At 38.6% G+C, this 56282-nt stretch overlaps 2 protein-coding genes across 4 annotated transcripts; both read right to left on the reverse strand.

Annotated features, from left to right (window-relative positions):
- Positions 1-5850: 5850 nt before the first annotated feature.
- Positions 5851-14188, reverse strand: LOC103129196 (ras-related protein Rab-18). 2 transcript variants are annotated; one of them, XR_001659906.1, is made up of 8 exons: positions 13992-14188; positions 11673-11728; positions 9576-9637; positions 9330-9402; positions 8293-8411; positions 7437-7503; positions 7075-7299; positions 5851-7042 (listed from the first exon to the last, which is right to left on the reverse strand). XR_001659906.1 is itself a non-coding variant. In XM_007540186.2 (7 exons), exons 1-7 carry the CDS (start codon positions 14057-14059, stop codon positions 7130-7132), a joined length of 615 nt encoding a protein of 204 aa, XP_007540248.1. In that variant the 5' UTR covers positions 14060-14188; the 3' UTR covers positions 5851-7129. The 2 variants fall into 2 exon arrangements, 1 of the variants encoding a protein (XP_007540248.1); XM_007540186.2 differs by having other exon boundaries at positions 5851-7299.
- Positions 14189-15615: 1427 nt separating this feature from the next.
- LOC103129198 (integrin beta-1) lies at positions 15616-47633 on the reverse strand. Of its 2 annotated transcripts, XM_007540187.2 has the most exons (17): positions 47293-47633; positions 29582-29645; positions 29197-29282; positions 28169-28403; positions 27907-28077; positions 26207-26445; positions 25804-25959; positions 25618-25713; positions 24745-24834; positions 24365-24505; positions 22600-22802; positions 22244-22482; positions 21096-21318; positions 20431-20666; positions 20175-20341; positions 18423-18500; positions 15616-16676 (listed from the first exon to the last, which is right to left on the reverse strand). In XM_007540187.2, exons 2-16 carry the CDS (start codon positions 29643-29645, stop codon positions 18423-18425), a joined length of 2424 nt encoding a protein of 807 aa, XP_007540249.1. In that variant the 5' UTR covers positions 47293-47633; the 3' UTR covers positions 15616-16676. The 2 variants fall into 2 exon arrangements, with proteins under 2 accessions (XP_007540249.1, XP_007540250.1); XM_007540188.2 differs by lacking the exon at positions 18423-18500 and having other exon boundaries at positions 47293-47632.
- Between the last annotated feature and the right edge of the window lie 8649 nt (positions 47634-56282).

Genomic DNA, 56282 nt, shown 5'->3' on the forward strand with positions numbered 1-56282 from the left:
ACCAGTTTCTAACAGTCAAATCCAAGCTAGCGGTTAAATTCCTGCTGTTGTTCATCAGGTTTTAACTTTCCATCTGCATTTACTGTAAGATGTGTCAAGGAAATAAATAAGTCTTACCAAAGATGAAACACTGTCAGTCGAGAACAAATCAGAATGGATTTTGATTATTTTATTAAGAAATTAAGCAAAGAAAATGAGCAATGACTCCCCTGGATAGTTCAGGGAAGTGAAGAAAACATGAAAGTACATCATTTTTAATATCCACCAGCCCTCTTGCAAACATAGATATAAAGAGAGTATCCCATTAGTGTCAGTTTATGTAATGTCTTAAAGAACAGAGGAGGCTCCGGCCATTTCAGTATCTCTTTATTGTTGTGCTAGACTCAAAGTCACCACAGAGTGCCAGCTTGCACGTGTCACGAAAAAGGACTGTACCAACTCAGGTAAACTGGGGAGGGGGAATACACCACATTATCCCCCTTTTAAGATGAAAATAACATTTTTATCTACATTAACTAAAATATACTAAGGTCACTTATTCCAGCTTAAGTGCATTTCCATGTAGAACCAAACAATAACCCAAATATGTATTTACTCGATAAATCAAGACATTTTTCTTTCTCTTTACCTCTGCATCTAACTCAGATGTAACCCTTAATACAACATGAATATAATAAGAAGATGCTTTTTATTCTCATGCTGCGTCCCTCATCTGCTCTGCTTTTTGCTCTGTATACTCTATCTTTTTTGGAGCCTCTGTTTGAACATGTTTCAAATTGCAAATTCAATCCAAATTGAGTATGGATCTGGTCTCAGTGAGAAGATTGGGCAAAGGACAGACCTCTTGCCTCAATGGGACATTTGCTTCTAGATACATGATGGATTCCTGGGAGAAGGAAAACCCTGAGTCTGTCCATATTGTTGGTTTGCCAACGTTTAAAATGCACATAATTGAATTTTGGATAACAGGATTTCTGCTTTTTGGACCTGGCAGGTACCTCGCATATCTTGAAATTTGGGAAATGTTGGCAGCTATTCTGGCCATTGAGAGTTTGATCAGTTTGTACAACAAAATGCCTTGCTGTGAACACTCAGACTCAGATGCTGTGTGGACAAAACCAGACAGGAAGTGATTCTTGTTGAGAACCACAGCTTGCCAGCAAGTTCCTGAAACTTGCTGGCAAGAAGGAACAGAACTTGGAGAATTTGCAAGCTCAGCTCGGCGAGATTGATCATCAGTTTGGTTGTCTGGAGTCGCCTTTGAAATGTAACAGTAAGACTTTTGGGCAGAAGGGTAACTTAACAGAGTTAGCCTGATCCAAAATAAATTGTCAATCAAAATCAATCAATCAAATTTGATTTGTATAGCACAATTCAGCAGCAAGGCATTTCAACGTGCTTTACTATAAACACAGAAACACAGAATCATGCAACATAGAATCAACAATCAGAGCATTATTAAATTTGTAATTGATTACGTTTCAAATCCAACTCTAAACAGGTGGGTTTTTAGTCGAGATTTTCTGGAAGTTTGTTCCAGATTTGTGGTGCATAGAAACAGAATGCTGCTTCTCCTCGTTTGGTTCTGGTTCTGGGGATGCAGAGCAGACCAGAACCAGAAGATCTGAGGGGTCTAGACAGTTGGTACAGCAATAACAGATCTTTAATGTATTGTGGTGCTAAACCGTTTAGTGATTTATAAACTAACAGTATTTTAAAGTGGTTTTGTCATCTGAATCTGGCTCCCCTGTGTCAGTCATGGAAGGCTGGCTATCTTAAATTATCCTGGATGCTATGAACAAGATGCTCTTCTCCCACTACCTGCTCGTTTCCCCATGATATTTATGGACCTGAATCAGAGCTCTACCCAGGTCAGCTGATGACTGCTCTATCACTTATCAAGTACTATGGCTGGGGGGGCATTGACACTGACTTACTTGCAAACACTCTTGAGAATATCTATAAACACACACTGTAAACTCACTGCCTTTGCCGCCCCCGTCCCTCATCATGTCCCTGTACTGCAGCCTCGGCTGCTGCAATGAACCAGGTAGCTGCGTCGCTAACTTGGGCTTCCTGTGCTGGGACCCACCCACCACATCACCCTCTTCTCTCTCACTTCTCCTGCTCCTGAACCACATGTTCTGTTTTTATGTTGGTAACATAAAAAACAACTTTTCATGTGCAGAGGTTTGTGACAACCTGATACTCTGACTTTAGACAAACTTACAGCATCATTCTTCAGAGACACAATCAAACAGTAAAGCATGGATCATTTTAAAATTGGTAATAGTATTTCCTACCATCATAATGTTAAAATACAAGTAGTACATGACTGAACACCGAAATGAATTTGCAGTATTTTAATGTAGGGTGAAAAAAGACCAAAACAGGCAGATAAGAAGGTGGATTCAATGACAAACACTCTGGTTTCTGATAGGTGTGAAGCACCAGGCTTAACTAATTATGAAAGAAAAAACAGATATACAAAAAGCAGAGGTCTTAATTCAAACCTCAGACTGAAGAACTTTCGGCCTCCAAGTCACTTAAGCTGGTTCTTTTAAATACCAGATCTCTCTGTGCTAAAACTCTATGAATAATGATTTCATCATATTGATGTTTTATTTCTGACAGAAACATGGTTGAATGACAATAATGAACCAATTGTACTAATTGAATAACGCCTCCTACCTATAATTTTTTAAGTGATTAGAAAACATAAAAAAGGAGGAGGTGTGGCTTCTATATTTAAGAATACTGGTAAAATCTCTTTGGGTCATTTCACCTCTTTTGAATATCTGGAAATTGGGGTAAAAGGCCACAAACGAACTTTGACACTAACTTTATGCAAAACTCCAACATATGAGGAAAATTTCTTTACGGACTAGAATGAGCTTTTATCTCTCATATGTATTGATTACGATTGTTTGATAATTGTCGGTGATTTCAACATTCATGTTGACAACCCCCAAGACCGAGGGGCAAAAATGCTGTTTAATATATTAGAGAGTTTTGGTTTAACACAACATGTCAAACAAGCAACACACACTCATGGACACACACTGGACCTGGTTATCAGTAAAGGTGTGAATATTTCCAATGTCTCCGTAACTGATGTCACCCTGTTGGATCACTTTGCTGTTATCTTTGAATGTTCTCTATCTGTTAACCCACTTGGACAAACAGCTACTATCACAAAACGTACTTTCACAGAAAACACAGCAGAAACATTTAATCAAATCTACTCTTCTTCCTCACCATTAAGCTACAATGGCATAGATAAGTTGGTAGATGATTTTGAGTGTAAAGTCTTAAATATCTGTAATGTCTTAAAGAACAGAGGAGGCTCCGGCCATTTCCGTATCTCTTTATTGTTGTGCTAGACCCGAAGTCACCACAGAGTGCCAGCTTGCACAAGGACTGTACCAACTCAGGTAAACTGGGGAGGAGGAATACACCACAGTTTACTTCACAACTCTGATATTTGCACCCGCAGACTGAGACCCTGGACGGTTCGAGCCCACAGCAGAAAGACCCTTTATTATGTGTTTCCAGTGAGCTGCCTCCAACATGAAGGGTGCTTCATAGATAAAATTGATTGAATGATTGATTAATTGAAATAAAACCAAGTTTTTATATAACAATGTTTATCAGTCTCTCATCATGCTGAGCAACCATTTTATCCATCTCTTCATCACATCGTTTCCTCGTTCCTCTACAGGTGGAGACTCATTTTCATCATTCCAGTTAAACTGGGAATGTCTGAGAGACACGAGAAACCAAATCAACACCTTTCAAAGGTTTTAAACTCAGAAGCCCAAATGTTTTTATGTTTGACATATAAACTAATCTCCATCTTATTTTCACATCAAAATGAAGGCGCCCCTACAGTTACATAGTCTCCTTGAAATATTTTCAACCTGTCATGAAAACCTGACTGGAGGACTAAAAAGCAGACAGCAATATGCAATGTTTCAGTCAAATCCTGTTAATAATCTAAAACTAATCTTGTCCAAACACAATCTGGAGATAATGTTTGTTTTTTGCTCTTTTCACAGCTTCACCAGGTTACCACAGTTCACTTTATGCTGGGACAGGTCAGACTTGCTGCTGCACATCTTTTAACGGGTACAAGAAAACATAAACACATCTTACCGGTTCTCGCTGCCAGTACACTAAAGAATTTAGTTTAGTTTTGCTTTCCCTTACCTCTCTGAATTGCTCCATCCTTATGTCTAACAAAAAGACCATTGTCTTTTAGTTTTCCCAATATGTAGCTTGAAGCTCAGAGGAGACGTGGCCTTTTCTGTTCTCACTTCAAAATTGAGGAACAAGTTGCCATTGAAAACTAGACAAACTTCTTCTGACAATATTTTCTAAGTTTCTCTTAAAAACACACTTGTTTACAGTGGCTTACGACAAAAAGTGAGTTAGTTGGTTGATTTCAGTTTTATTTTTCAGTAGTCTTTTATGTTGTTAAATATTTTTTCCACAACTATTCAATCAAAAGAAAAATCATGTCAAATTAAAAAAAATAAAATAGTGGTCAAACTTTTGAATTTCCAAAGACATTTTTGTTTCAAACAAAAAAAAAACTTATCTCAATCAAAAAAAAAAAAAAACTGTGGTTGAAACTTTTTAAATTCTACAATTTTAACTTCATACACAAGGAAACCACATTGCAGCCGTCCAGATTACAGATACATGATTCTGTTGCTTTATATATTTTAGACATTTGCTGCGACAGCAGACACAGTCTTTGACTTATTAACCTTGAATGATGCACATCCCTTTCCAAGCTGTGACAGGGTGATTTAGGGCCGCATTGGTGTAAATGATTTAGATGGATTACAGTCTGGGACCCCTGGGCTCTGTTTAAACATTTGTCTTTGCTCTGAGGACAGAGGAATGCAGCGCGCGTTGTGTGATCAAAACCCAACGTCTAACGGCGACATTTCCAGCACAGCAACGACGTCAGCAGAGCTATTTCTATGTCTGCCGACAACTTCTTACAGCTTACTCTCACTTCCCATAAAGGTCTTTATTATCAAAGGTCATATTTTCAACCGCAAATTTTACTTTATTTTGTTGGGGTTTTAAGTGACAGACCAGCAGAAAGTAGTGTGTCGTTGGGGAAGTGGACAGAAAACGTGTCGGACTCAGTTTTGTTTTGAAGTGCATAGATGCAAGATTACCCTGAAGCTGTGATGTTGTCCTTCCTCTGTATAAATATGGGAACAAAAAGTGAAAACCATAATTATTCCTTCCGAGTGTTGGTCTGTCACATAAAATCCCAATAAAACAAAGTAGTAATGTGACAGAACACAGTAACGAATACGACTTCATTGATTTCCATTTGTTAACAAGCTACTTCAACCAAAACGTTAATAGCAGACAGAATTTATTTTAAAAAGTGATCATTTAAATATGACAAAAATGTAATTAATACATTAAATGAGTGGAAATATGTTGAGTCAAAAATACTTTGATCCCAAAGATAAATTAAATGTAACTCATTAAATAGTAAATCTATAAATGAGTCCAGAGCAAACTTAGAACTATATGAAGCTAAATTGGGGCCGTAAAGTTTGTTGAAACAAAAGGTAAAAACAAAAAAACCTAATCCATACGTATATATATGTGTGTGTGTGTGTGTGAGAAACTGAAAAATACCTTAATTTGGAAAATGGTTTATCGTTTTCAGTTTAATTTTTTTTCCTTTGAGCAAACTTTTTGGCCCCAATTTAGCTCCAAAAACTTGATTGAAAGTCAATGTTCATGGAGTGGGAATATTTTTAAATGCATTTGTAAGAACGTGGCATTTTTTTTTTATTAATTGAAATCAAGATATTCACTTCAAAAAGGAATTTTATTAAGTTTAATACACTGGGCGGATTAAAGTCAGATATGTGTACATTCAGCTTTACAATTCTTACATGAATTACCCCATTAAAGTCCTAAAATGTACAATTTACAAGGTTTTACATGGTTCAACTTGTTTCTAACCACAAAAAATAAAATAAACAGTGGTTTTATTTTGAGAAGTACATAAAAATCTAATTCAATTATATTTAGCTGATCTAAATTCAAACGCTCATGTATGAAGCATTAATATAAGTTAAAATCTTTATAACAAAACGGTCCGAGAGGACTATTTCCCAAGACGGACAAAGACGAAGACAAAGAATGGCACACACAAACATGCAAACATAAACTGGTTTAAAAACCGCGTCCTGTGTACAGATCCCAGTCAGGACACCGAACGCATCGGGAAGGAAAAGATACCGGCATTCAAACGCAACGTGTTCAGAGTCTGAACGGGTTTTCTCAGACACCGTCGCCTCAACGGTGTCACTTTAATACTTCCAGATTGTGTAGAAACACAATCTGAACACTTTATGTCTCCGCACTGCTAACACTTCTGATGTCATCCGTCTTGTGAGTCTTTCTCCTCCTTCAGCGGTGCCCGCCTCTTTTGATTTATGCGCTCTTCAAAAACAAAGCAAAGGGTTACAGTCCAATTCAATAACAGAAAGTAAAACGGCATTTCCAACACTGAAGTAAAACGAGGCAGCTGTGCGGACGACGCATGCTCCGAGCCAGAAGCGATACATCGACGGAGTCTGTGAGGAAGAGGAGAAGGACGAAGAGGAGGGGGCAGGATGAAGCACATCCCGGTAAAATGCTTCAGAGAAGTCGGGCCAGCATCGATATGGATGCGGTTGCTAAGGCAATGAGCTCTTAGGACAGAAAACAGCATGCTGGAGGCCGAGAACCCTGGTTCCCTCCGATCACACAGAGACTGAGAATAAAGATGTCTGACGAACTTTGGCTTCCACTTTTCGAGTTACTTTGACTAAAAAAAAACCCAGCTTGAAATAGAAGCAGAGACTTTGAACGAGGTCCTAAAAGATAAACAAAAAAACAGCAGGAAGAAAAAAAAAGCCTGACTCATTTAAATTGAGACTGAGCTGCGCAGCATCTTTTCTAATTGTGCAAAACTAGTGTCTTAGTGGAAACGGTCGACCGTCTGGAGAGAGAGCTCAGCTCAGGACGAGAGACAGAGGGAGAGAGAGAGACGGGGTTTGGGGTGTAGATGTTAGCATGTGCTGCCGTCGCGTTGTGTGGTTTAAAGCATGGAGCAGTAGCCGCCGCAGGCTCCGCCCCCGGCGTCTTCGTCCGTCAGCTGCACTGCCCTGCCGTGGCCCTCGCTCTGCCACAGCCCAGGCGTCTGGATGATCTTCTCCACCAGCTCCTCAAACGCACACTGGACTCCGTCCTTCGTCTTTGCGCTGGCCTCTGCGTGGACGGGGGACAGAGTTAGACGGCATGGACCAAAAGGACAGAGACAAGATGACTTGGAAAAGCAGCTTCCCTCGTGTGATATTCGGCTCTACCTCATACGCTCGCCAGGTCTGAGTAGAGAACTCGCTTACCGATGAAAAGCATGGAATGTTTTCTTGCAAACTTCAGCCCTTCGGCTCGGTCTACGTCGTGGTTATCCTAAAACAGGAAAGACGTCTTAGCTTCGTTTAAACCAGTTAATAAAGTCTGACTACTAACTGAACTAGAGATGCACTGATCCAGTATTAAAGGGGTATGTAACATTGACTTTTTTGTGGCGTTGCATCATGTTGTAATGTCAACAAAATCATATCTGGAATGTTATGCTTGAGAAATCCTTTAATCTACCGTGGCAACCACTTAGCTGTGCAAAATGCCTGGGTGGACCTAGCCCCGCCTTCGAGGCTCGAAGCTGCAGTTTTAAAGCTTTCAAACTTCCATCTTACAGAGCAGCCGTCCCCTTTGACTCAACTCCAGACTAGCCAGCAGCAATTAGCACCTGGAGGAGCTGAGCACCTGCTGAGCTCATCATAGGAGCCACGTTTCAGTGTAACGGAGGAAAAGAAATTGTTACTGTGTTAACAGAGGAGCCCTGTCGTGATGATTGCCTGAAGGCAGAGTTTCTTAAAGAGACAGAGGCCCAATTGCAAGGTGTTACATTACAAAGTCAAATTTCTTGCATTATATTTGACAACTATTCCATTTTTCTAACAACGTGGCTGGAAACACAATACTACCCCTTTACTATCTGTATCAGCCCGGATATTGAAAAAAAAAAAAAATTGTATGTTGGCATTTTAAGCCAATCCAGCACTGATTTTCCGTATGGGACCTGTATTTTTAAAAAGTTGTGTATCGGTGCATCCCTACGTAAAACATTCGGCGGATTTTTAATAAACACTTCCTGTCAGGCTTGAACGTAGAAACGGTCGCGTCCGACCCGCTCACCTTATCGATTTTGTTTCCGACGAGCATCTTGACGAGGTCGTTCCTGGTGCAGTAGGTCTCCAGCTCATTGAGCCAGTTGTCCAGCTTGGTGAAGGTCTCTCGTCTCGTCACGTCGTACACTGCGGGTGATCAGAAAATAATGATAATAAAAAAACTGAAGCTCAGACCAACACGTCTCCAGTTAATAACTTAAACATTCTTCAAAACATGCTGGATGTTTAGTAGAGGCCTTGAGTCTGAAAGGTAATCACTGCAAATTAGTGATGCACAGATCTGAGAATCTGACATTAATATTATTGATTACTACAGATTATTACCAATAATATTTATGTTTTATTACACTTACAACACCTTGACAAAATAATACCACTGATTTCACCAGTGCTTTTCCACTTCAGTTAAACTACCCACAATTCTTTGCTGTATCACTTTCTCTGACACATGTATATACAGTAGTTTCCAAACTTCTCTCCACCTTTAAACGGATGTTTATCAAGTGAAATCAAACTGAAAAACATATATTTGAGTTAGAAAGGGGGAAACAAGCTAACACTGAATTGAAAGATGCTGTAAAAAAAAGTATCTTTTGATTCAGTAGCAGCACACCTCACAAACATTCAGTCAGATTTCTTTCTGAACTTTAGTGAGTTGATTCCCAAACATCATATTTTGTATTAGGTTTGCTGCATGACACATTTTGTGTAAAAGAGAATTCAAAATGCTTTAGAGAAAAATGTCAAGAGTTTGAAAACACATGCATAAATCAAACAAGATAAAAGAAATGGAATACAAGAAGAAACAAAATTGTCAAATTAAATTAGAAAAAAAAATTTGATAAAATACTGTCAGTGAGCACTGTTGACTCAGGTTTTTATTTTTATTTTATTTTATTAGATGTCATTTTGCAAGGCCAAGAAGAACTGTTTTCACCTTGTATTTAAAAATGGTCTAACAGTGGGATTCTACATTTTCCTGACCTTAAAGTAAAAAAAAAAAAAAAAAATTCTTTTTTTTTTTAAAGATGGTAGTTCACCTACCCAGGATGACTCCCTGGGCGCCGCGGTAGTAACTCGGTGTTAGGGTTCGAAAGCGCTCCTGTCCTGCAGTGTCCTGCAAAACAAAAAGCCATGCAAGGTTACAGAGTCTAGACAAGACATTCCTGATGCACAAGTGCCATCTTGTGGCAACTTAAAGGAACAGCAATCACACAGACAGGTTTGGTTCTCGTTTCTAATAGTAAAGAAATGAATGCCGTTAATCTAAATGTGAACATTTGAACTCACCCATATCGCCAGCTTTGCCTTGTTTCCATCCACTGATATGGTCTTCACCTTGAAGTCGACACCTACATGCAGCAGAAATTCAGACAATTGGTCAAATCGCCGTGGTTACCTCATGCTCCAGTGTGATGACTCTCACAGGTTTTAATCCATCAGTGCCAAGAATATCACATCCAGCAGACAGATTGCAATCGTCACTGGGAGTCTGCCAAGACACAAAGAACCGCAAACTGTCTCCAAACCCCCGGTAACCCCCGGTAACCGGGCCCGTCCCACGTCTTTTAGATAAACGACGCTGTGACGGAGTATCCAAACGCCACACTGGGGGGACAGAGTGCTTTTTGTGTCTTAAACTCGAAACAATGGGAGTCTGTGCTGAAAACCGAGGAAGAACCAAATGCAACCAGCTGTCAAACGGCTCAGAGAATATTCAAGCCCAAAAACCCTAACAGGCCTATACGTCAGCGTGAACAAAGCAGAACACAGAAGAGTTAAGTCACTTCGGTGTCTCGGAGCATGGAGGGCTAATAAACGTAGAATAAAACCTAAAAATAAAAAAAAAGTGAATCTGAAACTACTCTGTAGCTCCACGTTGCAGGTTCATCCACCAGCGAACCTACAGACCGAGTGTTGACGTCGTAAAGCGTTTATATGGTGCATTCTTAGAAAGAACATTAGATCAGACAAAGTAAACAGGAAATCATGGAGGAATTTAAACTCTCTTCCAGTCTGACTCTTCACCGGTCTGACTCGTTACACAATCTGACGTGTGTTTCCCTGTCAAACATCCAGGAAAGCATCTGTTTGCAATCGCCCTACACAATGAGACGCCAAAACGGTGGAGGTCGAAGCGAGGTCGATCTGTGTCGGCCGAGACGGCAGAAATGTTTATCGTCTTTTGTGGAATGGATGTAAAGATCTGGTTTCAACTGTGAAAACAGGACTCTTATTTTGGTGAAAGGAAAGAACTAGATTTCTCTCACTGCTTTGAAATTCTCTATATGGCAGCATTTGGGAGAACTGGATACAAACAAAAAAACCATAAGTGATTATTTTGAAAGGTTCAGTGTTGAGTACTCTGTTGGGCTAAAAAAGGAAGTAGTGGGCAAAGAAGGAGTTTTTCTGAAAATGTTGTAATTTAAAGGGGCAGTATTATGCAAAATCAACTTTTTTTTTTAGCTTTACATCATTAAAAACATACCTTGATTCTTTCATGCAAATTTGAGAAATCCTTGAATCTCCCTCAGCAATCTTTAGGAATGGTTGTCAAGGGAGATTCAAGGACCTTTAAAGCCTTGGTCTCAGCAAGAGTCAAATCCGTTGAGCTCATCATACAAACTACTTCTCAGTCCAACGCTCCTAAGAACAGTTGTAAACGGCATAATGGAGAAATAATGTGATGACTTTCTGAAAGTAGAGCATTGGAAAGAGTAGGAGCTTCTTAAAGAGGCAGAGCCCCAATTTCAAGGTGTCAAATTGTAAAATCATTTTTCTTAAGTCATATTTGACTTAAAAAAAAGTTTAAGTCAAATATGGCAATTTTATTATTTAAATCTTTAAATATGAGACAGTTTTTATAAGTTTTTGTTAGAAAAACTGGTACCTTCAGTTTCGCCAAGAACTGAAGATAACATAGTTACTTATAAAATAGTGCCTGAAAAATACATAATGCCGCCACTTTAAACGTCATTTTAAGCTAGCACATCACCCAGACTACATGATTTAAAAAACAGAACTTGATAATGGTCTCTATGTATTCCGGTTTGTCCTTCACAAACTGCTTCATCTGGGTCGTCGTGACATTTTATCTCTTCTCATATATAACTCAAACATTTCACTGCTGCCAGATGAATTACAACTAAACATCTTTGAGAGAAGAGCTTGACTAAAAACATGCAAACAACAAAAAAATGTCACTTTATGTCTAATCTGAGAGGATGGGTATATGAGAACGTGCTTATTAGAGGGGACATTTTTCTCTTGAACATGTCGCAACAAAAGTGGGGAGACTTCAGGTTTGTTTCAATTCTTCAAACCCAATATTATGTGCGGTTCTGCAGCGGGAGCAGAAACTCTGACAGACGTGGCGTCTTAACTCACCTATCGTCGCCGACTGCTCCGGGTCAAACGTGTCATCTGTGAAGCGTAGGAGAAGGCTGTTGGTGGGAAAACAGGAAGTTAAGTTCACATCTTGTTATGACTCACTGCTTCTTTATCCCTTCATGATTCAGCTCTGGACAGCACTTCCTGTTTCCTGGCTCAAATATCCACCAACCTCGTCTTTGTCTCTATTGATTACCTCGCCCTTCACTTACATCACTCACTCACTCGCTCGCTCGCGCACACACGCACACACGCACACACACACACACACACACACACACGCTTCAGATGATGTCACCGCTACACATGAGCCAGGAGGACAGAGATCACTTCCCAACGGTGACTGATAAAGTTCAAAGTCCTTCTTCAGAAGCCTGATGAGGAGGCTCGCTTCTGACCTCTGACCCCAGCAGAACTCTCTGGGATGCCCCTATGTAGGGCGACAAACAGCACTAAGTGTTTACTGTGTAAGAGGGAAGGAGCTGTGCTGTGGAAATTACTGGTTCTAGGAAAAATCAAATGCGCATCCTTCCTGCCAAGCGGACATCTTCCTGACGATCGGAAGCAATCACATAAAACAAATCCGCTCGCTTCCCCCGTCCTAATGACACTACCTCGGCTTGGGATTATCATTATCATTATTGTGACATCTGAAACTAATCCTGAGCTGAACTTGTTTGTTTTAGCAAACAAAGGCCCACTGTAACCGATGACACCAAATAGCTTCGTGGAAACGCTGCCATTGGTCTGAACGACGAGCTAACAATCAGCGTGCAGAGCAAACCCTTCTGATGCCTGGGAACATAAGCAGACATACAGTATCAGGGAGGCGGGTGGGAGATATGGACGTAACGTTTTAGCACAGCAATTTGTTGTAATATTGTAACGATAAGAACCATTTAGTACTTTTGTTTTTTCAGGTAACTGTGGAGCTGTGACTCCATGACGTAGCATTCACAGCCCCAAAGACAAGTAATGCTCTTGAGAAACATTTACATTTAAAATATGCTTCTTTAGGACACCAGTTTCATAAAGAAGTGGGATTTATATCAATAGAAACAAACGCAGTCACTGCATTTAATCATATTTTCAAGTTATTTGGTGTTCATTGATCATAGAGTGGAGAAAATATAGCAATAAAAACCTGACAGTGTTAGGTGTTTTTAAACATTAGAAATTTCAGTTTTTTTTTAACTAATTAATTGGAATTTATTGTGACAATGATAAATCAAAAATCTTGATAAATGATAAACAACGCAATAAATATTAACTGCTACTCGTGGATTCGTCTGCAGTAACGAGCGCCTTTAAATTACCCATCCATCTACATTACAACGCTCCTTTTTGGTCCTGTTTAGGAATTAAAGTCAAAATAATTGCATACCAACTGTAATTACATATTACGGTATTTTTGCTTCAGTAGAAAAAGTATTATAATTGTCGGTGTTCTTGTTATAAAAGCAATTAGAGCAATTTTGTTTACAATTGTGCGTAAATAAAATGGTTTTGTGCAAGAAAAATCTCCCGTGAAGGCATGAAAGATGAACAATGGGCCAAAAGGATGAGCGGCTGGGCTCAGAGGGAAGGAGTGGATCATCCATCCATCATCCAGGGAAGAACCGGACCTGCAGCTCCTCAAAACGAGTCATGACTCCGATTTAAGCCTCTTCTTCCAGGAGAGAAATTCTGATCCCAATTTGTGTTCCGCAAATATTTAACTTTACAAGCATTTTCCCCTTTCTGTTTACTCATTATCCGTGTTCCATGAATGGTCCTGGATGACATGCTGCGGTGACATTTAGCACTGAGTGGTTGGCAGCGCAGGCTGCTCGTCTGGATCGCATTTATGACCACGGGCAGCAAACCCGAGCCAAGCTGCTTGGTGCGGGACTTAAACACTGACCAGGGTGTTTTTAGGAGGCAGTTGTTTAGCGTCATGGTAAAAACATGTGGCGGTGAAGAGAAGGTGAACTGGACTCCTGTGCGGTAACCTCATCCCGATTGCAACATCTTAAGGAGTGAACAAAGATGAGCTCACCCAGCAGCTAGCCGCTAATAGCTAGCCGCCAGCAGCTAACAGGAGGCTGCTACTGTTCTTTGGTGTTTATTAGCCCTGACAGCTTTGTAAGTAGTGCTAAAAATAAAAACAAACCCCGATGGAAAATGTTCCTTCAGGTTAAACTCAGCCCCACTGTCCTGTTTAGCATGTTTAGACGCCTTTAATAAAACAGACGCTAGCAGGCTGTAGCACTAGCCGACATCCAAGGCAGCGCTGATTCTTGCCATGTTCTTGACCCGAATAAAGCTTCGTCTTACCTGGACTTGCCAACGCCACTTTCACCGATGATTAAAATCTTCAGCGTCGTTAAGACGTCGTCTTCCATTTCCCCCTGCGAGGGCCTGTTTATCTCTTTGTAATTTCAAAAACAGAGAAAGAGAACTTGGCTCCTGGATACAGCTGGCTGGAAGCACAGATGGTTTGACTCGGTAAGACGTCTCACTCCAACCATATCCGGAGTGACTTGTTGGCACTTCCGGTTATCCAGCAGATTGCATAAGATAGAGCACATATGCGTACAGTCATGGAAAAGAAGACGTTTTTTTATTCTTTGGTTTTAGAAGTCGGAGCATAATGACATATGATGTGAATTTTACCAATTAATAGTAAAAAAAAACAAAAAAAAAAACACACACACACAATAAAACATATATAAATTTAAAAAAAGTTTTTTTAAAATGTCAGTGCCCCGTTTTTTTTTGTTTTTTTTTCTAAACAGCAGAATTTTTGGTCACATTACTTATCCTGAAGCAGCAGGATAAGTATAAACTGTTCCATGTCCATTTTCTGAAATGCTATGTTAGTTTCAAGCCAGTTGTAATGAGATGCACTTCTTCCAACAACTTCCACTCTTGATTTATGAGTCCACAAGATATTTTCCCTCAAATCTTTGAGATCAAGATGTTTTTGGCTTTACTGGAGTTAATTTATGAGCTTTTTAAAAATTTTTCCTTGGAACTCTCAATGGGAATAGTTGCCCAGTCTCTGTCTTGTTGTTGAATCATTAACGCTGAGGTCTGCGATGCTTTAGATGTTATTCCTGGTTTTCAGTGGATGTCTTGGAATAATCACCACTGTTCTATGTTTATTTTTTGTAGCTGATGGCTCGTTCTGTGGTTTGCTGCAGTCCCAAACCTTAGAGTTGGACATGTAGTCTGAAAAATATCACTGACTTTGTTCCTCATCTGTTCTTGAATTTCTCTAAATTGGGAGATTATCTGTTGCTTTTTGACAGCTTTAAACCTACGTCCTGTTGTAAATGTCTGCCAAAAACAGCACATTTTGAGAATGGTCTCAGAAATTTTCTACACAAAACCTCTAAAATTTCTGAACTCCAAAAGTAAAAAATATCTGAAAGAAAAAAAAAATCTGAAATTTTGAGATTGAACTCAAGAAATTTTCTGGGAAAACGTTGAAATTTCCGATTCAGAGGCCAAAATGTTTCAACTTTCGAAAGTCTGACGATTTCCAAAAGTCGGAATATTTTTTGACTTTTTTGAAATTTTTTCTAGACAATTTATGAGACTAATCTAAACATTTCAGAGCTTTTTCTGTCAAATGTTTGACTTCTCAAATTCAGAAATGTCCTTGTTTTTTCTAGAAAATTTCTGAAATTCTTTTTAAAAAATCTTTGTGGAAATTTTACTATTTTATTTTTCTATCTAGAATGGCTGTAATATGCCATCATAGTATGCTGCACATTGTTCAGACAATACAAATTAATATTAGACCCTTACCAGTATAGCATGGTATAATAAGAATTGAATTCATTCAGAAAAATACATTTAAAAGTTTCCACTTTAATAAAGTGGACATAGTGTACAATGAAGAACTACTGTAATGGTGTTAAAGAGAACCACAAACTAGCCACACAGACAAAAACACCTTTTTTTTGGTATTTAATAAATATCTTGTGAACAGCACTGGGGAAAACATGGTAATAAAATAAAAAAAGGCACTTTAAAAGCAATATTTTTGAAAGGCCTGTGTGTTGTAGTTTAGAGGCATCTGGGTGTGAGCACACTTTGAGGTGATTCAGGTGACATCTTCAGTCATTCAGTGTGAATAATAACAAAACTGGCACAGAAACAAATCGATAAGAAAACACGTGGGACCTGAGGATTAAAAAAATTCATAAAAAAAGAAATGTGATTACATCAGAGCTGTATCTCAGAGCTGTATATAACTGCAGAGATTTTTTGATTGTTCAGCATTGCTGTGATGTCGTTTTAAACAAGTGGTATACAATCCCTTTGCGGTAGCACGCCATCTCAGCACTACAAATAAAATACTTCATATCTGTCTTGTGTTTTGACTTTTATAGTAGGTCAGCACTCTGCAAGAGTGCAAAACAAAAAACAAACAACTGAAATCATTTGCAAATTCAAAACTACATGTACAACTACTTTATTCGCTCCTATTGTCCAATTTGTTCTGAATTCTGCTCGACATTGTTCAGAATACCTTATTGCAATCGTTTTTCTAAATATACACAGACGCACGTGACACGAAGTGCAGCAACAGTGACGCGTTAAACAGGAGGCTTGACTGCTAAGAAGCACAAACTGGAGAAGTCTTTCTAAAGCCGTAGGCTCCGAATCGGACCAGTCCGTCAGCAGAAAACAAAACGCGACACTTGGAAGTATGTACAAAGACCGCATACTGTACATCAAAAATACGACACGTGGGGTATAAATTGTACGTGTTAGTAACAACAAACAGGACGCAGTGGCTGAGTGATACAATGCTACGACGAAGCAACAAAGACGAACGCACAAATTTTCCGCCACTCGCTCCCGCCGGACGCCGGACCGGCTGGTGTATGACTGCAGCTGTTGCAGAGATGGTGTCAGAGTTCAGGAAGGACCCCAGGGCCATCATTTGCCCTCGTACTTCGGATTGACCACAGTTGTGACAGCACTTTTGTAGATTGGATTTTCACCCTGGAGAGGACACAAAAATAACAGAGTTCAAATTCAAAACCCTCACAGCTTTGAAGACAGCTGAACAAGTAGAGCTCCTTAAAAAAGTTTTTTTTTTTTTTTTTGGAACGTTTTGTCATTTTTTACCACAAACTTCAAATCCCAATAACTTCAAGGTGTGTTATTGGGATTGTATGCAGTAAACCAATACAAAGTAGTAAATAGTTGAAAAGTGGAAGGAAAAGGACATAAAAGGGATGTGTATGCATTCAACACTGATTGAATGCATAGTTCTGGTGAAAGCTCAACTCTTGCCCCAGACTCAAGTCTTCTCAGGTCAGTCTGAAATAGTTGCTCACCCAGTTATCTACCTCCAAACATCTTCTGATCAACTCTGAACATTTTCACTGTCCCTCTGGATAAAAGCCTTTCCCACCATTCCCCAGCATGGGCCACAAAGTGATATTTTGGTCTCATCCGATTATGGTAGACTTATTCTTTCCTTCTAGGAAGGTTTTATTGTTGTAACTCTAATATAAACGTCAGCTTTATGGACATATTTCTAGGGTTTCACCAATTGCAGTTTTTTTTTGGCTGATCATCGATCTTTAAAAAGCCTGACCTGCCGATTCAGATACTCATTTGTTGACTGAAAAATCGCTAAATAAAGTGACCAAATTGCAAACTTGGCCACACTGGGGTGATTACTGTTAACCTGTTGTGCGGGTCGGTCAGTCAACCCTCTCACGGTGGAGCAAAAGAGGGCAGTGGCTGATTTTCAGACCCTTACCCAGGTAGATAAAAACCATAGAGAAGATCGGGTTCACATATGAGTATCGGCCAATCATCGATCTATCGGGGTGGATTTATGGGTTCACTCCTACATATTAAAATTTTTGGAGGATGGATTGACAAGGTTGGGATATAATTTTATACCTTAACTCTGCTTTAAAACTCCTGATAACTTCCTTGATAAACTGTCTAGTAAATTCCCTGATCTTCCCAGAGCAGCTGATTCTGTGATTAAGTCGGTGAACTCAATACCAACCAAGTACCTTTTTAAGGCAACTGGCTGTATGGAATTTTATTGTGAGGCATCGAGGTAAACTACCCACCACTTTTCAAAACTTTATTTGCCAAGAAATTTGAAGATTGTGTTTTCCTTACTTTCCACATTCTTTTTGTGCTCTACTTAGTCTTGGTCTAAAAGAGAAAAATCTCTTGAGGAAATATTAAAGTTTGTGGTTTTAATGTGGAAAAAAATGCAAAAAAGTTCAAGAGGCACAGATAATTTTGGAAATGTGCTGCAGTTTTAGTTTAAAAAAGAAAAAAAAAAAAAAAAAACGAACACACAAATTAGTCGCTGAATGTCAGTAGAGATCATCCCTTAATGAACACGTCTTGTATGCAGGTCACACTTTAAGGACATGCCAGACAGCCACTAAGCCTCATAAACACAATTATTCAAACACTTACCACATAATGCTTTAGTTAGACGTTTTTCATACCACCCAATATTTCCAAAGGTGAGTATTTTTTGCTGCATTGTTTTGTCACAGCACACTCATGCAGTCTTTTATAAACTGTAAATCCGAACAGGGATTTTACCCCTACTTCTGTAGCGGCTATGTTGTAAAAAAAAAGAAAAAAAAGAAAGAAATACAGAAAAAAAATAGAATGACAGAAGGAACTAAAGGCAGAGGACACACAGAAAAAAAAACACAGCCCATGCAGGAAGAACAAGAGGAGAGGAAAAGAAATACGAACTCAAAGGACAGCGCCTTTACGTCCATAGTTCGGGTTCTGGAACTGATTGATTGGACTCTTGTAAATTGGGTTTTCTTGCTACAGGTGGAGAATGAGGACAGAGGAGAGTTCACAAGGAACATCAGAACAGTAGAGAGGAATAAATAAAAAGCATACAGGGAGAAGAACAAGGTCAGGTGAGAGCAGAGGACGGAGGACAACGCAGCGCTCCCCGACGTCTTTCTAGAGAATGCCACGTCTGTCTGCCAACGTTTGAGCTATGGCCAGAGAGAGATGATTTTAACATTCAGTTTAACTTAAGAGTTACATGCAGAAAAAACAAAAAAAAACAAAAAACTAAGCTGATGACATCCTCAAATGACAAAGTTTTCCTGCCACTCATATAACTCCTACTGAATAACTGATCTGCTCTTTATGGATCCACCAGGCCAGTAGAAAGAACGGTAGAATACTGTGATCTACTGACTGGAAGATCCTGACCTCCACCGTTCTCTGTATGCTAACGCTACATTGCTGTCCTTTGACATCTGCCAACTTCACCTTTAGATGGTGACTATATTGCAGCGTGAATACCTTTGTAAAAACATAAAAAAATTAAAAAATAAATAATAAATAAAATGTCTGTTTCCTGGAATAATTTGCATTGAAATGAATTGTGAGAACTGGATAACTGGGGAGAAAAAAATTAATTTGTTAGTTAATAAACTGAGCTTAATGCACTTCTTGATAACTAGGACCAATTAGAATATATGAGTGAACTGAATTGAGCTGGTTTGTGTTGCTGTGTTCTGGCTTTCCTAAATCCCTTAAATCCTTGAATCCTTAGCACAATCAAACTATGATTATGCTGTAAATTTTTGTAGACATCCAGGTCACAATATGGTGTCAAAAGTGGGATTTCATCCTGCTGCTATCTTGCTTCTAGATGCATCGTAGCTGCATTTAGAATACATTTCAGACAGTCAGGTTGTGGGAATGAATACATTTGTAATTTGTTGAGAGGACATGATCAGCTGCTTTTGCTACAATATTTTCCTTGTTTTTCTAAAGGGGAACTTAAATACAATTATTGTCACTTAAATAAAATTAAAACCACACTTTTTGCCAAAAGAATATTTTTCTTTTCTTTTTTCTTTTTTTGCCTAAATCATCTTTCGGCAAAAAAAAAGTGGTGATTTTTTTTTTGGACAAAATCACTTTTTGTATAAAATGACTTAGGCCATTATTTTAGGAAGGTGAATACAATATCAAATTTTTCATGTTAATCTGAATTCAAATCAACTGTGATATAACCCTGCCACTAGGTGGCGGAGTATGACTTCATATGGTCCTGAGTAAATTCCTGCTTTGCCTCCTGTTGATCTTGGCTGCCATTGTGACATGAGGGAGGAAGCGGGGCGGGAAGAAGGCTTGGCCCCTCCCTGGAAAAAGTTTTGCTATGCACAGAGCACATAGCATTCCCAAAAAAGTCCACACTGACTCCCAACATTTTTCCTTCTTCGGTCGAGCCCTGTTCAAAAGCAACAAATTCAATCTGTCTTCACAGCTGCCAGAGCGCTCAGAGCAGGAGCGAGGGCGCTCGTAATGATATAAACACGGCAGTAAATCCCATCTGCTGCTAAGAACAACTGATTACCTTCCCTGTGAAGGAACAGAGCAACACAGAGGGCCGAGCTGCACCTGTTTTCCACATCTGACTCGCCTCTGCTAAAATGCTGGCCAAAAACGTCGGCGGGATTTCCAGACACCCACCGTATCCCACTTGGCGTTCATCTTCTCTTTCTCAAACTTGGCGAACTCCCTCCTGTCGTGGATGATCATCAGCAGCTTCCAGATGAGCAGCAGCGCCAAGCCGATCAGGACGATGCCGGCGACTACGCCCGCGACGATCGGGATGAGATCCGGGCCCTTGGGGCAGTCTGGAACGGGGCAGCAGAGTTAGGATCGCCAAACATGTCCGGCTAGGGCAACCTCTGTAATCGCTATGGGGGCTGGGGTCTGTGCTCACCCGGTTTATCCAACACGTAGACCACCTTCTCCGAGCTGTTGGTGACGGTGTACACGTAGTAGATCCAGCAGTCGTTGGCGTCCTTCTCCTTGCAGTGCGTGAGGGGGTAGGATTTGTCAGTGGGCTGGGGAAACTTGTCTTTGGTGTCCACTTTACGCATGGTGAAGTAATTGCATTCCTCCTCACATACGTCTTTCTTCACCCCGGTAAGAAACATCCGGCACTCCACGCAATCTCTGAAGAAAACCGCATTAATCATAGTAAAAACATGTTAAAAACGGATTGTTACAGAGTCTTTCTGGGAAGGGAAGGCAAACAAGGTGTAGCTAAATCATATCTGCCGTTCTATCTAATGTTTCGGTTCCCCTCACTGTCCTCCGCAGAGCCCTCTCTACTCTACATTCTAAATTCCTTCTCTATGTATTTCAACTCAGGGAATTCCTTTGTAAAAACTTTGTGCTTTAAAGTACAGATGCGCCCGTCCAATATTAATACCTGTGTTGGTCCTGATATTGAAAAGAACAGTGGATTGGTGCATCCCTACTGTTAAGAAGAAATTCTACCAGACCAAAAAGAAGAATTCAGTGTTCTTGACTTTGTGGATGGATTCAGTTGTGAACACAGAAACTTAAAGGAGGTTTTTATTCCACACAGTCATTCCTTACTTGTGTTCAGCACAGGCTGAAGGACAGGTGGGACACGTTTCGCACTTTGGGCCCTGGAATTTGAGGTCGTCGCACTTGCAGACGCCGCATTCGCAGCGTCCCCTGCCGTTGCAGATCTGCTTGTTGCTGGCCAAACACGTGCTCTCGTCCAGGGAACAGTCGCAGGCAGTTCCGTTCCACATGGGGTCACAGATGCACTTCCTGCACTCGCAGCGCCCGTGTCCTGAACAGCAGAGAGAACAGAGGGGAGAATGACGGAGCTCGTCTCAGCATGATGTATTATGGTCATATTTCTTACGACACAATTAGCGTCATTAAAAAAATAATAATAATAATTCTGCGACAATCAATCGATTCTGAGGTTCACAAATCAGAATTTTTAATTCCATTTCCAGTTCATGCCAGTTTCAGACAATTTTCACTTCTCTTTAAGAACAGAACTCAAAAGTTTTTTTTTTTTCTAAATTTCCTGCAATGAGCTGTTTTTATTTATCTATATTTAGGATCAGAGGCAATGTCATACAGTGACTTTATGAAGGAAGTTACTGTAAAACTAGATTTCAGAATTTTAAATGAAAGACATTTTAAACCAGAGTTGTCCAAAGCAGTAATGGGTGATATGGACTTAAAGTTTTGTTACTATATTTTGTTTTATTACTGTGATAACAATAAAAGTGACACCAACAAAACAGAAAACACCCAACCCGAATAAGTTGTGTATATAAGATCCTTTAATTGTTTTCCTCAAGAAAATATTATGTTTATTTTATTTCAGAGCAGGTAAACCTAAAACAAAAAAGTCATTCTTTTTATAACTTGGAGAAAAGAATTGTGGCCATTAAGTATTTCCATGACCGATTTTGGTCCATGTGGATAGAGTTTAGACATGTAAGTTGTAACCTAAAACATCATATAATGTTTTACTAATATTACTAACATCTAATGCTGAATACTGGGATGGTGTGTCAATGGCTGCATCAAACTATTAGAAAAGAGCAAAAATGATATTTTTGGTCATCTTTCGGTTCTTTTTCTGGTTAACGTTCAGTCAAGTTTCCAGGTTTCATGTGTTGCGCTCACTCACAGGAAAATGACTTGGCGTGACTCTTAAGATCACGAACGGCATCCTCTCCCCTCCACAGACTCACCTCCACAGAGCTTGTTTCCAGAGCGGTCGCAGTTGAAGTTGTCACACTCGCAGAACTGCCCGCTGTACCTCTCCTCCGGGTTCTCCCTGGCCTTGCACTCGCAGGTGCCGCACACGCATTCCCCGTTGTTGCTGCAGATGTCCGTGCCGTTGTCCTTGCGGCAGGTCCGGTCCATGTCCTCCGTGGACACTTCGTTGCTGCTGCACTCGCACTCCCTGCCCACGCGGCCCTCTTTGCACCTGAAGCAGAGGGTTAAGTGTCGCCAAGCGAACGGGGTTTCTTTAGACAACTGGAAGGGCAATTATGACCCAAAAAAAAAAAAAAAAAAAAAAAAGAGGTGTTGGAGGGATTCGTACCTGCAGGCTCCGCACTCGTAGGTCCCGTTCCCGTTGCTGCAGACCTGGCTGTTGTTGACAGCTTCGCTGTGGCAGTCGCACTCGCAGATGAAGTGGAGGATAATCTCCACCTCCTCTGTGAATCCCAGGGGCTTTATCTTTATAATCTCAGGACTGGTATTGTTTGGACAACCTTTAGAGGTGATGCTGATGTTAAAGTGGACCTGAGGGAACACAGGAGAAACGCTTATTCACTGATGTCAGACAAGCTGCTGGTGCCACTAGACATCTTAACTGACATGTTTGGGAAATCTTAATCTTAATTAATCTTCTTTTTCTTGAAAGGGCTGCAGGTTAATGCCTGAAAGACAGTCTTTAAAAAGCTGAAAAACCTTTATTTAACCAGCCACGTCGAATAAATTCTAATTTTCAACAACTTGTTCAGAAAACATTAATGCATCATACAACAGAAAATAGATTAAAAAAATAGATAAATATCATAAAACAAATGTTGTAAATGCTTTGAAAAGGATATAAAGGTATGATTGAAAAAAATTCTAAAATAAAACCACCATAGTAAACGACAGCGTAATGAAGTATCTCGAATAAGATCAAAAAGAAAAAAAAATAATCAAACCAGAAAATGTTTCAGAAAATGTTCAATAGGATTTTTAGTCCTGTGTAACATTTTCTGCTTTACGCTGCTCTAAAGGTAAAATGGAAAATTGTTAAGGGTGGGCAGCAGTTCTTTGGCCGATTTGTTTCTAATTATTTTTTTTGCTTGAGAAGTCGCAAACTATAGCATATTAACAATACACAGAATAAATATTTAAACAGTAAAAACAATGGCCCTTGTGTTTTCCTTCCAAAAACTTTGATATATAAAACAATATACATGCCTATGTTGAGCACAATTTTTATTCCAATCTTCATTGTTTGCCAGACCTAAAATTTATTTGCCTCCTTAGCGACTTCCTTTGCTTTTGCTTTATTGTTATACAAAATTGCAGGGTTTCCCCCAGTGTATTATAAGCCTTTGTTTTTAGACAAATAAAAAAATAAAAACCGCTTAATTTTTTTTAATAACCTGGACTGCAAGCTTCTCTGTTGCGGTGAGCGTTTCACTGGCGGAGCAGAATTATTCCTAAAAGATGGGTTTATAGTTGATGCTTTTAACAGGCCACAGAGCCAGAGAGCGCACCAATCACACTGCTGGCGTGTGTTGCGGCAGGCAACATCAAGTTGCAACATCAAGTTGCCTGCCGCTGCTTGATGTCTGAAGTTTACCTTATACTTACTTTAGCTTATACAGTTTCAGAGTGAAGAGTTACCAGAAACATTTCTTCCAAGGATGCCTTCTTGATGGCACTTTATTGAACATAGCTCACATCCCAATCTAGCAATATTAGAAGTTGCTTACACCCAAACTTTCCCACTGCATATTAATTAACACACTTTCTCACAATTTTTAAATCTCCTTTAAAAAAATGGTTGTTTTTTAAGCTTGTGTTTCTGATGAGATTTCAGCTTCATTTTCATTTTCATTGTTTTTTTGAAGCTCTTATTTTCTTATTGCTTGCACTGATTTGCTATCAATCTAAATTCAAATAGCTCTGCAGGGTAAAAATAGGGCGTGTTGAATGTATTGTTATTCTTTTGCTTACTGCAGCATGCATGTTCAACATTGTAGAATTAATCTTTTTCTAATCAAATGACAATGCCTCTCTTGTCCAATGAAAGACTATATGATATCTGTGACATAAAAACATCATCTTCCACATCCCACCTCATCTCCAATGGAGATGTTGGAGCACTTCCTTCCATTTTCGCCCTTATTGATTACTCCGTTCTTACAGCGAGACGTGTACTCGATTGTCACGTTGTTTGAAACTTTGGTGTTCTCCAGAATCACTTCGGAGGAAAGAGCCTGGCAAAGAAAACAACACAAAAGATAAGACGACATAGCTTATTCACTGGAATGCCATCTGGAAGCCCGGTTCAGACAGCAGAGAATAAACAAAGCATTAGCTGCAGATTAAGAAGGAATGCAGGCACAACTTAACTCGGAATGCTGCACAAGGTTCCTGTCGCTCGTTTGAGCAAATGATAATGTGATCAGTTTGACTGGATTTGAGTTGTACTTAAAATCCTGAAGAATGTACTTACATTGTAAGCATCTATGATGAGGTTGATGACGTTGCTCGAGTTGGCAGACAGAGTGCCTACTGCAGACTTTGGTATTAGATTTTTCAGTTCCTGCAGAGTTAAAGAGGAAATACCAAGAACAGCGTTTAACAAAAAACTCTTGTCCTTAAAACCAACCTCTACCAAGGCTGAAATGATTAACATGATTCATTGATGATTGAAATAACTGTCAACCAATTTAGTAATCAATTAATTGTTAACAACAAGTGGCCGAAAAAATGGCCACTTGTTGAAAGAACAAAACAGTCAGAGCAGTAATTAAACCAAAACTGTACAAATGTGTACATATTCTACAAAAAACTCCTCAAATGGCATTTTTAGCTTCACCTGGTTTGAGTTCTGTAAGAACAAACTCCTCAGTAATGCATCTTTTATTACCTTAAATGGGTAACAAAAGTGGTTTTATAAAAATGGGCGATTTATAAAACCAAAAAAAAAAAAAAGAACAGATTAGTAGACAGTACTTTAGTACTTCAGCTGCAGATGTATCTTTAGCTACTAATGTTCAAGCATACACTAAATGAGTCATTGCATTTTTGGGAATACAAGTTTTATTTTCTTAGTCAAAAAAGTAACCGTAGTATTGTATAAAAAAAAAAAAAAGGTAAAAAAAAAAATCTGTGGAATTTATCAATTTTCTTTATCCAATTAATCTATTAACCATTAGAATAATCAACAGAGCAAATCGATTGCAAAGATCTCTAGGTATTTTTGCAGATGAATGTACTGAAACGGTACATTGTTGCCAACTTACGGCAGAAGTTTGAGGCTAAAATGTCATTATGATTACAACAAAAGCTTTAGAGGAGAAAAAAAAGGCTAATGTGTGCTAACCTGATAAACGGGCTGGAACTCTTCTGTGACGGCAAAAATAGTCTGAATGTTGTTGTCACTCAGCTTCTGAACCAGGTGAGCGATCGAGGGGTAGTCCTGAAAAGACAAAAGAGAGAGTAGGTTACTTGCACGTCACAGGAAGCCTTCGATACTGTCAGAACAGCCAAAACAGCAGACATTCCCTACATAGTAGTGGCTCATGGTGTAGATGTTGTTCTCTAGGTGGCATTTCCCGTCGTTGGGCAGCACAATGCCACCCAGCTTGCCGTCGCCAGCAAAGTGGAATCCGGCGTCAGTGGAAAACACCAGTAGGCGGGTTACGTTCCTCCAGCCAATCTGTTCCTGTAGAAAAAATGAACAGAAATACCAATCTGCAATCAAATCTCTGGAAACAGAGTTGTAAACGAGCAGCTTAAAAAGAAACATATGAGGGCTTGAGTCGCATCCAAAAATAGAAGACTCATAAAATATCTCCACCCATTTCAACGTTACTAGATACATCTGGTGAGGTGAAGCTGATAGAAAGCGGCGCGAACGGTGGGAAAATTACCCTCAAAACCTGGACCTCATGTTGAGGTCAGTGGCTTACCCCACACACGGCCACTTGCATGATGGCGTCGAAGCCGCCCTCGGGGGAGTCCAGGTTCCCCGAGATCTGCTGCTCCCCCACCAGAGTGTTGAAAGTGGCGCCATTGTTGGTCAGCGGCAGCACATTCTTGTAGCTGAACGGGCTGGTGCAGTTCTGGTCACCTGTGCATGGATTCAGCAGCTTGGCTGGAGTGGTGCTGATGTAAGGCATGACTGTCTTCTCCACAAAGGAGCCAAAACCTATGAAGAAAATCAGAGTTAAACTACAGGTAAAATAAATGTATCCGTGTTTTGGTGAAAGGATATGCTCTAGAACTGCATCCAGATGGTGAGCGTATTTCTATTCATTTGTGAATATTTTGCATCAGTGCATGACATGAGCTGCGTTTCCATTACAAATGTGCATAAAACTTATAGTACTGCGATAAACAATATTATTACAATAGTATTGTTTATTGCGATACAATACTATACAATAAACAATAGTATCGTTTATTGCGATAAACAATACTATTGTTTAAATGGGTAATCATCTTTATTCTTAATTCTTTATTATCTTTATTCTTATAGATAGATACAGATAGATACAATAAGCAATTAAATCAATTAATTGCAAGATAAATTCAAATGAGTTTGATAATTTCCATTCGAATGACTGATTGTTTTTCTCTTTCTACCACAGTCTGTATGACAAACAGCTTCAGTCTGGCGATTTGGTCTCAATTAGCCTCCTTTTCAGGTGCAAATTTGCTTAGAGAGTTTTAAGTGTACATTTTATTTGTTGTTTCAGTTGTTTTGTTTATTTACTTTAAAGATTCAAAATGTCATTGAGTTCCAGTGTTAATGTCCGTTAGAAATGAAAGTTTACTGGTCTTTGAGAGGATGTACTTGCATTACTATGTCCTTACCATTATATCTCTTGACTATAGTCTCAAAACGACAATATTATTGTTTATCGCAATAAATTCCTGGACAATTTACCGACCTGTTTTCTGTGACAGGCCTAACTGTAGCCACTTGTAATTCAAGTGTGCTATGATTTATAGCACACTTGATATAAAATCATTTGTGGGGATTTTTCACCAAAATCCCCACAACCTTTTAGTAGACTATTTTTTTCTGCCTAAAACAAGGAGTTCTATTCTTGAGAATGTCACTGACTCTGTTTTACATGACTGTAAATAAATATGACCAGCCTCTCCCCAAAATAAGTGTATAATGTCTTAGCTACATGAGGTCAAACTGTGTCAGCGTGGAGAGATGCTTGTTGAACCAATTTCAAAAGCAGAATCAGGCTATTGTATAGATTTAGAACAAGAGGCATACATAAACTTAGGATGGCTGAGGAATAAATGGGTTAAATCCCCCTGTTTATTACCACTTAAAATGAATTGTATACAAACTTGTGAGTAGTTGCATCAATAATGAAATAAAATGTGAAAACAGATTTGAAAAACAGGCACTGCTGACAGAATTTCTGTAGTCTGTTTCAGACTACAGAAATTGCCCTCTCATTGTAAAGCTTTCCAATGAGAGGGCAAAGAAGCTAAATGCTAAAATGATAAAGGTGATACAAAAAGAAAAGTCATACTTTGCAAAGCTCTGAGGTAGACAAGCAGTAAAATGTCCAAGCACAATCCATTCCCTGTTTCATAAACTATAAACAACAATAAGAGACTTGAACTAATGAGATTTCCTGACCTATCTTGAAGTCGGATGTGATCTTTGACATCTCATTCATCAGACTGGTCCCCAGGTTCTTTACGTTCTCCAGATCGTCCTTCATGGAGTAGGACAGGTCCATCAAGTAGTACAGGTCAATGGGGTAATCCTCTGCACGCTTAAACTTCAACTCAAAGGACTGCGGCTCACCTTTATATAGTTACAGCGGACAAGAATTGTCAAAATTACAGAGTGATTGATATACATAGCTGGACCAGATGTGAAGTCGATGTTTACGCACCAGATCGGAGGGTGAGGCTGACTTTTTGGGGCTGGACCTGGGTGATTTCCTCTGGTTTCAGTTTCTGGTTTTCAGTTTCAGCTTTGGCTTTGCTGCGATCGGTCACTGGATTGTTCTTGAGAATCGTCCGTTTTCCCAGCGGGTTCTCGATCAATGTCTCGTTGCAGCCCCGTTTTATCAGAGACTGCAGCTCGTCACACCGGCTCGACACGGTCTCACCCTGCTTCAGGAAGTCCTGAAAAGAGGCAGCACAGACATCATTTATGACGGGATTAACATTTTGAGGTGCTTCAGTCAGGGTCCATTGGATGGATCGACAATAAATGGAGAAATTAATAGACAGCTTGTTCATGTAGAAAAATGTATTCCTATTCTTGGGAATTCTGAATCGATAGAAATTGCTCAAATCAATTTTAGTCTGCTTAAGTTTTTGCAAAATTAGGTTTTGAATATTGTTTTGATATCTTCTTTTTAATACAAAGTCAGGCAGCTAAGATAATCTAAATCTGATCATTTAAGTTATGAACAAACCCTATTTTTGTTTAAATATTAACTGATGGAATTTGATACAACTGGAATTGTTTTAAATGAATTTTCTATTTTCTTAGACTGCTTTTCCTTTTGACAGTCACATAATTAAAACAGAATCTCTAAATAAATTGGTTTCTGAATCAAACCATGACCCTACAAAACAGAATCAAATTGTAAGTCACTGAATAGCATCACAATACTCAATCATCCTTTTATTTACAATCTCACTGTTTTAATGGTTTCCTTTTCATTTTTTATTATTATTCATTTAGTTTTTTACATTTACTGTCCCATTTGATTTGCTTAAAATGCAAAACAATAAGCCATGCCTGTGTTGTTTCCAATCAGAAACGGGTATGAAGAATTTTGACAATAGTTGGAAGACACATAAAAAAGACACTTATGTAAAGCAGAGCCTTCTATAGAACAGAAACACATGATTTCACCGCTGTGCATTACTCTGCAGTGAGTGTAGCTGACAGCTCTGAGTTACACACCGGGTCTGTACACCAGCCACATTTGGCTCCGGCCTGGATGCACTCTCCGCAGTGTTTGGCATTTTTGTTGATGCACTCGTTCCCCTCTAGATGGAAAACAAAGAAAAAGGAGTGATCAGAGTCAGAGGGAGCAGCGCTACAGAGCGGCCCTGCGACAGAAACTTCATACATCTACGCATCAGTAGGTGTGAAACACTGATTGAAGGCTCAGAATATTCCATCTGATTCCAGGATGCTACAGCACAACAGCTTCTTCTACGAGTTCATTAAACTAAAGTAGCAAACGCTTCTGTTATTATGGCCATTCACTAAACAACCCAATGACATCATGTGAAAAAGAAAGTTTTAGCTTCATATTAGAAAAAAATAATAAAATCAACTTTACCTTTCTGAGAGTTACAGCAGTAAAAGAGTCCTATAAATGCAATGAAGATCAGCTTCAGATCCATCTGAAAACACACAAGACAAGACATTAGGGCTGAAACGATTAATCGTGATGAATCGATTTTTGAAACAATTGTCAAGTAATCAACTATTTGACAATTATTTCACCTAAATAATTGTTAAATATTTTGAGTAAATAAAAATATTGAGAATGTGCCAATTTTTAAATCTGATTAATCGATTTGATTAATCGATTGATAATCGTCAGAATAATCAATTACTAAAATATACACTAATTGCAGCCCTAAAAGATATGATCACAAGAAAAAGCACCTTTAGAGGTGACCGTGTTTTAGATCCAGTTGATAGGACTATGTGCTTGAAGGTCTTAATGTTTGCATGCGCAACACCACCGAGCCGAACGAAGCCGACTGCAGCAGTGCAGACGGATCTGCTCGAGGTAACGGGCTGCAACTGTAAATGGCCTGCCTGTAATTGGAGGTCATAAATTATCCAGGGACAGTTGCTTGGCTTCTCTCTAGCGGTCACGGAGGAACAGACGGCTAATTAAATTCAGACCACTTTCGCACACAAACATGTATCCACGCAAAGAACAGGCCGCCACTCCTCCCCAGATTTCCCCCATTACTGTAAATAGCATCGTCTCCTTGGAGTCCCACCCCTCCGCTGTCGAATTTATTGATCCCGCAGGCTTTTTGGTCGGAACCGTATCGACGCACCCTGGTCTAATCCTAATGCAGAGCTCAGGGCTCACTAATGGATGCAGTGACTGCAGGTCCTTCCCCTGCAAGAAAAGGTTGATTTGAGACATGTACAGCCTTACTGGGCGTCTCAAAGCACATTTAATCTTTTATGTCTACTGTTTATTGTCTATAACCTACTAATAGTCTTTTCTTCAGTAAGAAAATTTAGATATATTACTAATAAATACTACACAGAATGATTACTGGTTGACCAGGAGTTCGAATTTGTCAAGAGTCATCTGTCCTCTAATGATCAGAACCAAAGAAAATGGAAATAGAAACTCTTTGGAAAGAAATATATAATCAAATTAACTCACACTTGAGATTTGAGATCATTTTTATCAAATAATACATCAACTTTCCTTACTTAAAATATCTGTTTAAGTAGACGGGAACAAAAGGGCTTGTTTACAGGTACAAACCAAAGCAGGAAGGCGCACTCTTACAATGTTATCTCTGAGGTATTTGAAGACTGAAACTGTACTTAAATCACTTCCAGCTGTCCTAAAGAAGCCCTAAAATTTTAACAGTTTATGTTTTGGAGATGAATACCGTTCCCTAAACTTCACCACAGATGATTGTGGTGTTTGGAAGGTGCAAGAATAACTTATTTGTTTCCTGGAACAAAAGGTGGATGTGGTGAAACTGTCAGTGCTATAGAGGCCAGCAAAGTAGAGCGTAGATGTGAATTGAAAGGACAATGATGGATGGTTTTCAGCATCTCAGCATATGTTTCTATTCAACCGTTCCAGGTCTATAATTTGTCATGTCACCTTTCACTGCAAATACAACTGCTAGTCTTTAGCTGTACTTCCTCAGTAGTTTTTTCACATCTAGACTTAAATCTTTACCAAATGATGTTTGCAAAAACAGCTCAGTCTCAGTCAAATTGGATTTAGGGGAACAGCTTTTCAGCCTTGCCACAGATTTCCAATTGGATTTAGATCTAGATGTCGATGGCGGCCATCCTAGTTTATGAATCTTCTTTAAGCTTAATCATTCTGTCGCAGTTTTGGCTGCATGTTTAGGGTTGTGGTTCTGCTTACAATGGGGATGTTGTGTTTCGTTTTTCTGCCACACGCAGCATTTTGCTCGTCAGTCAAAGTCCTGATTTGGTCTTATGCTGTTGCATGACTTTTTTGACTTTTACACCTACCTTAGTATGAGTTGGCAACAGAAGGGACATCATCCACCCAGCTGCCAATTTTTCCTGATTGTTTCTCTACTAATGCTCTTTAACAAATTTCTGAGGGCCTCACAGAGCAACTGCACCGAAGCTTAAGGTAATCAGGTAACAAACTATGTCGCTTTGGTGATGCTACAACTACAGTAGCCATGTTAATGTAATGAAAGCTGCACAACAGAAACAAATAGAACAGGAAATATTATGACCTCGAGACACATCAGTGGTGTAAGTTTAGCTTTTATTACACAGGATAGCAGGAGCTTAAAAAATACCGCAGCTAAATAATAGCTGGAATGTGAGGCCAATATTGTGCTTGAGCGATAATCAGAAACTCATGGAGATTCATTCCACAGAGAAGCTCCTGTATTCGACACTGGATATCAAAGCATGAGGTTCAAATTAAATCCAGAAGGACAGAGATAAGAGAACAGAAGCTTTTATTGTGTTGATTTCTTTTAACTACCAGCTTCTGCTGGTCTTTTATAGGGGCTGGATTATAAAATTACACTGCCTTACACTGTTGGGAAAAGAGGTTCTGACAGTAAGTGTGTGCGGTGTTGATCAGTGCATTCCTGAATGCCTATGTGACTGCGTGTGTGTGCGTGCGTGTGTGTGTGTGTTCATTTAAATAGACACAGAAGAGCAGACAGCCTGTCTGCAGCCCCCCAGATTAGATCAGATGGCTTAAATCTCCAGTGCTGCGCCTGGGACTTTTGTATTAGCCTGTGTATTTTCATTTAAAGTTAAAAAGAATAATAAGAAAGAAAATGCAACCAATGACTGACAATGTGACACCACTATGAAAATACGGATTTTATATAACTTGAGAACCTTCTGTTAAAACAGAGACGTAGAGAGAGAGGTTTACACACAGAGTGTGGTCCATATTAAGGATAATAAACTACTATTTCCAGAGAGACCACACTTCAAAATGATCAATTTCACACAACATTCCGGCAACTACAAAAACATCCAACTATTTTCTTTTCACCATAGCTCCAGTTCTGTTTTCACTTCAGGTTTGGCGTTCTGAAGGATTCATTCAGATGCAAACTAGGCCTATAAAACTCAAGCTGGGAGTCAAGTTATCTTCAGGCTCACGGCATTTAGAGGAATGCTGGTTAAAAATATAAAACAGAGCTGGAGTCAGAGAGCTAAAGAACAGGAAAAGAGCACAATGATGCACTGTTTCTAAAGGTCATTTTCAAGTGTTACATTTGACTTACTTACAGTTCCAACATTTTCTTTCAACATTGCTTTTAAAAAGTTTGATGTGAATTAGGCAACTAGGTATAACAGTATGACAAATTAACCATCAAATCTACCCAATAAGAGTCTATGTGATAAACTCTAAACTCCACAAAAGGTCCAAGTTAGCAAATATAAAATAAATATGGACAACATTATTGTGAATGAATAAACAATATGAGTGGGTTATTTTAGCAATGACAATTATTGTAATTTTCGTGTCTTTTTTATCAAAGCAATTAGATCTTTCCTACATGTAGTGATTTAAATATACAACTCTTCTCTGTGACGACAAAGAGTCACTTATGCCAACAGTGTTTCTTGTGCTTTTGTCATCCTAAAATAGGGTTAAAAAAGGTTTTTGTTTGTTTTAATTTAACACAGCTGATTCTATGTCTGAATCCGTTTGGATCACCTTATCAAATTTCTGTTTCATGTCTGTTTTTTTTTTTTTTTTGAATGTGTATTCAGATTATTGTCTACAACAGCAGAATTTCTCCCTAATAAAGTATTCTGACTCTGATTTTAGTTTATCATATCATATCGAGAGTCTCATACCAAGTAACATGAAGATGCTATATCAAAATAATAATAAAAAGAATACAATTCCTATTGACCAACAATAAACAGCGTTTCTGCCAGTGTATTATAAGCCTGGTGGGCCACCAGGCTTAACTTGCCTCCAAATTTTTGTAACTTTTAAGATTCTTCAACATAAAAACGGAATGAGCCACTGGTGGACTGCACTAGTGCCCCTACCACTGGAATTAGCAGGTTTTCCAGGGGAAATCCTGAGTAAACCATTAAATGTACATAACTTTAAATAGGAACACAGACAAAAACACTTATAAAGCTCAAGTGTATTCATTTCTTGTAAACAGAACAGTTGTGTAAACTTGATTATCACTCTTACGTTGCTTAATCTGTCCAAATCTAAATAATAATACAGTCTGAAGCTCCCAAAAATAATATATATAGCCCACCCTCGAGTTTCTAACTGGTTCATGTTGACAAAACCACAAAATGGACTGAATAAGTAGGCATCTTTAGCCTTGCTGTCTTTTTTTCCAGTAGATTCCCACGGAGGAAGAGCAGTCTTCTCTGAGTCTACCCAGATTACCAACCCTCCCACTTGGTCTCACAGACTAATGTCAGTGACCCCATGGAAAACGACAATTTACAAACCGAGTTAAAAAAAAAAAAAAAAAAAAAAACACTTCAGTGCAGACAAGGTTTGGGGCTGTAAACTTAAAAAATACTGGTAAAGTGTTAAAAAAGAAAAACCATGCAGCCCCAATTTTCATAATATGTTGGGGGGGGAAAAAAGGTCCCCTGCTCATCCAAAACACCCGAAGCTGAATGTCAATGTGACAAATCCAAAAAAATCTACACAGTTTAGAAACCGAACACATCATTTTGAAAGAGCATCCCATTGCCAAGAATACCGCACACTCTTCCATCATCCAGCAATACTCAGATTTACGAGGGTTGAAATCTACAAACAACTTAAATATTTATGAGCCAAAAGATGTAACAAAAAACAAATGTGTGGAAGTGAGAGGGAGGGGTCCAGCAGACCAACCAGAGGACTCCAATGTAGAAGAAACCTGAGAGAACCAGACGACGTAGAAGTTACAGACAGCTCCTTTAGTAGGGCGAGGGCAGCTCAGCACTGGCTGTTAAAAGTTTATTTAGCTGTCCTTGTCATTCTTCCACCGAGATAGCAACACATAACACACACACACACACACACCTGAGCTGTGACTAAAGGCAGCTCGGCTTTTTATGGACTTCACGCGGATCTGTCACTCAGCAGGAGAGGCTGGAACATGGCAGATAATTGCGGTGTGTGTCTAACAGGGGCAGAGATTCTAAGGCATTCCTGAGATGTTGAACACTGCTTGACCGCGATAGTGACCCGTCATGCTGGTTCTGTATCCACTATGAATACCGGTTGAATTTGCAGAGAAATGGGTTTCCGCTTGCCAGACCCTAACCAGAAATGTACTAACTGGAAAGTCAGATGTGCCCCGTCAGGTCGAGATAATAGGAACACTCTTCGGTGTCAACGCTATTACCGAGTGAAGAAGCCTCAATGTTAGCCTCTTTTCAGTATCCGCAGGGTTTCTGTTGACCAGAATATTGCACAAATAGAAATTACAGTAATACATTTGCTTAATGGAAACATGGCAATTTTGACAAAACTCACATTTTTCAATAAAACGTTTTTGAGCTATGATGATTTGCTGGATGTTACTACTGCAGAAAATGACATAGAAGACAACAAGAAGTGGTGGGAGGATGATGCTTTGTTTCTGTTATTTTTTCAGACAGTGTGAAGCTGACTTCACCAGAGCTCTCACAGCTCTGGTGAAGTCAGTTAAATTAAAATAAGCTCAATAATTTACATTCTCATGATTCATATTTTTTGAAGATTGCGAAATCTTCACTTACAGATCCAGCTGTTATTATATCTCTTAAACCAGCAGATAACTAACTCAGACATCCTCAGGAGACAGAGCTGAACTGAATCACACACAAGAACACGACAGGACCGACTCCCTTCTAACCTAAACCATACTGCCAAATTCTCAGGAGAGCTGACCTCAGTCACACTACAATGATTAATGACTAGTAGCATCAGGAAGTAAGCAGTTAAAGCATATGCCGCAGTGTTAAAGAACTGGTCATGGCTGGGAGGGGCAGTGAGGGAGCTGGTGCTTCCCTTACTGAGAATGGGTGCGAAAGGACAGAATGGAGAAGAAGGAAAACAGGAAAGGGCGGCGCACAGCTTGGTAGGAGAAATGGTACTTTTTTTGCCGAAGCCATTGCTTTCCATGGTGGTAAACAAGTTCATTTTAATTTAAAGTTATGAGGAAAAAGGAACCTAAAGAGGCCCATCAGTCTTCAGTAACATGATTAATACACTGTCAGTGTTCTGAGGTTTCAATTAAAGACGTTTTAGGGATCTGTTCAGCTATTCCACTGCTCTCCTCCTACCCTCTTGTATTGGCCACACAATAGTTCATGCTCCCCCCGTGAACCCCTTCCTCCACTTACAAGTGGAGCCAAACCAGTGGCCCCTATCCCTCTGCGTAACTTCAGCAGCGCCCAATGAGCAACATGCTTAAACTCTGAGATGTACAAGCGCAGGAGTGTTAAAGAAGAATACCAAACAGAGCTTGTCTGTGTCCAGCTCCGCCTCCACACCCCCCGGTCTGGCTTCCCACCATGATCCGATCCAGAGGACCTTCTCCTACCACACAATAGGAATGAATCAGGCTGCCCCCAGGGACTATGACACAGACTTTGACACTCCAAACACCCACACTCACTGCCCTCTCATCCCTGAAAGAATCTGTGTGAGAAGCAGCCCTAATGAGATGTACTGATGGCTTAACTCCGTTGGTTCATTGTAGGATTTAGGAATAATCTGAGGATTACAGTTTGATACAAAACAGAAGAAACTCTTTCACTGTACTGAGGAAAAAGCGGAGTTAAAACCGGCGAGTGACGGCAAGTTGGTATCATTAGATTCAGATCTTTTAAAAGGAATAAATCTCCTCAGTGAGCGACAACGACAAGTAGAAACCTGGTAATTACCCGTTTGTTAATGCTCAGTGAGCTAAAGCAGGAAAACAAAGCATTAAGGGTATACAGGTCTATACATCAACAGGCTAATCATATCCTTGATATTTCAGGAGATTACCCCAACAATCCCCAACAATGAGGCTTGATCTTGGCATATTTGTTTACAACTTTATAAATTCAACAAGTCAATTGATGATGTGTTTCTTTCCATTATGTGTTCCAGATACCACTTGGAGCTGGGGCTACATTCACACAGCAGGCCAAATGTGACCCCAATCCGATGTTAAGGCCCATGCTCTACGTATCTGACTTTTTTTTTTATTGCTGTATGAACTTCAAAGTTCATTAAGGCCTGCTTTGTGAACTCTTAGCATTAATCATAAGAGTTGCAATTTCTATCTTGACAGGTTTAACTGATTTCTTCAGGTTTCAGTAACTTAAGTTTAAGTCTTTCTAAAGAATTTTTTGAACATGTTAAAATAGATAAAGTGCCTGTGTCAAATTTTGCAATATATTTTGTAATCTTATTGAAATAATTACCACAAACATCAATGTGAAATTTCAATATTTTACAATTTAGTTTGTTAATCATATAAAATCCCAATAAAACACAACCAGGTTTGTGGTTGGATGAGTTTGATATTCTTTACTAGGAAACATTTAAACTTAGCTGAGGTAGATATGCATTTGTGTCTCAAAAAAAATGTAGAGTAGAATACCTCAGTTTGATTCAGGGGAAAAGGAGAAATGAAAAAATGTAGTGAGAAGAGAGAGGCAACACCCCCACATGTGCTGATCTCAAATCTAGAAACCAAATTAAATTGCGAAACTGTCATTTCAGCTTTTTTAACAATATTCTAATAAGAGAAACACAGGCATAAAAATATCTTCTGGCTATTGCTGTAACGGTGACATGTAAAAGATAAACTGCATGCCCAGTTTTTTCTTGGCTAGCATACATTAGCATGGCAGCTCTCTGTGAATCCATATGAGGTGAAATACAGGACAACATACTAGCACAGTCTTCCAGAATTGTCTTGGTAGATAATTCTGGAAGTGTTTGGAAAAAGTAATGTGCATGTAGAAATATGGTTTGAACCACAAAGTTCTTTGTTAGAAATATCTACTGAGATTTTCATAAACATAAGTTTTACAAACAAATTAAGTTGGTGTGGGGAAAATGCAGATGATTCACTTTAGTTTGGAAGAAAAAATGTATTTTGATGCATCTTTCAAACTATCTGTAATGTTTCCTCAGAGGCCCACTGTTTGACATATTTGGAAATAATATGAGCAAATTCAGTAGTGTAAAACAATCTGCTGCCAGTCCTGAAAACCAATCTGTTCTGTTTTTCACTTCCTGTAGCCCCAGATATTGTCTCCAATCCCACCAACATTCCTCAAGTGTTCAGCAAGGGCTAAAGATACACCTCTGGAGGGGATGTGGCTTTGGAAAGACTGTAGTATTTCCAGACAGAAAAGCTACAACATTTAACCAGAAGTGATATCATTTTCTGCCCCTCAAAATGCAGCTACATTGTACAGTGTTCACCTCTAATCAGACCCTACTCCTACAGAATATTTAAGGAGAAACAATGAAGGCAAAAACCACAACCTTTGGAGTGAAGCCAACTCGCTATTACTGTTCACGTCTCTATTTCTGGCCTGGTTATTTCTGACTCCCCATGTGGCTGCTCTTGTCTCTCAGCAACATTGACTTAAACTGTTTTCCCACATGAGCAAATACTTTCTTGGCATCTTCCTGAGGCCAAAAACTAAACTAAAGCTTGCACTGGGAAACATCCAGCCCGGCAGCTCGTGATCCGTTGGAACAGGAAGGGGCCTATGAAACACTTCTTCAACTGCTGTCACACCGCTTCATATCTTTCCACATATGTTGTATCTGAAAATGTGTTCTATGTGGGTCTAAGCCTGAAGGAATGGAGTGTAGTTAGAACATTAAGTCGCGTTAAGTCTAATAAGTTTGTGTAGGCTTATGGAGCGACCCTGTTTTGTACCCTTTATCTTGATTATTAAGATAAACGGTAAAGTGATGATGAGTTGGGACAGATTAAGCTACTTTTGAGTCACTGTTTCCATACTTTGTGTGAATCACCTGACTGACAGAGGATGATGGTTCAATGCCCAAAACATTGGGCCAACATATAAGTCAATATTAGGGTTGTCCGCTAATAATGGTATCGGAAATCGGTCCCATATCAGCCAAAAAATGAGTATCGGAATATATCAACCCACATCTAAAATTTCTGATCTAAGCACTTCGCTCCAAAGTTTTGCTGCAGGATTTAATCTACGTCACCATTTCTTGTATCCCATACCTAGCCCCATTATTTTTAATTAACCTTTTTTTTTTCTAAATAATAAATGAGTTAATTTTTCTCATACCTATTGATGTTGACTATTCTTCTCTGTTTGAGTAATATCACTTGATCAAGCCTTTTCTGACATTCCACACTACAAAATAAGTAATAAATGTAGGATTTGAGCCCATATCATTGTATCAGGTAAATATCGATATTGGCCAATACTCTAAGCTGCGATGTTGGTATCGCATCAGATGTGAAAGCTGGAATTGCCTTGGGACACTTCTAGTCAGTTACCTACTCATAGATTTTTCTGTAGAGCGTAATTATTCAAGGAAATTTTGTGTATTCATGGATCTTTTCCTAGACAGGGTTTCCCCGAATGTATTATAAGCCTGGTGGGCCACCAGGCTTTATTTGCCCCCATCCCCCTTTCTAAGCATTGTTTATTTATATATAGATGACACATTTAACTGGGTGCGAGAGTGTGTGCACCAATTGTGCCATCTTGCACCTGCCCATTGGCCTCATATGGTATTATTTCCAAATTTTGATGCCTGATCGTGCACATTCAAATTTTTTTAAACTTTTAAACATTTTTTTTAATACAAAAACACAGTGGGCCACTGGTGGACTGAACTTGCATACTATCAGGCTTATAGGTTTTCTGGGGGAGACCCTGATAGACATCTGAAATAAAATTAATATTGGGAAGTTGGAAAAACCTCAGCACAATGCTACTTGACACATTATTGGCAGAATTCATTTTCCATCTATTTTCTTTGGCGTTGACTGCTAGCTTCCAGCCACGTTAGCTGGAGAAGGAAAAAAGAATGCTTAAGGATCAGATGAACACAAAATGATTCTTTAAGTTTTTTTTCCTAAACATATCTTCATATGCCTTGGAAATGTAAGGCAGACACACAAAAGTGTTATTAGATTCTATAGACAAAGAATATGCACCTCATGAATGCTTCGTGTCTTTCTTTCTTTTAACCAGATGACTCCTTTCAGGTTTACCCACCAACATTTTATTAAATGGATTATAGCATAAGCAGTTTATTATGTGGCTACCACCCTTAAGCACTTTGTATTGCCTTGTTGCTGAAAATGTGCTATATAAATAAAATTACCTATATCTTCACCTAATGGTTCCTGTAAACTCTACTTGGGAGGTTAAATATCTCATTGTTCTGAGAACAAATCTTCTGCACTGAAACCCACACTGTCACATCTATGTGTGAACACAAGGTGCTAAAACCACAAGGACCTGTTTTCTTCTCGTTCTGGTTATAAACCAAGGCTGGAGTCGCTGCATAGTAGATGCCATGTGAGATACTAACTCAACCAATTTTTTTTAAGGCACATATTAGTGGCTAACTAAAAGTAGGTGAAGTAGAATATCTTAAGTTTTTTTATTCATCTGTTTCAATATTAATGCTGATCCAATAAAAGAAAATGCACAGTAATCCTCCACAAATTCCCCACGCATGCTGAGGCTGCTTTTCCTCTACTCAAAACACAGTAAACTCAACTTGAGCACACAGGAAGCTTGCATCTAAATGCCCAGGAACGAGCCAACTCCCACTCAAAAATGACACAGTGGCTGTTCAAACATGTGAAAGAGAGACGAATAGAGGCCAAACTAAACTGCCTCGCTGCAAAGAGCATCAAATGTTTATTTTAAATGTTAAATGACCCTAAACATGTCATCACTGACGTCTAAGCATGGAAACTGTTTCATACAGAGCTGGAGAGCAGCAAACAACGGACGCAGATGTTCTTTCTCTGAATCGGTCGACAAAGATCAGCTCAACAACACTGTACTCTGGAAATATTTACATATATGACAGCAGCTAACGGCAACGCAAATATTTCCAGCTGTGAGTGTGACGCGATTAATGAAAAGCTGTTAGACAGAACAAGTTTAAAGTGTGTGTGTTAGCTGCTCCAGAACTGCTAGATAGGCATTTCAAAGTTGAGTCTTAATCTAGTATAAGCCAAGCAAAAAGGCCATCTGTGGGCTGCTCCACTGTAACTGGAGCAATAATGACACTCAGATGTCTTTCATTAGGACCCAGACTTAACACTTTAACTCATGGCTGCTATTTCCGTCGCTGCAGGAGAGGAAAAGCGGCGCAGAGTTTAGCAGTAAGCACTCCGCAGTTACGCATATTTCCTCAAGGGAGCAGTGAAGGAAAACATGTCATGGGAGATTATCAGGAGTCAGCAATGTATTTCAATATCTGCTAGTTTGTTAAACAGAACAGCGGACCTCTAACTGCTCTTAAACCTATTACAGTTTCTGACCTTGATGGATATTCAGACATTAACTAGTAGAAGCCCATGTGTGTTCCTTTTTTACATCATTTAGACAACAGGAAAGGGGGAAATTCCAGTAGATCTTAGAAAACACAGCATTTGATTACACATACGGAAAGAAAATCTAATCAACCATTAATGTTGTTGAGTTGATCACATTTGTATGACATTATGTGTTCAAATAATACTAGAAATAGGAAATATTCTATCACTTATAAGTGAATAGTAAATGCTCATTCTGTAATAATAATAATAATAATGACTAGCTGAACTGGTAGGGCTGTTGTGACAGAGTTTAGAGAGTTACTTTTGATCATTAAGTTAATATTCTACAGTCAGTAGGGACCAATTTATCAGACAGCCGACATATTACTGTACCCCTACTAATAGTCACTGCATTATACAAAATTAGGCTGTATTTTCATAAACGGCCTGCTAGTTTCTACACAAATCACTTGGTAATCAGCTGGTCCGCTTGGTAAAATGCTGTTTCTGTAAAGTTGTTTTCAACTGCCCAGAAACGGCAAAGAAGCTTGTATTGTTAGTCGGGCAAATCTGCAGAACTCTTTGAACCCGGATTCCAATAACTTTAAAAAAAGAATAACATCCTGAATATCATATATATATATATATAAAAGTAAAAACAAGTCAGAAGAAAGTATCATACTGCTGAATGTGAGTTGACAGGTAAGTTAGATGAAAAAACCCAGCACAACCTTGGATGATACTGCTATTATACTCAGTGCAGCCTAGCAACAGTCACTCAGACTAACCTGTGTTTGGATGACTGTGATGAATTCAGATTTATCACAGTATTAATTGTTCATCCGTATCCCTTGTAGCTACAGTAATTAAAACTTTATGAGCATGGGGGCAAAATGAAGATGTAATTAAATGCACAATAAGCTGTGATTCGTTTTGAATGCGCATGAGTAGGTAGGTTGTTAGTATGCAAGATGTGTGGAGGAAACATTCAAAAGCATTTTAAAAATAAGAAATGAATGTCATTTTTGGTTTCAAAAGGCCATTCTTAAGAGGAACTAACTACATTTTATTCTATTTTAGAGCTTTAGTTGGAAGAATGTGCAAAGTTATCTTTGTATCACAGCAAATTGCACATTTCCTCAGAAGAGAAACTCCCTAACTGGTCAGCATTCTGAAGATGGACTGTTTGAATGTGATAAGACATAAAAAAGTGACTATTATGGTAGATATGCTCAGATGGGTAGCTACTGTTAAGAAAGAAAAAAACATGATAGAAAGAGCAAGTTCCTGTTCTGAACAAGAAAAACAAGTAGTTCTTCTTTACAGCTTAACGTTTTTCTCAGTCTACTGAGAAATTAAAATAAGCATATCTGCACTTTTCTAACCTGTCTTAGAGAAAATAAAATATTGAGTATTCATACACATCCATATTCAATCAAATAGATTATTATTAAGAAGTTCATTTACTTCATTTACTCCAGTTACTCAGTTCAATAAGTGAAATCGTTATATAGATAACAATACAAATGTGCGCATAACATAGTTAATATTTGGCTAATGTAGAAAAAAAAAACACAATTTCACAGTTGCTGTGTTTCCATTAAATAAGAAATGCAATTAAAATCAAATTAAAATCATGTGAATCAGTTTGTTCGCACGATAAGCCATTAAAAAACATGTGGCGCCATGATGCTCCTACCACTTCCTGTCGTCTTCTTTGCATTTTCCACCAGTAACGACATCCCAACGCAAAACGTTTCATTGAAAGATTTGTCACTTTTTTTTTTTTTTTTTTTTAAATTGGCACGTCAAACAAATTTATTTTCAGAAATCCAATCTGAGCAATTCTGAATGGTAACACAGCTACTAATGTTTTTGAACCTTTAACTTTGTTGATTAACAGGATTTTTTACTTACAGCTAATGAAAACATGACATTTAAAATAAGACCAATTAAAAGCTTTTTAATATCAGTAATATGGAATTAATAGAAAACACGTTTAATATCTGCTTCACAGTTGTTTTTAATCAATAGGCACTTAGTAATCTGACAAACAAGCTTCATTGGAATTAAAATATTTTTTATTTAATTAGTATACTGTACTGTACATACTTGCTGTTTTTTATCTGTTCTTTACATTTAACATCTACTTGCTGTGAGGATGTGAAACTTAAATGAAAATCCTTGTTTGTGGGAACAAATTTGGCTGATTCTAAACAGAAAATGACAAACTTAAGTGACCCACTCGTTGAACTCTAGTGTAAAAAAAAAAAAAAAAGATAAATATAACAAAAAAGACACAAACTTTGAAAGGCTTAACAGAAAAATTAAGGTTATAAAGTTACAAAATTGCGAGTCCAGCTGGGAAACTTGGCTGCATGTCTCCTGACTCATTTCCTGCCTCTAATTGAACAAAGGAAGTTGATAACATGGCATTCAGGTCTGGCCTTGCATTCTGGTATAATGTACAAGTTTTTCTCACGTCATTTGTATTTTTTTATTCCACCAGGATCAGAGAAATAAAAAAATATTTCTGTTGTTTTCTTTTGATTCCAGTTCGGCTATTGTTCTCACTGATTAAAGAATGGCCAGCATGCACAGCCACATCTCTAAACACGTTCATCCATGTGGGCAGGGGCGTGGAAGGATGAAGGGCCTTAAAGTTTAGCCTTCATACGATCACAACAACAAATGCGGTACGAAAGAGAGAGAAAGAGAGAGAGAGAGAGAGACAGAGAGAGAGAGAAAGAGAGAGAGCTCAAAGGCTTCTACTATTTACCACCAACGCAGCATGTTTGGCTTCGTCTCCTCAGCAGACCATGGCGAGCAGAGGTCAGCTCTAACCACACCGCTCCTCCTTGGTCTTCAGAAGCTGTTTTTAGAAGCAACGGGCAACACCAAAAATGGCCCAGAAGAGTATTTGGAGCTCCCTGGAGTGTGAGACTGGCAGGGAAAGAGCGAAGGCAAAATAATGGAGCTAAAAACGGTTGTAGAGGTCATAAACACACCACTGGGAAGAAAACCTACCCTTCAATCCAACTCTGAAAACATTTGTATTAGCAGTTTGAAAGACAAAGAAATGTGAAGATGTTGTGTAGAATTAAGGGGAAACGTAACTGTTGAGGTCACCATAATGTGCCAAGCAAAAGTATTCCCACCCTTAGAAGTTTTCCTTATTTCATCACAAGAAACCTCAGTGTAATTTTATTGGGGTTTTATGTAATAGACCAACACAAAGCAGTAGATTATGATGTGGTGGAAGGGAAATGGTGTCTTAATCATTTGACCATCTTACTACCAATTTCATTTCTAAAACCTTTTTACCATCCATTAAACAAAAAGTGTCACCAAAACAAGACATTTAAAATTAGAATGTCACCAACTATATAATAGACTTGTGTGGTACTTTATTGCAGTCCATACAGTTCTTTGCCATAGACACATTACATATATATACTAAGACTGATAGAACACTCAATTTGAGGAACAGGGAGATTGTTCAAACTTGAAGGGAAGATGTGTGAAAATAAAAATTGGTCCCTCCTGGAAGACACCACAGAAAAAGCTTGACAATAAATGGCAAGCCTGTCACAATAACCTATAAAGTTAAATTAAAATGAGGTCAATAATTTCCATTCTGATGATTAATCATTTTCAGGGGTATTTCATTTAGTTTTGATTGTGTGTGGTTCTCATTTCTATTTTGTTTACTATTTTTGGTCATTTATTGATTTTTTTTGGTTGTTTAGGCTTTTGTTTTTTTATTGTTTTTATTTGTTGTTGTTGTTGTTTAAAATATCTTCAATGCATCACATCCCACTGATGAATCTAATTATGCATTCCAAACAGACTTCTCTAGAGAGACTGCAGTCAATGCTCCACAGAAGATCAGTGCCATTGGTTGTGTCCCATTGTTTTTTTTTTATTAGCTGACTTAATATTATTATGATTCTGTGACGATATTGTCTGCTATCATTCCTCAGTCAATGTTGAAATCGACCCATAGACAGCGGCATCCATTAGTATTTTCGTAAACAGTGTTCTGCTGGGTGACGTCAATTAGAGTTGGGTGACATGGATTTTATCGCAATATTTTGTACTACTTGTTACAGACTTAAGGTAGGGGTTATACAGAGTATGTTATGGGATAAAAGGCTGATTATCTCCCCTACTCAGAGTCTCTGATGCTTCGATCTTTGCTTAGTTTCCCAGAGGAACTAAGCATGTGTCACAGACTGCAGTGGTTCACATTCATCACTTCTTTCCCAAAGGAACAGTGAAACACACATACTTGAGCAGAAAACACAAGGCAAAACATAGACTAGCTGTGCGAATGTGCGCAAAACTTTGTTAATATTCCGCTAATGTCGGAATGTCGGAGAAAAACACAATTTCGCAATTGTGGAGGTTTCCATTAAATAAGAAATCCAATTTCAAAAATCACATGTGAATAAGTTTGTTCACGTGGTAAGTCATTAAAAAAACGTGCTCCATCATCATCCTCCTACAACGTCATGTCGTCTTCTTCGTCTTTTCCGCCAGTAGTAACACCTGGATGTTGATCATGTAACGCAAAAAAAAAGTTGTTTCCGTTGCAATTTTGCAGAATACATCTATTTCGTTAGGGCTGGAAAAACCACCTCATGCTAGCATGAAAGCTTCTTCATCAAAAACATGAGTTTTTTTCAAAATTGGCATGTCTCCATTAAGCAAATTTATTTTTGTAAATTCAATTTGCGCAATTTTATGGTTGACAGAAACGCAGCTCCTCAGAGGATCGTCCTGGGTGTGGCTCTCAGGGGAAAGAGAGTGGCCTCATAACTCATCTGGGATGATACAGCAGATGTTCCCTCGGGGACGGGGGTCCCAATCCGTTCAGTTGATAGTTGCTGGCTCTGTTGCCATCTTACCAACCTCCACCCTACATCCATCCTACATCTACCCTCCCCCTCAATTAGCCTTTCCTCTCCCTCCCCTCCTTGCCGTCCTTCCCGGCTGACATCCTCCCATTCTCCGTCTGTCCTCGCCTCTCTTCCTGCCCCCATTTCCTTGATTAAACTGCGCTCCCGTGTGCCGTGTGGAGTCAGTGCGGTCGGCTGGATTTATAAGGCTTTCATCTTCCATCTCACTCTTCAGATGAAACAGCAGGAAGGAGTGGGGTGAGGGAGGAATTGGGGGTCGCACTGGACCAAGCACTTCCACTGAGTGCTTGGTCCCACTCAGTGGAAGTTGTACAACCTGCCAATCAAGGGCCGAGTTGTTTTAGAAAAGCCAACGTCTTTGTTCAAACACAAAGTCATCAAAAAGCGTTGTGGACAAATCCCCGCTGCGAGAGGCTTAAATCCTCAAGGGTGGCTCTCTCCCCGCCTCATGTGACGAAACCCGACAGAAATCACAACACATCATGTGAGATCACTTGTTGAAGCCCCTTTCATATGACCAGGCACACTAAAGGGCCTGCTGCAGATCCATTTAATCAAACGGGGAAGATAACATCTACGCGGGGCTGCAGCAGAAATTCCTCCTGAACCATCACCCATGAGTTATTTTGGAAAAATAAACTGAATTTTTCCACAGAGTTCACATGTTTCAGGTCTCGTATCCAAACTTTCCCACCCAAACATACCAAAAAGTCTTAATCTTTTTAATACAGATACAAAAGTTGGGTGTGACTTCCTAAAGAGGCTTTTATGACCGAATATGACCAAAAATTTAAAAAAAAATCAATGGATGGATGGTTGGAAATCAAATGAATGTAATAGATGAATAGCAAAATGGATGATTACACTAAACAAACATGGTGATAGAAAATAATGGTTGACAGAAAAATGGATAGGTGGATCAAAGGTCGGTTGGAAATCAAATGAACTGATTGATTATTGGGTAAATAAATGGATCATGAACAAACTGAGGGATGATGGAGATATTGTGCCTGGGTGGATGAAAAACGTGGATGGGTGGAGTCAAAGTAAGAGATAGGTGGATGAATGGTGGAAAACAAAAAAAATAGTTGATATATCCTTTTTTCACACATATCCTGTTTTGGAAAAAGAATAAAACTAAGTGCAATACATTTTTCAGACTGTAGGAACCCTGGTTCAATTCCAAAGGAAAGCTCCATCACAGTTTGTGGCAGTAATTACACTTTTTCAGCTCACTAAGCGATTACACACCATTCAAACAGACGAGGGGGTGTTTAAACGTGGTTTTTTTTTTAACCAGCTCAAATTAGTTAGCGGAAGAAAGAAAAAAAGAAAAGAGAAGAGAAAATTTCCAGTTTCAGCTTGCTTACCTCGCCGCTGTGCTGTTATATCCGATGCGACATACAGGAGCAAAGAGCGAGCTGTCCAGCTCCCTGTGATGTCCCGCTACACAGAAGCACTGAGAGCAGCGGCTGTCTGCCCTGTTGGCACCGCCGGACACTTTCTCCTCCGAGGACTCAAAGCTTCCTCCGAATCTTCATGCCACTCAACTTCCACTTGGACGATGAAAGCATAAATGTTACCATGTATTTAAGTCGAAAGAGGGAGCAGAAAGCCTTAAAAGAAACAACTGTATCCTTGAAGCGCCGGGAGCGGGTCTTCTCTCCTCAGACTAAATTAGGATAAAGCGGAGGGAGACACAGCACCGTCCGCAGCAAAGCGGCCCGTTAGAAACAGCGCTTCCCTCTTATTCTCTTCACAATAAAAGACAACTTTTAGAAGAACGATTATAACAAAAAATAAATCCAATCAATATTTTCCTACTTACAAAGCACTATCTCATTTTGAACAATTTTATATATAGTAAAATTCATTAAGCATCGAAATTATTGCTCTAACATTGAAAGTACTACAGTTTCTGACCATTCAAGATGCTCAAACAAATGTTGCAATATTGGTATTGTGATTTTTTTTCTGAGTAATATTGAGTTCAGGATTGCTTCACAGTCAAAGCCATGAAAGACAAAAACAAAAACACACACATAACAAATAATATGGTATTGGAATTCTGAAATAAATTACTAGTAGATATCAATTATCTTTGTTAAATGAGGTCTATCTCTCTTATCTTGCATTCATATCCTTCAAAAATGTATGAGTTTCTGTCAGAAGGCGAGAAGAGGCCTGCAAATCATTTTAATATTTGGGGGTGCCATAGTGAAGTCCAATTCAGTGCCTTTTGTACATAGATTGGTTTTGTAATCTGTGTACAAAACTAAATATGTATAAAACTGAAACTGGACTGTTGCAACACATTTCAAAGTAAATATACTATTCTATCATACTGAATGAAACATCTCACATTCCAGCACACTGGAATTAATTACGCACTTAATTTTATTTAATTCAGTTTTTTTTTTTACTTTTATTTTGAAGGCTGAGGCTGGACCGCGATCACGTCACTACCAGACCCCAAAACTAGATGCCTATTTATACAGATGCTGCTCATGTCGACTGTAACGCTGCACCAGTTTTAGTCTGTGCCATCATCACATCGTCATCATCATCATCATCACCATAGCAAAGCCCACCATGTTTTAACTTGAAAGATTTTTTTACGCACTTTTGAAGTACTTTTTTCTTTCTTTCTTTCTATTCATTCCTAAAGACCACCATAATTTTTTTAGTATGTTTTTGACGAAACAACTTCTTCGTATTTTAGCTTTCCACATAAGTGCTTCTTTTGGGTCTCTTTTTGTTCAAATAGCAAAGTCAGTTTATTTATTTGCTTTAAGCTTAGTGGTCAGTGTTACTGTCTTTGCTCTGGAGACATGGTGGAAAAAGAATGTAAGAAAAACAAACTGTCAGGTCCGGAAGCTCCTTAAATCCTGTTTAGTCTTCAGGGAATGTTTACAAGGGAATTCTTTCAGTCCCTGCGATGTGAAACAAACCCACTACCCCACGACAAGGATAAGACGGACGGAAAATGTGTCTATTGAATTTTTCTTATGGTTATAGAAAGCTAAACATCTAGATATTTTTTTGTCATTTGGTATAACTAAAAAAAAAAAAGTTCCCGTAGGCACAATCAGTTAAACCGGAGTATGACAAAGCCGGATGAGGCGCTATAATTAACTGATATGAATCAGATCTGCAGATTAGTCAACACCGTGGGGCAGCCTCATTCGTTCACATCCCAGATAGAGTTAAAATTACTAAAAAAATATTTTCCTTTTGACTAAGCAGCAGGAAATAGTAGTCGATGAAAGATATAGGCCGTCTGGAAAGCCAGACGTCCCCCACAGGCGTCCAAATATTTTGACATTTCCTGTCAGAGAATTTATGGAACTAAGCAGACAGTCCAGTAGATTGGGTATTTCATTATCATCTGGGTTTATCGTCTTTGTGATCATCTTACCTCCGATTTTTATAGGTTTTGGCTTCTCAAATGGGTTAAATCGAAAGAGGAAACCCCAAACAAACAGGAAAGGGAAGTGGTATTATTATCTAGTAACAAGTTTTGTTGTTAAATTGGTCCGACGCGTTTAGTGTGTACAAAGTCTAGTCATACAGTTTATGAGATGCGCTTTACAGTTTTCTCTTATATTTTACCTTTACTCTGATGCCCCCTTGTGGTGGAATGTAAATACTGCATGATCATAGAAATAAATGCAAAAGAAAAATGTTTTTCACCAAAAATGCACACACACTTTTTCCAGTAAAGACCAAAACCACTTGATTGGTAAAATTATAAACTACAGCCTTCCGTTCCTCTTCTTCTTCTTCTTCTTCTTCTTCTTCTTCTTCTTCTTCTTCTTCTTCTTCTTCTTCTTCCTCTTCCTCTTCCTCTTCCTCTTCCTCTTCCTCTTCTTCTTCTTCTTCTTCTTTTAAATTAGATGCTGTTTTCATAATGATTTTTCCAAAACGAATGAGACTCTCTGCCGTCCAAAAGATTTATCAATTAAGAGTAAAAACATATGTGGTGAAACGGTTAATATTCAACAATGATAGTCAAAGTAATGTATATGTTACTTCCATATACTATCCCGTGACACTGACTTATGAATGGCAGAAAAGAGTCAAAAAGAAAGAAAAAAGCTAGAAGTATAAATGTTATCATATTATCATAAAATGTAGGAGTGTGTGTGGGTTTGGGGTATTTTTGGTTAAAANTTTCTTTCTTTCTATTCATTCCTAAAGACCACCATAATTTTTTTAGTATGTTTTTGACGAAACAACTTCTTCGTATTTTAGCTTTCCACATAAGTGCTTCTTTTGGGTCTCTTTTTGTTCAAATAGCAAAGTCAGTTTATTTATTTGCTTTAAGCTTAGTGGTCAGTGTTACTGTCTTTGCTCTGGAGACATGGTGGAAAAAGAATGTAAGAAAAACAAACTATCAGGTCCGGAAGCTCCTTAAATCCTGTTTAGTCTTCAGGGAATGTTTACAAGGGAATTCTTTCAGTCCCTGCGATGTGAAACAAACCCACTACCCCACGACAAGGATAAGACGGACGGAAAATGTGTCTATTGAATTTTTCTTATGGTTATAGAAAGCTAAACATCTAGATATTTTTTTGTCATTTGGTATAACTAAAAAAAAAAAAGTTCCCGTAGGCACAATCAGTTAAACCGGAGTATGACAAAGCCGGATGAGGCGCTATAATTTAACTGATATGAATCAGATCTGCAGATTAGTCAACACCGTGGGGCAGCCTCATTCGTTCACATCCCAGATAGAGTTAAAATTACTAAAAAATATCTTCCTTTTGACTAAGCAGCAGGAAATAGTAGTCGATGAAAGATATAGGCCGTCTGGAAAGCCAGACGTCCCCCACAGGCGTCCAAATATTTTGACATTTCCTGTCAGAGAATTTATGGAACTAAGCAGACAGTCCAGTAGATTGGGTATTTCATTATCATCTGGGTTTATCGTCTTTGTGATCATCTTACCTCCGATTTTTAAAGGTTTTGGCTTCTCAAATGGGTTAAATCGAAAGAGGAAACCCCAAACAAACAGGAAAGGGAAGTGGTATTATTATTTAGTAACAAGTTTTGTTGTTAAATTGGTCCGACGCGTTTAGTGTGTACAAAGTCTAGTCATACAGTTTATGAGATGCGCTTTACAGTTTTCTCTTATATTTTACCTTTACTCTGATGCCCCATTGTGGTGGAATGTAGATACTGCATGATCATAGAAATAAATGCAAAAGAAAAATGTTTTTCACCAAAAATGCACACACACTTTTTCCAGTAAAGACCAAAACCACTTGATTGGTAAAATTATAAACTACAGTCTTCTTCTTCTTCTTCTTCTTCTTCTTCTTCTTCTTTTTTTTTTATTAGATGCTGTTTTCATAATAATTTTTCCAAAAACGAATGAGACTCTGCCGTCCAAAAGATTTATCAATTAAGAGTAAAAACATATGTGGTGAAACGGTTAATATTCAACAATGATACTCAAAGTAATGTATATGTTACTTCCATATACTATCCCGTGACACTGACTTATGAATGGCAGAAAAGAGTCAAAAAGAAAGAAAAAAGCTAGAAGTATAAATGTTATCATATTATCATAAAATGTAGGAGTGTGTGTGGGTTTGGGGTATTTTTGGTTAAAATGTTTGTTCTTCCTTCAGTAAAGTTACTCACAGTGGGTACACTAACTAGAAATTCCACTCAAGTAAGAGCAGAGATGCTTTAAAATAGTATTTTTCCCAAAAAAAACATTACTTAAGTAAATGTATATGAGTAAATGTAGCTAATTACTACTCACCTCTCTAAATGTAATGGATCATTTAGTGTTGCTAATGGCAACAAGACACAGTGAAAAGGAGAAAAGGCCTGACCTAAAAAAATTTTAAGGCTAGAGTTCAAAGTTCAAATCACAGTAATATCTGGTGTCTGAGCCTTAGATGAAAAATGACATTGAAACCAAAGTCAGCTCAATAAAGTCCATAATAAAATACTTTATCAAACACACTAATCTGTTTTTTTAAACCAAAAATGTTACGCACCTTTGCTTTGTAAATACTCTTGTGATCACTTTAAGTTAAAATTTTCCAAAATTATTGTTTCAGAATTAATTTATTAATGCATCTGCTTACAACTTACCTTACTGATTGATTGATTGATTAATTGACTAATTACCTGGTCTATATTATAAAGTCCCAGTAAATTTTTGTTTTCAAAGCTATGGTCAGTTCAAAGGGTATGAATACTTCTGAACCAGAGAATGTCTGGTGAGGGTTGAATTTTATTGCTTAAAAATGTATATTCCATGTAAAGATGTGTTAATTCAGAGTTTCCCCCAGGGCTGCCAGGTTTTACTTGTGCCCCCCACCAGGCTAAACATAGCTTATTTCTTGAATTTTTTTTTAATGTTTGCTTTTTTTAATACCTTATAGTTGGTGTTTAAATATTAATATTCCAGTATTTTAATAACACATAATTATCATGTGATATTTTCACATGATAATTATGTGAAAATAATTCACATAATTATTTTCACATAATTTAAGCATTATTTTTAAGCATATAATGCTTAAAAATTATATGCTTAAAATAAGCATATAATTATTTTAATTATTTAATTTAAGCATTATTTAATGCTTAAATTAAATTAAGCATCATTTAAGCATTATTTAATTCAAAAACATGGCGGCCCGCTGGATGAATGACTGTCCTAACGTCCAACCACAGGACTTTACAAGTTTTCTAGGGGAAGTCTTGTAATTGCTAACAGATTATCTGAAATTAATAATATGTGTAAAGAAGTTGCAAATAAATCTCTTCTGTATTGCCTCTTGCTCTTATTTTTTCTCCTCTATTTTTTTCTACGCTACCAAAATCCCTCCCCCCAAAAAGGCGATAATTAAAAGATTTTTGCTTGGCTAAAAGTAAAAAACAGTAAAAATAGATCTTTGGTTTAATATCTTCTAATGATAGGACATAGAAAGCCAACTGTTGGGCGGGGTATGGCGCTCATCAGTGTATCATTAGTGGTCGGTACCTTCTTCACTGCTGCTGTGAAGTGGAACTTCAGAGATATTGCTGGAGTTGCTTCCATCTATTCCTAGATCTGAGCACAAATCTTCACCTTTTCTCAGTTAGTGTCAGACCAAACTGGCTTCTAGTTACAGTAAAAAGAAGTACACCATGTGTTAAATCTGGGATTTTACTTCCCAAGACATGAAAAACAAATCTGGTTAAAAGGTCATTCTTAATTATTTAACAAAATCAGAAATAAAACCTTGGCATGTGATGTACTCCTTTTTATACCAGAGTATTTTCAGGTAATCTGTCCAATCCCAAAAATAGACAACCCCCCCACCACCAGTTAGTAAATTTATAACAGTTACTGATAAAGAAAATAATCAGTGTCATAAAATGTTTTTCTTTCAAAGTCGTTTCAGCACATTTTGAAGTATCACGTTAGAAAAGGCTGATGTAACTGGCAAAATTTTTAATAACTGTCTCAGTTTTCTAAATAAATAAAAAATTCTAAGTTTGCTTGAGGTGTTTTTTTTTTATTTGGTTTTTCCACAAAAAAAAAAAAAAGACTTAATGCTATAAAGGGAACATGGAAACATATTTACCGATTAAATTCTATAACGTAACAAATGTACCCACCCAATGGTGGGTCTGTGCCTTACCAGAGGTACAAAACTAGGAAACATTTCGAGGTCTGAACCTCAGAAGACTCTTACCGTTTGTCTGAGATGTATGGTCCACGCTAGTTTGTAACCTCTACATCTTGTTTACTACAGCCTTGCTTAACATGAACATCTGACACAATTATGCTTTGTGTAACCTGTAGATGGAAACACAACTAATTTGCATTTTCTCTCTTTCTTTCTTTTGTTGCGTTATCTTAGAAGGACGCTCCAAATTAGCATTATAATTGGATGAAAACATAGCTAGCATAGTCTCCATGCTTATAATTATTGTGCTGCTGTGGTGGAATATTTAAAGACAAAATCAGTAAAGTGAAGCAATGGAGCAAAGGAGAGTGGGCCAAAATTCCTCCATGACAGTAACTGCATTCCCTTTACACAATTTGTCATCAAAATTGGTTTATTTCTCAAAACTGCAGTGGAAATGTCATAGACACCAGGGATGGTGTCAGTGTAGCAGATGCTAAATTTCTTGTAAGGAGGATAAAACGGGTGATGTCGAGGCAGAAACAAATCCGTGCTTCACAAATTGTCCTGGAGTCTGTCCTGAAGCCGGATGTCAGGTACGCAAACTCTGGAGCGATTACAAGCTCACATTGACTCCTACTGGTACCTTTCTGCTACTGCAATAAAATTAGGTGCCAAATTTTGATATTTGAAATATACATAAAAACGCATAAATTAATTCAGTAGCAAAATAAATACAATAATAATAATTTCATAACACCAATCATTACTTATTTTCGCATCACACATGTCACATGATCCCCAACCGGATGTTGTCGCTACCATGAAGAACAGGACAGGAAGTATTGGGAGAGTCATGGCATAATATGATTTTCAATGATTTATCACGTGAAGAAACGTATTCACGGGTGATTTCATTCGCGTTACTCGTTAAATGGAAACACCGCGTTGTGGTCTTCTGGCATTAGCTGAATATTGACACAGTTTTGTGCACACTTGTAATGGAAGCACAGCTTGTGTGAAAGACTAATAAAGAACAAAATTATTTCAAATTATAGCCGTTTCTTGCTTTTTCACCGCACCTCTCATTCATGAAATAAAACCAGAGTGGAATCAGTGGAGTGTTTTTTGAGTTTAGGTTTAAATAACCTGGTAATTTTTTTGTATAAAACTCTTAAAGTTGTTTTATGTTTTTCACTTTAACAGAGTTTTTACTGTACTTTTAACAGCAGACAGTTGTAAGACAGTGAGTGGGCCCAGACGTCGCTATCACGTTACTCAAATGAACAAAACAGAAGTTGTGCTTGAAAAGGGCCGCTTGTTAACCCCCTCGCTGCCAGGTCATGGATGAATTCTGTACATAACACAGTCATACCCAATGCTTTTTAAGGCCTTTGCTGTTTTATTACTCTTTTTCCTACAACAGCAAATTACAGAAGCATTATTGAAAATAAAAGTCTCGTTTTTCTTGTAAAAAACAAAACAAAAAAAACAAACAAAGAAAGAAATCTGCACAAAATCTGAATGACAGTACAAAATGAAGCGCTAACATGGCATGTACATGTAAGGGGAGGGATGTTCTTTCTTTTAAAAAATCTGTTCTGTCTTTTCAATAATGAAAACGTCTCTCTTTTTTTTACATCTTGGATCCATTTCAGATCATCTGAAATTTTACTTTAAAAAAACGAGCACAAGTTGTTTTTTTTTCTCTTTGACGTTTTTTTTTTTTTTTTAGTTTAGCTTGCTTCAGCTTCCATCCTCTGAAAGTGAAAACTGAGGAGAGCGGGGCGTCCGATTTGAAATAGGATAAAAAAAAGAAAAAAAGAAGCTAAGAGTGTGTGTGTGTGTGTGTACAACACGGCACGACATACAAAGCACACGGATTTAAAAGACGTCACCCTTCTTAGATACAAAAATTGATCAAGTTCGTGATTGGATCGGTCGGTGGTGAGGCAAACCGATGAGTTTCATCGTTGGGCTCGCAGGCCCCGTCGTGTGTGTGTGTGTGTGTGTGTGTGTGTGTGTGTGTGTCCTCGAGATTCTCACCATCCGAATGTGTTATGGTGGGATTGTCTCATCCGTCCATCTGCAAACATCTCGACTGAGATTGTAAAAGTTTACACTTTTTAAAACATTGAAATGACCTAGAAAAAAAAAGCGCTTTGCCAGGTTTTGCAATTTTCCACAAGTGTCCTGTGTTTCCCCTTCCATGCCAGAAGGGTGATCACTTGATGATAAGCTGTGTTCTTGCTGTACTCTCTGTTAGTGAAAGCCCCTGGAGTCAAGAGGTGTGTGTGTGTGTGGGTGTGTGTGTGGGTGTTTAGGGGCAACAATCCTTTGGTAAAGCCACGGAGGGATTCCCAGATAACCTGATTCAGGTGATGCCACTCGATCCCCCGCCGTGCCGCTCCAATGACATCGGCTCTGACATCACGTCGTTATGGCTGCTACATGTGAAACGCATAAAACTCTCGCAGGCCCAAGCGAGACCCGTCAGCTACACGTCTGGGTTTATCACGAGACACGTCCATGTCCGGCTGAACTACCGATAGCACCGTCGTTCAGTGAGTGGGTCGGCTCCTCTTCTTAAAAAATCGGCTTCCTATCAACAAAGTGCATTCAAGCTGCATTGTTCAGACAGTGAACATCCACAGTGATGCTGGAGGGACAATAAAAGACAAAATAATAATAAAAAAAAATAAAATAATAATAATAATAAT

This window comes from Poecilia formosa, unplaced genomic scaffold (assembly GCF_000485575.1).
Source record: "Poecilia formosa unplaced genomic scaffold, Poecilia_formosa-5.1.2 Scaffold523, whole genome shotgun sequence".
Classification (NCBI taxonomy): Eukaryota; Metazoa; Chordata; class Actinopteri; order Cyprinodontiformes; family Poeciliidae; genus Poecilia; species Poecilia formosa.

Coding starts and splice junctions, on each gene's coding strand:
- LOC103129196 (XM_007540186.2), bottom strand. CDS start 14,059: ATGGAAGACGACGTCTTAACGACGCTGAAGATTTTAATCATCGGTGAA. Junction 8,412..9,329: donor CGCCCAGGGAGTCATCCTGG/GTAGGTGAACTA, acceptor GATCACCCGCAG/TGTACGACGTGACGAGACGA. Junction 7,504..8,292: donor TCGGAAACAAAATCGATAAG/GTGAGCGGGTCG, acceptor TTCCTGTTTTAG/GATAACCACGACGTAGACCG.
- LOC103129198 (XM_007540187.2), bottom strand. CDS start 29,645: ATGGATCTGAAGCTGATCTTCATTGCATTTATAGGACTCTTTTACTGC. Junction 28,404..29,196: donor GTGGCTGGTGTACAGACCCG/GTGTGTAACTCA, acceptor GCCTCTTTTCAG/GACTTCCTGAAGCAGGGTGA. Junction 21,319..22,243: donor TGGAAACAAGCTCTGTGGAG/GTGAGTCTGTGG, acceptor TCTGCTGTTCAG/GACACGGGCGCTGCGAGTGC.